This window comes from Rhodnius prolixus, unplaced genomic scaffold (genome assembly GCF_049639745.1).
Source record: "Rhodnius prolixus isolate KJV_2025 unplaced genomic scaffold, Rpr scaffold_2, whole genome shotgun sequence".
Taxonomy (NCBI): Eukaryota; Metazoa; Arthropoda; class Insecta; order Hemiptera; family Reduviidae; genus Rhodnius; species Rhodnius prolixus.
Window position 1 is genome coordinate 17,345,351 of NW_027411592.1, and position 68,889 is coordinate 17,414,239.

Sequence of the window (68,889 nt, forward strand, 5' to 3'; positions counted from 1 at the left end):
TGATGTTGCAGTAAAATTAGGCGAGATGCTAAAAACAAACAACTCCTTCACCTATGATTTATGGACATCCGTTTAAGTTACGAGACATTTCGCTATATCACAAAAGTGCTCGAGTCCTCTCAATATCCTCAACGCTGCTGAGTAACATTATAATACATATAAATTCAATTGTGATTTTAGTAAAAGTGTTTCAAAACTGTTTTAAGAATATGCAATATTTGTATAAATAAGAAAAAAGTTTGTTTTTATAGTAGCGTAAGTTATTAATTAATAAAACTAGTTAAAAATGATAGATTAATAAAATGAAAGGGTATGGAACCAAAATCAAAATGAATCCTCTTCAAGGTAGTCTCAGATTTTCATCAATAAAAGATATCTGGTTACTAAAAAAAAAATCACTAATTCACAAACAAATTTAAGAATTACACCTTCTACTTAAAGCAACCTCATACTTCACAAATAAATAACAAAAAAGGACCTGTAAACACCATGATTAAACAGGCTACCACCGTTATATCCTATTTCATTGTACTCTAATACAGCCTAGGTGCCTAGTAACTACACAATGATCTTGCCGCCGATTAATCGATTTAATAGGGCCATTCGATGTGTAGCTGTTCTAAATGTATGTTAAGAGAGCCACCATAGGTATTTTTTTCTCGACCAATATACAACTAAATATGCACGTGCAGAAACACTTTACGTAGGCTAAATTTTTGACATAATACTGCATTTGTGAATATGTCAGACCTAAATACTGGAAACAAAGAGCCTAAAACACTTTAGTTAGAAATCCACTTCATTAAATACCCAATTCTATGTCATATCGGAGTTTTATAGCAAAAAAGTATTTAAATATTATGAATTCCATCATTTTTTTTTTATAAAAATATCATTAATAAATCCTAGCTGCTATTAATTATACAATTCATTATTTCTCAGGTATAACAATAGTAAGTATCATGTCACCTGCACGCCATTGGACAAAAAGCAACGAGTTTTTGCTAACACAATTTGTGGTGTGAATGGCTTTAACAGCGTGCGTTATGAACGGCTTCAACAGACCATTTATCACTTTGTGTTGAAAATTATTGACAAAGAGAAAGAGAGAGGTGAATGGAAAAATGGCAAACTTTGTATTTTATTTTGCTTATTCATTATGTGAAAAAATCATTAAAACTTATCATTGAAATTTATGTGTTTATAATGAATTATATGAAGTTAAAAATATTTGTATTTATAGTCTTGCATCTTATGTGAGAATAGAAATGCATAAAGTCAAAATGGAAATGTAAATTAGTTCGCAAAAGATTTTTTAATATCAAGCTTCAATGGAAATAACAATTGTTCTAGAGTCTGACGAAAATGGCTAACGATTTTTTGAAACAACTCTTGTCAGTATTTTCTTTTATTAAACAATTCCTTTAAATGATTCGTTGAAAGCTTAGTGTCCTATACGAAGAAGATCTTGCCTTGTCTACTGGTATACCACTGTGGCAACACCTTAATACTGACACCCTAAGACTCACTGAGGACACTTGGGACATGTCCCAGCGGTGGTTAGGAAAGCAACTGCATCAGTTTAGTGAACCCACACCCTTGCACACCCGTCAACAAACCCACAGCTAAACTGCTGGGCAACACTTATGAGCCCACTGGGACATTGGATAAGCGTAGAGCATCGTCCCTCTCCAGTACGCATTAAAATTGAATAGGTCTTCAATGCTCTCACCTCGAGTAGTCCTGAATGAGCTAAGCTTCATCATCGTCAGACCAAGAGCAACCCTGTGCGATTTTTACAAAATTGGGAGAAAGAAGATCGAAGAACTGCACTACTAGCACCTTGCGCTCTTGGCTGAGATTGGTCCTAGCCAAGTTGAAGTTCAACCTTGTCTTCACCCAAGATTTTGGTATTTGTCGTACAGGACCATGGTTCAGCTGTTATCTTGAATGCACACCAAACTAAATGTGGTTCAAGAAAACAATAAAGCATTTTCGCACTTAGATAGTGTGTCATCCTTGGTCCTCAAACAGAGGCTTTAAAAGAGTTAATAACGGGTAAGGCAGCCCTTATAACAGAGAGACGAGGCAGGCCTTTCGGGTGGATCTCCGTGGTTCTGTTCCAAGCCTAAGAGAATAAGCTTCTTCTGTAGGAGGTATGCCAGTCCTACCTGGAGCTTGTCTTGTTGATATAACGTTACCTCTTTGCAGGAGATGCAGAATAACTTCCTCAGATTAGAAATCGTTATTCTAAGCATTCACATATCATTGTTCCATATGTTGTTGCGGTTCTAGAGTATAGGGGGTCTACAACTTGGATTATTTTGCCGACATAGAAGAATGAGGGATGTTCTGCTCTAGATACGTCTGAGCACATCTATTTACATTTATTTCCGTAGTAATAGATTTCTCTTACAAAGGACATTTAATATATAACTTGAAGAAGTTACTTTATTCTGATCCCCACTATATTATGAATGTACTAATTTATTATAAGAATATTATTTGCTAAATAAATGGTAATATAACTATTAGAAAATAATTTGTTTATATATGTATACATACATATATTGAAACCTAATATTTCTTTTATCCACCCTTCTGAATGGTTTTGAATGGAAAATGTAATTTTGCTAACCTACAGAACTTATTGCTTCCAAAATTGTAGCTCTATCCGGCAGTTTCTTCGGCACCATCACACAATCAGTCCAGAATGCACAAAGTGACGAAATAGTGTCTCGCTCTTCTTGTGCAACCATCACAAACAGAGAAAGATCTACATGTCTTCGAACCATCTTTAATTGTTAATTAAGTCGCTTACGAAAGAGCACGAACAAGAAGAAGTTAACAAGGATTGTTTAAAATAACGAATAAAAAAGAAAAAATTAACAATAATAACTTTCAACAAGAACGCCACAAACAATAACAATAGAAACAGCTGATTATCAATTTTTTTTTTAAAGCAGCCAAGATTCTTTTCAAATTATTATTGTAAATTTATTGTATTACAAGGCCATATGTATTTTCCTACCTGTAGACATGGTTCTCTCGCCGCAGTCAACATTGCCCGAACAATGTCTTCAGTAAGCAATACAGACTTCCAGGTAGAAGAAACCTGAGGTCACAACGCTCTTCTTATCAGGATTATTATAGTTTATCAACTACTTTACAACCACTTTCAACAACAAACTGTATAAGAAATAATAAAATAAATTATATTGAGACCTAAATACATAAAAGATAATGAATGATGCACACGTGCGGTTGGACGAAATTACCCTGTGATTATTATTAAGCCTAATTCATAAAAAGCGAATTACCAGTTTCATGCACAAAAGGCGCACTGATGATACTGATTATGCAACTATAATACTTGAATGAATATGCTAACGAACCGCTATTCAAATAAAAACCATAATTAACTGGACAAAAGTTAAATATAAGACACACATTAAAATTTCATTCCAGTCATGGATTATTCCACAGTGTACAGATGTTTTGGATTAGACGTTAAATGGACGATTTACCGGGTAGGTTTAACTATTGGATAGATCAAATTTTTCTGAATTGGATTTTTTGTGAAATTTGAGATGAAGAGTCCTTCTGAAAGTTTGAATTGGCAAGTGGTTACTGTAAGTAATATCTGCAGTCGGAGTGACTATTCAATAGCATAAGTATAAAATTTCTCCTCAGAATACAGGACTTATCTGTTTTATGGACGTAAAATGCAGGTCGAAAGCACATGTTGAGAGATGCCTCATTACAGAGGAACTACCTGTTAATTTTTATTTTTAGATAGCAATCTAAGTAATTTTCAATTCCCTGGGGAGAATTACGACACACGTAACTGTCAATGGAAATTTACAATTAGGTTAGAATATCTGATTATAATTAATAATTAAGAATAGATTCTAATCCGTAAAATTTAAGTTTTCAAGTTAAGCAGAAATCTCTGTAATCCAAGCAATACAAATTAGTATTCAGTAGATAATAATTTTCAATATCCACCAGAACTTATCTCACACGCGTCTCACTTGTTGTTCAATTGTGTTGCAAACGAGTGGTTGCGCTATGAAACCTTTGGCTCTTTGAGAACAAAGTAGCGCTAGAAGAACTAGTAGGGGTGGTTTCGCCTACTAGATCAAGGAGAGGACACAATAAGCCTCTTTTGGCTGCGGTGGGGCATAGCTCCCGTCTCGCTAGTCTAATCTAATCTATTTCACACGTAATAAAAACTAAAAATTCAACAAGAAAGTGAAATGCTTGTCTGCAATTGACAAACAAATTTTCCGTCTGAACTTTGGACATTAACAGAGTGTTTATATTTAAATACAGTTTTTTGATTCAAAATGAGGGTGTAATTTAAACGCAATTCGTCTCCGACCACTCCCAACGTTGTCTGAAAGCTAGCAAAGCTGCAGTTGTTAGTTAAAAAGAACTAATAAAAGCAAATTTTTCTTTCTTGAAAAATATTTACGGTAGGATCATACTAAGAACTAAGCACTGCTTGAAACTGAAAGTCTAACCACCATTATATTATTTTACACTTTATTAAATTTAACGTAGCAGGTCAAAATTTATTTTTAGCTGTAGTTGTAAATTGGGAAGTGGAAGAGTGACACAAGAGATTGGATTATTATAACCTTAGATTGCCTCAAAATGATAAAAAATTACGGATACGTATCTCTAAACTAAACGTTATTTCCAATATAGTCTCTACAAAAAAAAAAGAATTTTCAAAATGCCTATAACGTCATAAAACATTGAGAAAAAAAAGGAGACAATTTTAATTTTATTTTCTAAGCACATTTGCTGCTAAACTGAGTATTTTTATACCTAAAAGTACCTTTTATGATTACATTTGTATTCAAGTTGTTTTTATATTCAAGTATTAAGTGCACTCAGCACATTTTGTACACACCTTTTAAGTATATTTACACAACTTAAGTACAAATGTATTCCTCAGGAAGTCCGCCCTATTCTAGAGAATGCCAACTTTGTTATAGTCCTTGAGAACTTGTCACCTTTTGGCTTTCTTTCGAAAGGTATTTTTTTGTTCTTCTCAATTTATCATCATCTCATCTTTAATTTATCACATCTTTTTAAGCGTTATCAACTTTCTAGTACACACTTAAAAATGGACTCCAAATTTTATAAAAAACTAGTCCAAATTTTATTTTGTTTTATTTTTCAAAAGAATAAGAAGAATTACAAAATGTTTATTGATTCGTAAAATATTACAGCCGTATAAAACACTTTTCACCATTAAAATGTTTATATTTTAAATTTAAGAGCTTCAAATCTAGCCTTTAAAATGAGCTTTCCATCTCAGAATGAATTCGAGCTGATATACAGGGTGTATACGGAGGAGTGGTCGAAACTTCGGGAGGTGATTCAGCAGCTCAAATGCAAAAAAAAATATTCTATTCACTTTGGCCCGATTCTTAATAGTGTCCAAGATAATTGCATTTTTAACTTTTCCGTCGATATTCGCCTTTTTCACCATAAAAACGGCCGTAACTTTTCTATCCTTAATCCTACAACAAATCTGCTTATTCCAAAAGAAAGAGCATTAAATTTCCTATAAATTTGCTTGGTACAGAGCCTCAAAACGATTCTTATAACAAAGAAATGTTTTTTTTTTTTTTTTTTTTTTTTTTTTTTTGCGCATCAACAGCTGAGGTCATTAGCGCCCGGAGCTTTTTCCAGTGCACTGCCGGCCTCCGGACAGTGTTCTCTCGTTACAGACAACACTGTCCATCACCGGACAGTGAGCTGTAAGAAGCTCCTAGGAAGAGAAAATCTAAGGGTCAGCTGCTGGACTCGAACCCGGGACCTCCGCGTGGGAGTCCAGTATGCTAACCTCATAGCTAATCCCTTCCCTAAGAAATGTTTACTTGAATGTCTAAAAAATTTCGTTTCGATGATTTTCGTTAAAATTTTCAACTGCATTTTCTCAATGGGTAATGAATCAAAGAATCACATAATTTCAGAAAAAGTTGCGCATTTATTGAGCTTCAAGATCATATGGATTTTTTTTTGGGTTTTTAATAAAACCCTACCCCGAACAGAGGGGTGTAAATGCAGAAAACTGGGAATTTGCGTAACCGACTTTTCACTACTAATGTACTCAAATATCAATTTCTACCATTTTAGCAACCATTTTAGTTTAGAACAATTATTATTTTATAAAACGGAAGTAAAAAATAAAGTAGCAATAAAACACAGAAGTAAAAAAGTACAATAGGCAGGTGCCTAGTTAAAATTGCTACAAAAATCGTTCGAACTATTCAAACTTGACGACGTGGGAAAGAATTGTGGCAAATTTTTAGTTTCTTGACTACAATTGTTTGTGCAACATATTTTAACGACACAATGGAGGTTTTTTTCATCAAAGTTAATTAATAATAATTCAAAACCAATCAATTTTTGGAGAAGGAACAAAAAGAAAATAACCATTTTATTTTTGAATTATTATTAATTAACTTTGATGAAAAAACCTCTATTATATCATTCAAATAAGTTGCACCAACAATTGTTGTCAACTACTGCGTTTTATTGCTACTTTATTTTTTACTTCCATTTTATTAAATAATAATTGTGAAAAACTAAAATGGTTACTTTTCTTTTTGTTCCCTCTCCAAAACTTGCCATTTGAGTAAATTAGTAATGAAAAGTCAGTTCGCAAAATCCCAGTTTTCTGCATTTACACCCCTCTGTTCGGGGTAGGGTTTTATTAAAAACCAAAAAAAAATCCATATGGTCTTGAAGCTCAATAAATGCGCAACTTTTTCTGAAATTATGTGATTCTTTGATTCATTACCCATTGAGAAAATGCAGTTGAAAATTTTAACAAAAAATCATCGAGAACGAAATTTTTAGACATTCAAGTAAAAATTTCACTGTAATAAGAATCGTTTTGAGGCTCTATACCAAGCAGATTTATAGGAAATTTAATGCTCTTTCGTTTGGAATAAGAAGATTTGTTGTAGGATAAAGGATAGAAAAGTTACGGCCGTTTTTATGGTGGAAAACGCGAATATCGACGGAAAAGTTAAAAATGCAAATATCTTGGACACTATTGAGAATCAGGCCAAAGTGAAGAGAATATTTTTTTTTGCATTTGAACTGCTGAATCACCTTCCGAAGTTTCGACCACTCCTCCGTGTACACTCTGTATAATTCGTTCTATGATGATTCATAGCTCAACTTCGAATAAAACTTACGATATACTTACAACTGGTTCATCTTCTGCACTTGATTTGTCATTTAGTTCTAGTATAGAGATAAAATTATTTACCTTTGAAATAAATGTACCTAATGATTTAGAAGAGATGTATTTTGGTAAACCACAAACTGAAAATATGGAATCCCAGTCAACAAAGCAATAGTCGATAGTCTTAACAATAATTTCTTCGAATAATTTTAATTCGGCAATGTACAAAATTGCACAACTGAAATCTGATTTACCACTGAGTTAATAATAAATAATAAAAATATCGATTATACATACTGTAAAAAGAAATTGTAAAGAACCAGAGTTCTAACACTACTACTGGCTGGACAGAAGTACAAACAGCACTCCGCGATGATAGAGAAGAAACGCCATTCCAATAAAATATTCAACCTACAGATAAAGTAAAATTAAAAAAAAAATATCATTTGGAGTTCCTGAAAAAGGAAACGTAGAATCAATTTTCTGAAAAATAATTGGGCTTCCTGGGCAGAGCCAACCATGTATCGTAAACTACTGTTATCGTCGAGTTAATTTATCAAAAAAATATTTGTTTATTCTGTATTTAAAACTGGTAAAATGTTCCTAAAATAAGAAAATATTGTAATTATTAATTATTAGCGAATGAATGAAAAGATCTTAATCTATTCATCTACTTTTTTTTAATGTTTGTAAGGCGCGTCAATATCTGAGGTCATTGGCGCCCGAACCTTTTTTTCAGTTCTCTCGTTACAGACAACACTGTCCATCACCGGTCAGTGAGCTGTAAGAAGCTACTCTAGGGTGTTATAATTTCGGTTTTTCATACTAATTCTCACCCTTACTGCAATTGTTACCATTCAATAAATTACGGAAGTTCTTAAAATAAAGTAGACCAAATAATTCTAAGGGCGAGGATTTTACTATGATTTATGAACTACACGTTGGCAAAAAGCAAGGATATTGCTATCGAATTCCTCCTTAAACTTGTACGGCTATGATACTGAGATCTATCTTCACAAAAACTTATCAAACATCATTTTTTCCATATTTTTCAAATAAAACTAACATTCAGGTGCACATTTACATCCAAAGTGTTAGAAAATCATCCATTAATGTTTTCAATAATCATTGGTATTAAAGAGGTGGAAAATTATTTGGCGTAGAGGGAACGTAAACATAGCATATCCCCCAAAATCCTTCGACAAAGATTAATTTTCCTAAGAAGAGCTTCTAAAAGTGTTAGCTATAACCATAGAATGTGAAGATGAAGAAAATATTTAGAGCAATTACGTGGCGAAAAAACTTAAAAAATACTAATTCTTGTCTAAAACCATAATAGTATCAAAGAATAAGCCTCAATAGTATCAAAATTGAATACATACCAAGCTTCTTATCGTTTTTGAGTGATGCTGTTGCCAAAAACACAGACCATGCGCCCAAAAAACTTTAACCGTGTTTTAGGGAAGTTAACACGTTTTTTCTTAATGAGATTCAGAAGAGAGAATACAAAAGGAAGGAAATGATCACGTGTTAAAAAAACAAGTTACATCTTTTTATTCAGGTAATAGGGATGTTTTTCTAATTATTTTAATAATAAATTTCGTATTAAGGGACAGTGAGATATATTATAGCACCAGAACACTATTTTAATCAAAAGGCTCCATTGTCCGCATTTAAATCAGGAGGCTCCATTACCTGAATTTAAATCAAGAGGCTCCATTGTCTCTATTTCAATCAGGAGGCTCCATAGTCTGGATTTAAATTAAGAGGCTCCAATGTCTGCACTTTAATCAAGAGGCTCCCTGCATTGTCTGAATTTAAATCAAGAGCATTTTAATCAAGAAGCTCCATTGTCTGAATTTAAATCAAGACGCTCCATTGCCTGTGCTAGAATAAGATAAGTTACTAACGTCTCTAAACAAACATTATACAAATTGAATTTCATTCATCAACTCAAGATGGTGATGTTAATCTCAAAAGAATCATCCATAAATCATTACTTCTTCATCTTCCTTTCAACCTCTAAGAAGTGACAAAACATTACCTTACTTATTCCAAAGTGAACCAGCTTCAGCGATCTTAGTGCCCCTGCGGAAATGCCAACCTAATAACACAAACAACACTTTCAACGTACACAATTTTTCTAATAAGATTTGCAGAGAAATGTGCCGGGTGTACTTGAGTTTCCCAAACCATCACTTCAAAAACGCCAACATTCATTATTAAAGCCTTCTGCGAACAACCACTGATATAATTAGATCTTTTAGGTCATTGTAGTTCAGTTTTTAATCCTTCCCTAATCTTCCGCTAACAGAAGAAACTTATGCATTAGCAATGATGTATCAAATATAATTGCTAAGTGAATAATATATTGATTTTATGTAATAATTAGTGAGTAAAAAAACATTAATATCGGGAAGTATAAAATACAGGAAACCAATACAGATAGAATTGTAGAAAAGGAAGTAAACACCAATCAAGCGACATGCAGCCTTATTAGCGATGTGGGTTTGGCTCTCGTTTGAAACGAACCGATGATACCATAGAAAAGCTTCGACAAGCAGTCTGTTGTGAATACAAAGAAACATTTCCAATCGAAGATCGGTTCCACATAAAAACCACTGTGTACTTCTCTCGTCTGCTTTCTCAAATGAAAACTCAATTGAAACTCTATTTAATTTAGAAGAAAGGGAAAATGAAAAAAAAAAATAAATAAATAAATTAAAGAGGAGAAATGGAGAAAATCTTTGATTTCACCTCTTATTAGGGGTTGAAATATAATTCTATACAAAGTAAAAGCTACAAATAGCTGTATCGTTTACAATTAGAATATTATCCCTAATTATTTGTCATGAATCTGTTCCTCTCAAAGAATCTGAGGAGAAAAAATCTTAATGAGAATTGAAAAAAGAAAATATTATTACCTTCCATTAGTTGGAAGAGTGTAAAAAAACTCATTAAATTTATTTTCATTGCTAATAAGGTGAGATTATGCTTTTCCCACTAAATTGATCAATTAAAATGGGTTCGTTATAAAAAATACATAAATTATCCATTTGCGTACTACGAATTTTCTTTTTTTTGTTCCTGCACCTTAGAAGAAAGGCGAAATTTGTTCCTGCACTTAGTTATGTTTTAGGGTAGCAGTTGAATGAAATATTGAGAAAAGTAAATGAGTAGTTCAAATTTTGATAAATAAAGTTGAAGCTTAAATGAAAGAGAAATGTACCTAAAATTATAAGCAAAGCGTAAACCTGCGTAGATAAGTGCGTGGTTTAGTTAGCAAGTTGACCAATGGGGTTGACATTTCATCATTCCAATGCAAGAGCACAGTTCGGGAAGCGGTATTTTAACATGAACGAAGAGATAGTTTAGTGGTTTAAATTGTGGAAAGTTGGGTATTTCGAAATGGTTTTCTGGAAGGTGTCAAAAAAGGTTTAATGATGATGATGATTTTTTTTATTAATTTAAGAAATATCAACTGCTATTGAAATAAAATTTTAATCATCTAAATTAGACGTGATTTCAATGCTCTCATTAAAATCAGAAAAACTTGGGGAGGATTCCTGACGACAGTTCTGAAGCTCATTAAAAATAAACAAAACTGTCCATTGAACGATGATGATTCGACATTTTGTTGGGAGTTCAAAGGCAATAAAATAAATAGAAAGAAATTTGTAAAATTAAAGATAAAAACCAACATCTGAATGAAATGTGTTCATTTATTTTTAAGATTTTGGATTTTTTTTTTCTTTCTCAATTTATTTTATTTTTTTTGGAAAGGCCTTCAAGGGTCTCATTTTTATTCTTAGTTTCTCCCTTTTCTATCCTTTTTTATGAGATTAATATCAGATTTTATAAGATACTCATCTAACTGATCTAGCCTCTTAGGTGGGCGATCTTCTTATCTTCTGCCTCCAGGCATACCTCCTACGCTGTTCGACAACGGCTATAGTCCACTCGTATTAGATGATCTTCCCATTACAATCTAGTTTTTTTACTGATGTCGCAGATAAATGCTATCATATAAAGCTGTTGAGCTTCTCATTCTTAAGTAAATGCCTTAGAGTACTCTACTTTCTCCCATCTGTCTCGAGTTCAGGCAAAAGTCACCTTGCCTCTTTGGCGATCTTAACACCACATATTTACAGTTTTGAGCAGTAAAATGTTGTGCCCGCACTGAGAATGCTAAGGATTTCAAATCTTAGACGGAGAGCGTAGAAGCACCAATTTCTGACGCCACTTCAGATCTGATATTTTCATATCACCATTCAGAAAACTCCTGGACTTTGAAAGACCTCACAGACCTTGCTCTTGACCTTAACAATGTCCTAAGTTCCTAGCATGCTTATAATTTAGTTTTCTGCCCATTTCACTTGGAATCATTTTTTTTTTTTTTCCTGTAGTTTTAAAAAATGTATGCAGATTATTTCTGCCACAACAACACACGAGGTATAAGTATTATGTATGTTCTTTATGTCTTTATAAGTTCATCAGTTACTTGAATGTATCTCTAGACCTAGTTTTTGGATTTTTATAAAACTTTCTTGACAAATTATTTAAAATCAGGATATCTCAAACTATTCATTTAATATTTTCACTTCTTCGTATAATTGCAGTAAAATTATAAATTGAACACAACTAGAAAAAGTATTGTTTTCAAATAGTTTCATCCATCAGTAAGTGCAATGTGCGCTGTATTTGAACGCAAATATTACAAATGCAAAAAGATTATTAATACAAACAAGAAAAATGGCCGACATCCAATTTCCATTTTGTTATAATGAAAATTATTGGTCTTCATTATTAACTTCGCTAAACATTGGTTTTCAAGATAATTTTAATGAAATTTTCTCATGTTTTTTAAGTGTTAGGATTAAAATAATAGTTCTACGAACAGTTGATTTTCCAGTAATAGAAACTAGAGGAAGAAATAGCCTGGTATAACTTCTTGGTAATTTAATTTAGCCCACGTTCAAACGAGGTGGAGCACTTCAACAATATGTGGATTGGAAAATGTGAACCAGTTTCCAGCAGGTGGATCTACCAACACTCTCTGGAATCGAGAATTACGTAAACATAATCCCTCAGCACTAGTTTGCTTAGTAAACATTTACATTAATACAGTAAAGATTGTTTTCTTTAATTTCATGTTATTGAATGTTTGCGCAATGTAAGCAGCAAGTGAAATGAGATGATGTTTGCATATCAAAGAAATCAAGAAGACTTTAATTAGTACTATTGCAGTAATGAGCAAGCTGGTCGCAAGGCCGATGGGATGTCAGATGTCGTCTAGATGAAAGTTTACCCTTGAAAAGATTGCTGCAGAAGGATTCAAGGATGAAAGCAAGATTTTACAAAATTTGACAAAGCGAGATTTTTTTGAAACTTCTATTCACCCTTTGGCAACCTGTCGTTTAACAATAACAGAATAAACCCACAGAGACTGTGTGATATGAACAATCTTTTTGTGATTGGTCTAGAATTGGCCCTGTGGGTTCGTTAAGTTACACAAATCAATTATTTTCTAGAGGCTCTATGGTTTGGGAACTGCTTGAAACTTGGTGAATGAAATGGTGTTTGTGCAGTTAGGCTGGATACTTTTAGGGACACCAAGTGAACAATCGAATTCCCTTTTAAATTTAAAAATTTGAAGTTACTTGAATATTTATTTTTCAGAATCCATTTTTTTTTTTTTTTTGTCACTTTATTAGCCATATTTACAACTACAACAAATGTTGCATCAAGTAAATTTGATCGTACAGGTTAAGTTCACATGAAAGTCGTGATAAGAGTAATCACCCATTGGTTGAAATTCTTTCTCGGTGGATATTACACTCACATCAGTAGGTCCCTAGGCCACTTCCGCTTCAAGCGACGAGGAGGATTGTCGAGAAGGTGAGGAGAGGAGAGTTGTTGGACAAGAGGATTAAGATGGAAAGCTAGGAGGCTGTGAAAGTTGCGATAGCGAGACTTTATCAGATCAGAGACAAAAGAGATGTGAAGGTCAGTGTGAATGGTAAGGTTTGAAATGTAGTATGGAGCATTAAGGATTTTCCCTAGGATTTTAGACTGTAGTGTCTGCAGGCATTAGTAGGCGTTTTCAGAATCAAATCTGAAATTTCATATTAACCCATCAAAGCGAAATTTAATAAAGCGAGATTTTAATTTTTTATTTAATCTTTCAAATAGCCTACCAATATAGATCAAAATGAAACATATTACGTTCCATTCGCCACGATTGGATAACAATCTGAATCGCAATAGTTCATTAGGTGTACCAATGTACTACTATTTACCAAACTTTATGAACCGAGGAGTACCTTATTTATTTCATTTATGCATTTCCTTTGTACAATAGTAAAGAAAAGTAAAGTAATTGCCTATTTTTTCAGGCGGGCTGTACGTCCAACTACCAATTAGGTGTCGTGGACGTAGGCGACTAGTAAACATACTTTACTGTAAATTTCTTTGATTAACCTTTAAATAAAATCCAAGGCCTAAGACCGGGAATCGAATCCAGTATCACAATACATATTAGCTTCGCAGGTCTCGCATCTAACCGCTCGGCTACCGCCTTTGTACAATTAGTATAACAGCATTAAAAAAAAGTGTTTAATGTTTAAAAAACATGGAAATAAAAATTGAAATTATATAGAATAATATATTACTTAAGAATAATTGTAAACATAAGAAATCGCATTTCTTACTTTCGGGTTTTCAATTGGCCTTATTGTCCACAATTAATGACTCAATCTAAGATTATAAATCAGTTATATTGTCGCTGAAAGGCAATATTTAAAGTGCAGCTATTGAGACGAACTAATTGTTTATATCTTTTTGAGCATCTATAAAGTTAATTCACCAATCCTCGTCAATACATATCATTAAAAAAAATCTAGATTTCCAGGTTTCATTATCTGTAGCTATATTGCTGAAGTTAGAAATATCACTTGATGAAATTCATAATCTATTGTATCTTCTCTCTTTTATATAACACTTCATTTCCTTAAAATCCGATGTCAGTTTTATTCTTCAGCCACCTTCTTCTTAAGAGTTTTCTTTTCCGCTGCTAGTTGTCTACCTTTCACATTGTTGGTAAATCCTGCCCTAAACTTCATCCAGAAATGAACTGAAACATGTATTCAAGTGTTTTATTATCCAATTCAACAGGTAAAAGACGTTTTGATAATTGCAAGACATTCTTGATAGATATGCCGTTTTTCAAGTTTTAAATTCACCAGTATTTAAATTTATAGAGCAGGTACTATTGTATGAAATCACTTTTAATTAATGTAATAAAAATTAAACCAAGTTAATTAAATCTAACAAATCAATTTAATAACAATTTCCATTAGCTGATGCGATTGATCTTATTTGAATGGACGTTGCCAGGTGAGATATATTTACTTTAAAAAACAAATTAGCAAATGACAATTACTGGAGAATTACTTTAATTGTAAGGACAGACTTTTAATTGGAACAAATTGGACTGAGGATTATTCTTCATTTCCTGAAAGTTTAATGTAAAAGCAACAGTGTACAACAGAGAAAGCTTTCAACATGATTTGCAATTCAAATGTAGCAAAAACAAATCACTATATAAAAAAAAGTAAATCAAATAAATAAATCCTGCGTAAAGAATGATTAACTTGGAAAAAAATAAAACGACAATATTGCTGTACAAGATAAAAACTTATTTTTAGTGAAAACAAGTCTTTTTGAAAAAAAAAGTTTTAAAAAAATTAAAACTAACGCGTTGAAAGTTATCTAAAAGTTCAAATATGTTTTGCAGTTATATACATGGTAAAATATAAAAGCTTTATTTATAAAGCACAAAACTTTTTAATTATGTAAATTAAATGATTGTTGTATACTTTAATTTATGCAAAGAAGAGGGGAAAAAACCTGCCGGAATTTCACAGTTGTAGAATTCACCTTCTATTAACTAATTAATGAATTCTGTTATTGTTATTATTATTATTAAATTGAGTTAGACGAAGAATGGATGGTGGAGAAAGAAGTAGAAGAGAACTCAGATTCCGCCTCGCTAAATAGTTCAATTAGCTTGCATTCGATTAGATTCGAGCTCTTTCTATCAGGCACACTGCATTCCAATCGCTTAGTATTCAATTTAGATAAATGCAAAACACTGAATTATTGCCTCATTATAATGCGAATACGAAGAATATTCTAAACAAGGGAAATGCCATCTAATGCTACAACCTCTAATTCTCTGCCATCATTTCGATGCTCGTCGAAACCTTTGAACATTTCTCCCTAAATCGAAGACTAATCGTTTAGTTTGAGAAGTGTACTACTTTTATTAAACACCTTTAAAAATTTGACGCTCTAGTTGTTACCACTTAAACCAGAGCATCGACTTTTTCCGAGGTCAGACATCAGCTGATTCGCTTTTGTCTGATGAAACGAAAAAAGAATGTATTCTCTTTCTTGCCTCTTAAGAAGCGCACAGCTTGCTGGAGAGTAAATAGGTGTGAGGTGGCTTTCATAATTTCCGCTACTTGTGCAGGTGGTGAATGATGATTGAATGGGATTGAATATGATGATTGAATGGGAATTTATTCGACTAAAAGTTTTCAGAAGCTGCCACGAAAAAGCCTGCAACTTAAAGCCGACGTTAGGAGAAGTGCTCAAAAATAAAGATTGATGAGAGGTAGACGAACTTTTCCTTCTAAGGAACATAATTCTCTCTAACGTTTCATGTGTGACTGGATCTGAGTCTGTTAAAACTTGCCACCACCACTCGTAAGACTGGCTTCGATGTAGAATAATTGTTGAGTCTACGGTACGGAAACTTGGAGTATATCTTTACACTGCTCACTTGATGCCCCACAGAAATAAATATGGAAATAATATCAGGAATTTCTTCTATTTAAATTGTTAATGACATGTTGGATGATTTTGATAAATTATGGTAAAAAGGATTTGAGAGGAGAGAAATTATTTAATTTATATTTTAGCAAAAAATTAGTAGTAATTCGTTTACTACGGTCAAGACGAGTCTGAAATTTTTTAGGTTTTTTTTAATGACAAATATTAATTTAAAATAAAAATGGTTTATTTCGTTATTGCTAAAATTCAATGTTTCAACAATTCAACTCATTTTTTTCAATATTTTAATTGTTATTGAAATTTTCATTTTCTTATTCAAATCTTGATACTATTATTTCTTTTTTAAATTAATTTCAAACACAATGGCCCTTTCAATATTATTATCTTCTTTCTTTTTATTGAGAAATTTTAATCTTAAGTATTTTGATATTGTAAAAAAAAAATTGAAATGAAATAGTTGAAAGTGGCCAGTAAACTTCTTAACAAGTGTAAATAAAAATTTCCCAGTTTTTTATTTGTAGAAAGTGTTCAGATCAGAAACTTGTATTTTCTATGGATATTACGAGAATATAGATGCTGAAATCGGAATCATGTTACTTGTTATTGTAAGTACATTTTTAAATTAAACTTTATACTAAATTTACTTTTTCTAATCTAAATCCGATAGCTAAATTTCGTTAAAAATAGACGATTTTAAGCATATTAACTTCTGAGGAAGTTTCAAATAACTACAACCTTTATTAATGTATTATTTTATGAATAAGCATCAAATATTGTAGGGTATGTCCTCAACACAGTCAGAGTTGAGGAGTTCAGTTCCAATTGATAATGGTGGTCAGAGAAGAGACCCACTGTCTTTTGAACATCCAGGAGGTTACAGGAGGAAGAAAGACGTTGAAACGAGCATGATATTATAATGAATAGAATTTTCTGCAATGAGTTTGAACCACTTGTGAGGTAAAAGAAATTGTTTAGTTGGTTGGAGAATAGTTTGATAGAAGAAATATTAAGGAGTATTATCTATAGAACGACTTCAACGGTTAAATTCTTTGGAGTATCGAGTGCTTGATGGAAATGCACTGTATGATGTCCTAGACTATAAAAAATACTGCCGGGATTGGCCATGGCCATTCAGTATAATCTATAGCTTGCTATTTAGAAACAGCTTCTTTACCGTACGACTGTCGCAACCAAAACATTGATGTCCAAAACCATTCAGATCCTGAAACCTGACCACTCTAGTATAAGATGATTTTCTGAGCGAAGAGTTTCTGAGAATTAAGGATTTAAAGTGGTATCTACAGAGGCTATTCAAACTTTGTATCCCTCTGAAGGCTGATACAGTAGAGATGGATGGATATTTGCAAGAAGAAAATGAATATTTCCATTATAAAAGAAAAAGTGAAAATTGCATTTGTTACAGTACATTGGTGATAATAAAAGGAAAACTGAGTGCTTTATATCAGCTAAAAAGGTGCCGAGTTCCTTCTACTTCTTAATAGATGAAGTTGTGTGCATCCTTATTTCCTCGAGATAAAACTTTCTTTCTTTTTGAAATGTTTGGTAGAAAGCCAGCAAAGCTAACCCTTTTCTAAAGGATACTAATAAGGGACATGGAGAAAATGAAGTGTAAAAGGTAGGTACAGGCAGGAAGAGTCAGAGGGAGGTTGCACGTTATGTTTGTACAAAGCGGGAGCAAGCCTGTCTGTTAAGGGAAGAGGGCTTGAAAAATTAAAGGTGTTCTAGGGTTAATTAAAGTTGGTGTAGCCACAAGGGAGCCCATCTCTGCGCTACTCTGCCCTTGTCGGCTGCTTTTCATTCTATCAGGGGGTCGTCACTCTCCGCCCTAAAGAGCGGATCTAAGCAGTGTGCAACTGCTAATAGCTTTCTATTTTCAAATCACTTCCGTTTTCCATCGCCTATCCAGCGCTCACCGTAAATGTGAATGTGTACATTTTGTTTTTAAAAGAAACAGATTATACCGGAATAGCTAAAGATAAGCAAACAACCGCTCTGTATGTTTCTACACAACCTCATTAAAGATCGTTCTCACACAACAATTAGTCATATAGGTTACAGATTACAGACCTATAGGTACGAGATTAGTGTACGAATTTTGAAAATCAATAGCTCCATTTTCGATGTTTTTTTAAAAATAATTTAAGGCGCGTCAACTACTGTAGTTATTGGCGCTTGGAGCTTTCTTCAGTGCACTGCCGGCCTCCGGACAGTGTTCTCTCATTACAGACAATAAAGTCCATCACCAGGAAGAGAAAATTTAAGGGCCAGCAGCTAGATTCGAACCCGAAAATCTCCGCGTGAGAATCACCATATAGCTAAGCCCTTCTCTCCGTTTTTGGGATAATATCAGTACGATATGACGCAAAAAATTCAAGGCCTAGTGTTACCATCAAAATCCTTTCATTAACAAGCCTCATCAACGGTTCTATACCTTTTTGTGCCTTTACACCCAACATAGCCTTACGTAGCTTTGGTTCTCCAGTTCTCTGCGGCAATCGTTGATGATCTTCGATCTAGCGATTCTTCAGCCTATAGGGCATAATTATTATTCAATTCTTGGGCAAAACTTAAAATTCTGAAAGCTTCATCTTGAAAAACTGTTTAAAGTAAATGGAGAGTTCCAAGAAAATGGCGTTGCCAATCCCGGTACCCTTAATGATGACGCTCGCCCGGCACTGATCCTGGTGTCATCTATTTAGGCATCGAAACTGATTTCTGTTCGGGCTATCTTCTTAATTCTAAATTTAAAGTGATAGGTTGGGTTCATTATCTACTCCCATAAATGAAAGATTTTTAAAGTTCTCGTTTATCATTCTTTCTGGGTCACTCGAACTTTGAACGAGACAGATAATCAACGCTAAGTAGTCGATAGGCTGTCATAAAAAAGTCCACCTCAGCAATAATAGGCTGGAATAATAGAAAGTTCCAAAAGCGAGTTTGCCCTCAAGGTTTTAGCTCATGGCCCCTCGTGCTCAAACTTGCAAAGCCTCTGGTCTTCACTTAGCACCATTTTAACAAAATTCCTCTCGGGACATTGATACCGGGCAAAAGAGAAGTAAAGAACTGTGAGTCTCAGACCTGTGATGTATATCCATGTATGTAACATTTTAAGTTTGAGGCCCATGATTTATCAAAGCCGCTCAAACAGATCAAAAAAAAAAATCCCTTGCTTTGCTAAAACTGTTCCACATGGAGCTCACAATTGTCTTGAGTTTTGCATTAGTCCAGGAGACATCTGACCCTCTTAACCAAAAGAAAACGATAACCACTAAAAGAGGTCTTTTAGTTTTCTTCTTCTTGTGGATAGGAAGCTCCTAAACCAAATCTATTTAGAGCTACGATTTACCAAATACTTTCTGTACATTTCATAACCAAGAATTCAGAATATGCGAACGGTTTCTTGAAGATAACAGTTAATTTTGTTTTGGGCATTTTAAAAATGATCATCCAATAGACAAACCAATAGCAGTTCATTATTTGACTGTCGCGTTATTAATTAATTTACACTAACCTGAATTTAATGGAAATGGTATTGCAATGATGTAATATACATTGTGTCAACATTTATCTGATTAATTTAGAGGTAAATCGTTGCATATGAAATATCCAGGATTTGAACGGTTGTACAGCAATCATCAATGTTACATTTCCAATACTATAAAATGGTCATTAAATGTACAAAATGTAAACAAATGGGCAATAGACTGAGGCTGTTAAACAAACATTTCATTACCGATATTTGAATTACACAATGGTCGCCACAAAAGATATAATAATGTTAAACTAACACTGAACAGCAGTCCCTCATCCACTGGCATTTAAACAAACATTAAGTGTTTAGTAAAGTTAGCTAGCAAATCAAAGACTTTACAGAGAGCTAACCGATTTTACATTAATCTTTACCAAGTGTTTTATTATATTTGCAGAGGATATAATAACCAAATTTAGCCAATTTTCAAAATCAATAATCACCAGAAAAAAAGGTAGAGTTCAAGTCCAAAATTTCGATTTTTTTTTTTTTAGTTTGCGTGTTAGGTTCCTATAAACAGAATATTTTTAGCACGATAGATTGTTTCTTGCGTGAACATTATGATCTGCAGAATATAAGTCGTAGACATCCAAATCTTTGTATTCCTATCAGGAGAGAAAAGACTTCATTGGTTAAAAGAAAGAAACAATTATACAATCAGTGATGCTACTCGAATCTTTGGAGTTTCACTCAGTTATTTATGATTTGAAAAGAATAAATCTACGATTTCGTTGTTTATAGAAACATTCTTTCGGTAAATGGTTTTATATGTTTCTTGAGAATATTTGGTTGATGCACAAGGTTGATTGCGTTAAAAGTTCCGTTCAATTCTAAGCAAATACCTTTCATTTGTTACTTGTGATTGTAATGAGTCTTATAGTAACCTGATTTTTTATTTCTACTGTGTTCGTGCCGGTTTACAATTCTAATCTTGGCCAAGAAATTTAGCCTTAGAAATCACGCTCAAATTATTTTTTTTTTTCTTTTTTTAATATTTACAAGCATGATCACTTTTTTTGATTATTTCTAAGGAGGGTTTAACATCAGTCAAAGTCATTAGCACCTCTAAATGTGTTTCTACAGGAACTTACCGTTGATTGTTGTTCCTAGCAACACTGATCTCAGATGTTGACGCGATTTAAAAACACTACCAACACGACTAGAGTTAACCATAGAAGAGAAGATTAGACAGGTAAAGGAAATTATTAACAACGTGCTGTATGAATGAATAGAAAAGGGTAGACAGAGAGGTTTACCCGTTATCAATGCTGCAGTAACAAGTACTAATTATCTGACACGGTTAAATTGCAAACCCTGTGCGCTTAACTCTCATCACTAACAAATCTAGTTTACATATAAAGCTAACCCACAGCAGCGCCATGGTTGTATTCAGAATACTGGAGAGAGAAGTGAGAGAGACAGCTAGCTACATCCATAATGCAGGGAGCCAACTTTGGCAATAATTGTCCTACGGGATTAATAGTTAGAGATAAACTTGGCCGCTGTTAAATCATCAACATATACGTGATCTCCACGCGCTACTCTAGCTCTTCGCCCTAGTTCTCTTGTTAGCCCAATATAAGCAATAACCATCCCGACTTCTCATTATATTACGTCATAAATCTCTAGGCAAGCGCCAAGTTTGTAATATTATATCTGCCCTTACTTAAAATACAACTTCACAATTATTTTGTAACTAGTACGTCATTTTTTTTTCTTGAGTTTTTTTTTAAACTTGACCTAAAATTTTTGCAGAAATACTGACTTTTAAATCTGTATTTTCCAATCAAAACATGTCCAGTGAAAATTTTGATAAACATTTATAAAACTGTTACTTATCTTCTAAGCAAACAGTGATATTTTGTAACAGCTCCTCATCATTAAGAAATGACTTAAAAGATACATTCTATGAAGATGAAAACAATTAACAAGTAAAAAAGCATTTACTTGGAAATGTCGGGTCAGCAGCATTAGATATTGTTAATTTTACTGGTCGTAAAACACCTTTAAATTTGACTTCAGATTTTCAATTAATCTATGTAAACATTGACATTTGACCCACTTATGTTTCAGATATACACTTCACTTCTTATCTGAGTTTTGCGAAGACCGTGGCCTGTCTTTGAAACTTCAAAGTAACTAAACTTGTGATAAAATCAATGATATTCTGTTACTAATTTGACCTAAACTTGGGGCGATGAAGATTCTAACTTAAAATGCCTTTAAGAGAGGTTTGTCACAAAAAAAAACCAAGAGCAATGTGAAAATTTGGCTAAATTCGTCATCTTTTTCTTATTTTTATATTTTTAACTTATTTTTTTTAAAAGCTACCATTTACATTTCTTTGTAATACATGCAAAAAATTTAAAATTCTTTATAAATCACAAATCCTTAATTTATTATTTCTTTGTACAACTAATGTGGCATTTTGAACAGAATTAAATTTTTCGCGAAATTGCTTTCGGATGTTTACTTATAATCTGAAGTAACGTCACCACTCATTGCAAAAAATAAAAAAAGAAAGTAATAAATTAATAGAAACAGAGAGCAAAAAATATTGTAGAATTTGTAGAAGCAACACTTCAACTTCAAAATTCATAACGTCAAGAGTTCATCCCAATATTCATCAATAGCGATCAAATCAAACATAACATGGGCGTAACTTTTTAAATATTAGGATGGTTGACGATCATATTCAGAGACTTGGGAACCTTGCTAACAAAATATTTGCACATAACTTGCTCAACAAATATACCTAACGAAATAAACCATCGGAGGGTTAATTAAAATTTCTGTTTAAAATACAAATATTACGTTCTCAGAGGCTACCTTTGGCCAATATATTCCAACATAGTGATATGGGCAATGTATTTATAAAAAGACATAATTTTTTGTTTTGTCTTTTATTAGCAATCTATAGTGAGTGGATAATTGGCCTACGTGAACAAGCTGAATACGTGAATCGTTATTTTAACTAAAAGATATTGTCTTTCACGTTTTGGGCAGTTAGGAAAGTTCAAAAGGAGAAGTTAGATGTACACTACTACATAAAAACTGCCGTATTTCTGTACAGTTGAACTTGTCTGCCGGACAATATAAATTCTAGTCAAGTCTGAGGTGAGTAGCTATGGTGGAAATTCGTGATTTATGTCTTACGACGCAAGATCCCAAAGTAAAGAATATAGAGTAGTAAATTGAAGGTTAAACATTTTTAGAAAGAAGCTTACTCCCAAGCTTTGATAAAGCACAAAAAAAACACATTATCACTCGTTAACTCCGTTTAGTTTTCGGGGATACCACTTGTAGCTTTTTATTAGGATACTCGGACAATAGAAAGTGCAGCCCGGCTCGTAGTTCCTTAACTGTTCATTTCCTTGGAAGCGGTATCTCCCGATCAAAGTAAAGTAAAGGAACGCCTATTTTTTAAAGCGGAACTTAACGTCTGACTTTAAAGAAATTATGTATCGTGGACGTGAACGGAAGCACATACTTTACTAGTTTCATTTTTTCTAATAAATAATAAAAAGTAGTTACACGTGGGATTCGATCTCCCGCTTATAAATCAACATTCAAAACGACTGCACAACTTTTTTTTGACTCAGCGAACTTTTAAATGGGATATTTCCGATAATAACTTTAAAATCGAAACTTTGACAGATAGGTAAAAGAAAATGAAAAAAAAAATCTTTGTTATATTTACAGATCATTTCAACGTCTTTGAAGGCACAGGCCTTGCAAGTCTTGTGGGGCTCAGCAATAGGCTAAGTATTCGCTAAGTTCACTTAAGAGGAAGGAAGCCTTCACTCCTTCAAAGACCTTTCAGTTAGGCATTATCTTCGGTTATAACTTTTCTCAGGACCCTACTTCGTTCCTTGCATTCTAGGGGGCGTACTGGGTCTGACAAAGTCCGACGGTAGTGACTTGTATATTTCTTCATAAATACTAGTACTGTCAGCAACAAATTTGAGCGGTCAATGATTATTATAGAAAACTGCTGGTGGCTATGTAAAGGCAAGTAAAATGAACCAAATACAGTTATAAGAAATATGAAGATTATGTTTGGAAAATGTGTTAATTCTGTTTATAATAAAAGATAATTGTTGTACAACTAAATTGGGAAATCTGATTTCACTTAGTTGAAATTTGATGAATCGAATGAGTTCAATGCCGTTGAAAACAGAAGAGAATAAAGACATCTTTATCAAAAATGGAAATAATAACATCAGAAATTTATGAAAACTATTTTTATAGTCAAATATAATTAGAAAAGTTTTACTTTTTGAAAAAGTAGTTTCAAAAAGAGGTTTAATAGATTTCTCTCAACAACTATTTGATATTCATATTTGTCAAGTTCGCCACAATAAACTAACAGGGATGCTGTGAAAGAGAAGTAGATAATAAATTGATCATTATTGCTTCCCGCAAACAATGTTTGTAAAATACGAACAATTTAGTAATCAAAATAATAGTTTTTAAAGTTTCCAATAAAGAATATGAACACCAAGAGTAAATATTGGGCGCTGAAATTAGTACTAATTAGTAATTAGTAAGAATAGTACAACTAGCAAGAATTTACTTCTTCTAAATTAAACTAAAAAATGCAATAATTAATCTCAAATTTGCATGGCTATTGCCAAAAAGAAAACAGTTAAAATATATTAAACTGGAATTTCTGTCAACAATCACATGTCCACCGACTTCGTAAAGAAGTCGTAATGGATGTTCGCGAAAGAATTTAGTGCCATCCTATTCGCGGAGGAGACTACTATCGACATGGCGCTAATGACCAAAGCAGTCGATAAACCTATAAAATAATAATAATAAAAAAAATAATAATAATAATGAATGGCATTTATACAGCACACGGACATCACCAGCATACACCCATGGGATTCTGCTAAAACGTTTTAGAACTCACAAGAAGAGAGCAAAACGGAGACTCACTTATAATAAGTCAGTCCGTTTTTACCAAGTCCATTAAGTTCCGCAGTATATGAAGTGAAGTAGTAGTGATGAATAACTGACAGAGCGATCACTAGAGCCTTCAGCAGTCTTCTTAGAGCCGGAAAGAAATTCTCCTTCTAACATGCCTTTTTGTTCTTCATTAATACCATTCTTCCCTTTCCTTATTTTGTACCAAAGTTTTAATTCTCTTCTAGCCCCTCCAAAAGATAAAAACTGTATCATAAAGTTGATTTACTTACCTCCTGCCAAGAGTAATCTGTGTGCCAAAATAATCACACGACCCAAAAGGAGTAAAGTTTAGGTCTCCGATTAATTATGTTAAATTATTGTAATGGGAAAAAAATGACGAAGTTTTATAACGCATTCAAATAATTTAATAAAACACTTGGCATGCTTCAACGAGGTGATCACAATCTTGATGCAGCATCTCTTTCGTGGATGGTGAAGGCAAAGTAACAGCTCTAAGTATTTCGCTGTGTGTAGGAACGAACGCCTTAAGCGTTTAACGCAAAATATCCTCATTTTTGTTTTATCATGATGCGTCAACACCTGAGATCATTGAAGTCCAGAGCCATTTTAGTGCATTGCAGGCCTTCGTAAAGATTCAGACAACACCGGACAAGAAGCTGTAGATTACCAACTAAACTCATGTAACTTACGAGTATACTCATTTGGTCGACTAGTTTTGGATGTAGAGATTCCGAAAAAAGTGAAAAATACGAAATCTACATTAGTGTTACTGGAATTTCCTTATTTTCAGTTGCTAACATTGTCTTTTAATGCTGGGCTTATCTAACACACATTAAGTCGGCTAATTTAGGTTGTAGATATTCTGAAAAAAAGTGAAAAATGAGTCCTTAAAATTTAAGAAATTGCAGCCGGATTTGACCTCGGGATCTCTGCTTTGGAATACACGGCGATAACCATATGACTAAAGAACTGATCACTTCCCTGAGTTCACTTGAGTAAAAGGGGAATATATCGTCGTAAGCATTACATGAGGCGTGATTTCAAATCAGGTTCTTAGATTAGATTAGATTAAATTAAGGCGGCCTCAAGGCCTACGCCACTGCGACCCCTTTGGATCTATTGTGGCTCCCTAGCTTTAGAGCTCGCCCTCCAGACCCGTCCGTTTAATCAGACTCTTAATTTCGGACAGCGACTCCTGGGTAAAGCTCTCAGGCCTTGGTTTTTCCTCCCCGAGAAGTAACATCCTTAGCCATACAAGCCCCTCACACTGACACAACACGTGCAGTGCCGTTTCCTGCTCTTCCTGAACAGAACCTACAAAAGCTATCATCTGCCAGGCCCATGCGATGCATGTGTTTTCTGAGCCTGCAGTAGCTAGTTAATAAGCCTACAATTATCCTAATAGCCCCACGGCCTTGACTGATTAATTCTGCAGTCAGCCTCAATCAGATTCTTAACTTCCATAAGTTCTTTATTTCATTATTTTTTCCATTATTAATTTGTCTAAAGCTCTAGGGCAATGGGCAGGTGCTCCAACATGCCTCTCCCCGAAGACACCTGCGGCCAACTCCCAACTACTCTCATTAAAACGTAGATTAGATCATGTCCAGGTGGGATCAGATTTCTTTCTAACTTTCTACACCAGCTACTCAAGGAAACTTCGCGATAATATCCACGTCACCACAGATTATGGAGACAATAAAAAAACCTTCATACCACCTTCCGTTACTTTGGTATTGTGGGTCTGGATAAAAAAGGATATATTTATTAAATTATGAATGTTGGAAACCTCTTTCAACTCCAACCAAAATGGAGCTTCTCTAATTTAAAGTATTTTTTAAATGTAAAAAAAATTAATAATAATAGCCTATTTTTTTGTTATTTACTTGAAAAATGATCTAACGACTTATATCAAAATATTTTACTTATTGTACAAGTGCAGGTCTTTAACTTTTGTTTGAAACATTTACGCTGAAAAAAATGTATTAAGGGAACTTGGTTCATAATCTTGATCGCGGAAACTAATCATGTAGCAAGCTCGAAATGGGTAGCCATTTTATTTGGAGGGATAACAACAATGGAGCTCCAGATTCGTTAAAAATCCTTCTATCACAAAGATGGTAAAAAATCATTTTTCATTTTCAGTGGTTGTTATCAAAGACTTTCAGAAAATTTACGATATACATAAATGAATACTTTTAATAACAATATCACTGCAATGATTTTGTTCCGAGAGGAAGGTTGATAAGTAAAAAAAAAAAAGTTAGATTTTACAACTTGTCCATATCCCTTTCATGTTATATGTGGAAAAGATAAAAGTTTAGAGAGAACGCCAATACAGGAACGTGCGAATGGCGTCGGACGTGAAGTGAATCTCAGAACGGAGGGTATTTCTTCCATCGGTACGAAGAGCTCACTCGGTTCTAATATAAAGTGATCTACACAACTATAAGAGTATAGTTAGATAAATGCGTGCAACATCACCTCTTAGTTCTTTCTAACTTCTCAAATCTCTAAAACTTAATTTTAAAGTTATTTGGAAAAACACAAAAGAAATTAGGCAAGATAATTTCACAGATTTTACCTTCTGCAATTTATCTATTGCATCCCACTGTTAGTTAACTTCTTTAGGTAGTATAGCATATTTTCAACATTTCGCTTTTTCGTGCAGTTCTTGACGATTAACCCTTATACAACTATCCAACTGGACAGTTTTAATATGGAAAGGGCTAATAGTTGCAATCATTTTGCATCTAAATAAAAACTTCATACTGAATGTTACCAACAAAATGTTGCTAGATATTGTAGGACTTATGCAGCATCTCATGTTGCAGTAAAACAGGCGACACAAAATTGAAATCTTTGCAGCTTTTTAAATTCTTAAAAAAAAGTGAATAATCGATTAGGTAAACAGATCCTTTAGGTCAACTGATTTTGTGGTCGATACCTCACTGCGCGCCTGATAGTAACATCTAAGCGATTTTATCAAATTTAAAATTTTAGAGATTTTTCTTTTTAAATTACGGTTAAAGAACTACTACTACTTCTACCTTTCATTTTCCCTATCTTCATAAACCAGATTCTGAGAAGAGATCCAGATATGCATGACGCGACCAACATCAAAGAGAATTTATTCTTTTTTGGCTCTAGCAGTTTGTGTTTTAAAGCTCCTAAGAGTTTTGAAGTTAGTTATTGGTAAACGCAATAAAAAGAAAGAATGAAGAAGTTTAAAGCAAAATGTGAGGGTGGCCAATATAGAATCTTAGGGAATAACAAGCCGATTAGGGGTGGATAGACCAATGTAACCAGAATGTTGTTTCAGCTCGAGGGTCCTTGTTCCCACAGATGTGACCTTGTTTTAGTAACCCGGGACCCACAACTACAGCATCCCACGGCTATTCTATACCACACTTCCTCGCTCTTGCATCCTCAGAATTACAGCCATCCACAAATGTGCATGAAACAGCTGAACCTAGCAGCTGTGTTCTTGTATAAGAAAACCAAAATCATATATTTAGTTTGTTAGGTCTAGCTCATTAAGGACACGTTATAGTAATCTTGTAGTAATCTCTCACAACTCTTTCTAACTCGAATTAGATACTTTTTCTCTGAATAGCCACTTCCTCCCACCGTTAAAGAAGTTCCTGTTGAAGGGTACCAATAATAGTTGAAACCCAAAAATAAAATCCAAAAAAAAAATGTTCACCAATAAAATGAAATTCAGAAACAGTAGCCGAAAAATACATCTTCTAATTAAAATGTAAGAACTAACTGTTCACAATTGATTTTCTTTTCCTTTTCTTGTTTTTTTAGAAATCTATTTTGTTGCCATTTTTGACAAAATTAAATAAAAATTACTGAAATTCGCAATTTTGGTTGAACCAGTTTTCCTCACACGGAATACTAGCGATGATTTAAATATCCGTGGAATACTAATTTCGATTATAGCTTGACATGATGGTTCCTCAAGAAACTCTCGAAACGAATTATCACAAGGGAAAACTTCTAAAATAAAACGATGGACAATTAGTTTTTTACATAATCTTCGTTTAAAGAAAATAAAATCGCTTAAGAAAAACTGTCCAGAACGAAAAATTTAGAGCGAAGCTTGTTTACCATGGAAAAATTTACCTAAATCGCTTTTCCCCCGAAAAGCATTTAATAAATCGAAAAAAGTAAATAGTCTAATAAGTGCATAGTTTTGAAAGGAAATCGTAGCAGTTTTCGAAAAAAGCTCGGGGAAAAAATGGGAAAATCAATATTTTGTGAAATAGTATTTCCGGTTTAGAAATTTGGTGTTCAACTTTGCCCAAATTTATTTTGAGCAAAATGTTCACATACATAAATACCATTGTATGTATTTACATACGTACATACATACGCACTCGCAAACCAAAAACAACTTTTTCAAATACCAAGATTCTTTCAAAATATTATTTTTTTAAAGAAAATCCATTGAAAATTTGACACTTTCCCAATAATTCGTCCAACTAGATGGATTAATGAGGAAGTCAATAATATTACAAAAGAAAATTTAAAAATATTGTAGCATTTATAAAATAGTACTACAGACAAACAGAATTGATCTAAAGAAAACGGAAAATATGTGGTTGGTAGGATTAATAAAGTATTCAACAGTGCCATCATTTCTTTTACCACAAGAAAGACCCTCCTCAGAGAGGGAGCTCGCTGTATTGTAATAATTTCCTCTCAGTTCAAGACCTTATTTCCCAAAGGACTTCACACTATATTTCCGCGCCGGTGTTACTCTTGCACGTACGCGCAAATACAAATATATACGGATATAAATGTGAAGAGAAAGAGCTTGATGTATTTCAACTAATTTGTTAGATTTTAGAGGAGATCGGCTAATTTTCTCTAAGGAACAAATGTATATATTAAAGAAACTTTTTACTGTAATTGAAGAGCCTAACATGTGTATCTAAGGCCTTAAGTCACTATGAATGAGAACTATTTCTTTGTATCATCTTAAAATGTACAAATATAATAATATAAGGTTAGATCCGCAGTGCTGGATATTGTCTTTGATTTTATACTTCGTAAATAAAGACGCGTGCCTCGACGGATAAAATCTAAGATCCAACAAAGAAATTTTTTAAGTAAATAGATTTACTTTTTCATAAATCTTCAAATTAACTTAATTTTACCTTATACTGGTTGGAAAGAGAGAGGAGTCTTACATCTCTTTAGATTAAATCGCCACAGTGAAATATTTGGAAAATGTGATTATGTTCTCAGTCGTTGACTTTATCCGACGTTACACGCATGTTTATTATTGTGTTTGACTGGTTTCGGTCTTACATCCACCATTAGAGATAGACTAATCAGTTTGGTGTAGAGATTTCGGACTTCACTTCCGTTTTGCAATTCGTACAACACTTATTGACCGAAATATTTTACTCAAATTTACGATCTTACCAAAACTTTGTAAAGTGTTTTCCTCAAGTTTTAGACAAGATTTGGAAAGATATTTTACTAAATCGTTTTGAATTTAGACCACTTGATTAGCATATTTATATAATGGATATCGTAGAGGGAAATGCATTAAGTTGCAAAATGAGCTGGACAGATTTTCATGTTGTTTGCACACTTGTCGCAGAAGTTTCTCAGAATTTTAAATGACAAACCAATTTAACAAAACTTATCAAAATGCAACTCATGCAGTCAAGATCGATTAGGGTAACCCTGGATATTTGGTTCACTATTTGTGACCGACCACCCTTTATATAATTTAAATAAAACGAAATGTTTTTTCGGTGCATCAACATCTTCTATATTTAAATGTATAAAATTAAACGTATATCGCCTTCTAATCTTAAGGTCTTTTTTACAACTTTAAACATTAATAGAATTTTCCTCTTTTACATTTTGATTTATTCCTTCCTTACTTCAACACAAATCTACTACGCTCTAAAAGATCTATTGTGGCTCCCTAATGTTTTAGGTTTGCGCTTGAATCTAGGCGCAGGTAAAGGGATAAATTTTAACCCTTTATTCCATTTTGTTAGTGTATGAGCATGTAGTGTACTTGCGTGTGTAGATTATGACCAAGAATTCGGCTGTATTTTCACTAAATCCAATAGATGAATAGGTCATCACTATTGGTGTTGCTAAGTACATGCACAGTAACGTCAAGATTCCTGAAGAAGTGGCTTAGCCTCAAAAGAGAGAATCTGACTATTTTCTCGCAAGGAGTCTTCATTAAGTTCGCATGAGATCTGCAATGGTCCTGATATATTTAAATCTAAAGTAGAAATTAAATAAGTAATTTTTATATACAGAGACAGAAAATAGTTTACAGTCGGCATACTATTTAAATAATGGATTTCAATCACTTTACTTAATGATTTCTAGCCCAAAATCAAATTAGTATCAAATCTAAGTTATTTTGGAAAAAACTGCGAAAGAAAATTAATAAAAAGAGAAAGAAAGAAGACGATGCGGGCCAGCAGTGTCTTTATAAATGAAGATTCCTCTACCTTACGTTAAACAAAATTTTACACTCTTATCCAACGTAATAACCTAAGCGTAGAGATGCTTTTATTTCAGAGAAGATTTCAGCTAAATATTAGTGAAATGAACAAGCACTTGTATTCATTCAGGTTTACATGTTATATTCTGAAAATATCTTAAGATTCTACTCACCTGCAGCCAAGTTTCGTTGAGAATATTAAAGAATGCTGCTTCTTGTTTGAATTCTCTTTGATAATTAGCTGTGCATCTATAGCTGGATCGAAAATAATTTGGTTATGTTAAGTTTTGAATAATTTGTAATCATCCCGAGCACTCTCTTAGTGTTCCAAACTTTTGGCTGAATTGTTAGTAATCGGGTATTTTGATTAAATTCTGTAATTTGTATTTACTTTTAATAATTTATTTAAAAAAATCATTATAAATTGAACACTTATTATATTTTATTTAGCTTGAAATAGAGAAGAAGGTATATCTAAAAGGATTAAATAATATAAAACCATTTGGAAAAATTCTTCAGTTTAAAATATCAAGGATCGCCTTACCCTCAATTAACTTATTAAAAACATTCTAATCTTTGGAAAAATATACCTGCAGCATCAGCTTGATCTGTTTATTTTATTTTCAACTCTGCATTGATTTGTTTTAATGGCTTTCAAGGTACAATTTACCTTTAAAAGATTTTTTTTGGGGGGTTAATGTTTAAATAACAGAAATTGTCTGACCGCTTTTGACTTCTCATCAGTTTTATTTGAAACAAAGGGATCTCCCTGAGGGCATAGTACTTCGGCTAACTTTCTCTCTCTAATAATAACAATAATAATCGGCACACGATAGCCTATTACTGAGCCTTGGGGCATTAAAGCCCATTACTGAGCCTTGGGGCACTACAGACCATTACTGAGCCTTGGCCACCACAACCTACATCCGCCAGTCATCACTACTTGTTGCAGCAAACTTCCAGTTTCTTGTGTAGAGTAGTTTCTTGGAAACTTCACTTACCCGATCCGTCCATCTTAATTTGGGACTGCCTAGTCGCCTAATCCGTGTACTTGTTGCTCCGTGAGCCAGTCTTTTGGACTCTTTCTCATCCAATACTTGAACTTTCTTCCAATCCTTTACTAAAACTTAAGTTCCATAACCAAGTAGATGTCATAATAACATCGCATATTTATTTTGTTCTTTAATTCGGTATAGAATTACACAAAGTATGCCAGGGAAGTTTACGAGAAATTATTGTATTAAAACGTTTAGCCAGATTGATGGCAGTCAAAAGTCAAGATCTTAGAAGGAAGTACGATAATATGATTATCGAGGAATCAATGGAAATGAGGAGGTGGCAGTCCGTTATTTAGACAGAGTTGATCTGCATTAGTCGATGTGTGCTACTATCACTGAAGTTTAGCGATTCCTCAGCCCTTCATCACATATACTAACTTACATTCATACATTTTTACACTTCACAGACATTCTATCAAATAAACGTAGATTTTTAGATAATCTATTACGTATTCATAAAATACAGGGTGTACTCGGAGGGGAGGTCAAAACTTCGGAAGGTAATTCAGCAGCTCAAATGCAACAAAAAATATTCTATTCACTCTGGCCCGATTCTCAAAAGTGTCCTAGATATTTGCATTTTTAACTTTTCCGTCGATAGTCGCGTTTTTCACCATAAAAACGGCCGTAACTTTTCTATCCTTAATCCTACAACAAATCTGCTTATTCCAAACGAAAGAGCATTAAATATCCTAGAAATCTGTTCAAACCAGAGCCTCAAAACGTTTCTTAAAAACCATGAAATTTTTGGTGTTATTTACTACTAGTGCTATGATGGAGAACCGCAATGGATAACCTGCTCGCTTTGTGCTTCTTTTTAAATTTTGATTACTCTGATGCACAGTCTAGTGACAAGTGCTTTTGATGCAGAAATCCAGATCTATCAGAACAAACAGTATCCACCAACCGAAATTTAAAAAAAAAACACGGAACTCTACAGTCGGTAACGATCCCTAGCATGATTCATTTGTATATAAAATGTTCTATCTACAAATGCAAGCTGTTCAAATAAGATTTAAATGTTGAGGCTAATCCAAATAAAGTTAAGAATGTACTAGGGCCAGGGTCAACAAACTTTTTTGATCATAGACCCCCTATATAATTTTTCGAAATCTCCATCGACCCCCCATGAAAGTAATTTTCAGTTAATTAAAATAAAACTATCTATTAGGTACTGTCTTTGTACATTTATTTTATTATTTTTAACATTTATTAAAGTAAGTAATTTTACATTGTGAAACCCATACTGCGACCGATTTGGTCATACGGCATCGAAGCATGGGGATCGACTAAACGTTCCAACTCACTACGCCTCCCAGACATTACAGTCAAAAATACTTCGAAAACTTCTTAACGCTCCGTTCTAACATATGTATCTAACCTCACTATCCCATAATGACCTCCAAATTCCTTTCATTACAGATCTTGCTAACACTCGTTTCTTCAAATTTCATTCCTCTACAGCAGCTCATCCTAACCCTCTCATAGAACACCTATCTTCCTCCACATTACCAGGTAATCCTCTTAGGAGATTTTAGAGAAGATGGCCTCGTGATCTACTCTTATCGTGAGAGCAAAGCACGTTACTGGAGTGGCACCACTGGGTGCCTTCTCCACTCATGATTTTCTTTTATTTTTTTTTCTTTTACCATATTTGCTTGTTGCAACAACTGTTGCAGTGGTAAATTGCAATAAAAGATTAAAAAAAAAATTGTGTAACAATAGTTTTATGAAAAATATCTTGTTGAAATTTAAATACCTTAACATTTATTAAATAATAAGTTATTATAAATAAGTAAAGTAACTACAGTATTGCTTATTAATTAATGAGATAGGTGTGCCTGGTGTTTCTTTGCAAGGTTCGCTATATTGGGTTTGAAATTGTTTTTCCTTTGACCCCCTGGCTCAGATCGACCCCTACTTTTGTTAAATAGACCCCTAGGGGTCTATATAGACCACTTTGGCGACCTCTGGACTGGGGTAAATACCTCAAGAACGCATTTATAAAGTTTTTAAACAACTAAATATCAATTTTAGAGACCGGGTCTCTCTTATAGAAGGAGCAGAAGATAAAGTTAATGTTAATGTAAAGTTAATGTTAATGTAAAGTTAATGTTAATGTAAAGTTAATAATTTCAAAACGTTATTGGTGGAGGTGGCCAAAGTAGAGAGAAACGAAATTTCACTATTTTAAAGAATATATAATGGAAATAGATTTTTTTGAAGAAGGTAGTATAATTGTATAATTGAAAAAATATTTTCAAAAAAAGGCAACTGTTGAAAAAAATATGTTTTGCAAATAAACAATAGAATTTGAAGAAGACTTAATTAGCATAAATTTATGTAGACAAACAAACGGACGAAAAAACTCAATAGTTTGTTGAACTGCTGTATCTACTGGTATGTCTCTTTCAAAGAATGTGAATACAGGTTGTTTTTTTTTTTTTTTTAAATAAATAAAATTAAAAAAAACAGTGCTGCCAACGGTGAAGTGTCAACAAGATTAATGTGCCCTATTCGGTATATTTGCAACTTTAATTAAAGTGCCTCTCCCCAACCCCACCACCGGCAATGCCACGCCATATTGCTATTTCTTTCTCGTGCAGCAACATCGTTCGCTAAACATATTTCATTTCCTCTTTTACTCGCTAAACGTTAACATTTATTTTGAATAAAACAAGCAATATTTGCCCATGAATTTATTCCATGTACACTTTGCTAAAGTTACGTATTTATTTAAATTGATTATTTACTTTCAAAATATAACCAGACTATTAACTCCTTTTTTGTTTATCCCCAGCAGAAGATTCATCATAGAAAATTCAAAGCTAAAAGGAGTAGACTGCATTATTGCGGTGAGTATTACCCCCAAAAAATACTGTTTTTAGAAGCACTCTGCAGCATGATTATATTTACAAATAAAACACACTGTAATTTAAATTGAATGTAAAACGAGCTAAGTATAAAGTTAGTGGTGCAAATGAAACTATAAATCACAAATAAACATATTCTACTTTTCCAGTAGACCGTGCTGTCAAATAAGACAAAATGTCGGTACTTGAATGTGGTTTCTTTGCAGCTCATGGAAATCTAACGTCACAAAACCCTTAAAACCACAAAATCGATTTCTGTGGTGTTACCAAATGTAAACTCTCCATGTTTTGCGTAGATTACAACAACTATGAAGTAAATTGTTAGACCAGTTTCAGAAAAAAAAAGATTATACTGTTTTTTTTTTTTTATAATTGGAATCTAAGTTAGATACCAATATAACTCAAAAACTGGAGCAAGAGTTAACTGATTAGTTGATACCAGATTACATTTGTGAAAAAGTTAATATTTTTTAGGATAAAGCACTCCCTAAAACCTGAGCCATGTACTAATTAATAAAAGTAATTGGTTTGAGTATTAATTGAGATAGGCAGTTAATTACTGGAGTTGATTAAGCAAGCTGAATAGAACTTCAGGAAATGGCGCACTTGCGCTTTGGCTAACTGAATTCTAGTTCTTTTTAGGCTATATCGTCATTTTTCCAAGCCTTACAAAACACTGAAATTAAACATATGATACAAATTTTAAATTTTTAAATATAAGAGACTGTTAAGTTGTTCCAGTACATCCTGTTGCAGATGCGGGAAAAAAGTTCGTGAAATCGCGATACGAAAGATACTCGATTTTGCTAAAAAAAAAATAAAAAAACGGTGGCTGTGTCATGGACACGGCCGGATGTTGTACGTGAATACGTTTATGTAACGGGTTATATTTTTTATATAAAATATTTTTATCTATGTATTTAGGATGAAATCAAGGAAACAAATCGACGATCGAACATAATCTATGCCTATACAGTCCGTTGTCGATATAGAAGCGATTTCATCATCCACTTGCATAATTTCAACTGCCCCAGCTGCAGATGTACTGACACCGTCGTTGATCCGCTCGGCCGCATTCATTCTTTTACGTTCCCGGCACAGCTTCACTTGGTCATATGGTGTTTTATCATTAACATTCGATTGTTCTTGGAGAAGCCCTTTCCAACTGTATTCGATTTCTGTATTTGGTATTGGCTTTTCGACGCGTATAGGCCGATATTATATATTTTTGATAATATTTTTTTTATTCTAACACCTTATTATATTCACTGTCACTATTTTACACTAATGTTTTATACACAATCGATAGATTGAGCTAACGATTAAAACTTAAACGAACATCGTAGCTTCTCCGAGTCCAAAGTTATACAAATTGCAAATTTCGATACGTAGCAAAATAATCTCAAAATGGCGGCGCGATGTGTCACAGTCCTTGCTTATCGTAATGAATTCTTTGATCCTTTAGCTATCCAGTGGTCTAATTTAATTTTGGATGTAGACGATAGATTCGAAACTATAACGCCAAACTGTATCCCCAGATTTTGTTATCATTAGGTTTTTTGGATTGCCTCCATATGATAGCAAATTTAAAGACGTAGTCACGTCAAAATCAAAAATTGCATATTTTCTTAATTTTTTTTACATATTAAGTTCCGGTACAATCACAATCGTCACTGTTTTTAACAAGTATTTTTTTTTAGATAAAAAGGGGTAGCGGAATAAGAGGAGTCTGGCGGCCCCCACCGGTTTTGATACAATCGACCCAAAAACCTTGGAGGAGACCGAAAAAAAAATTTTTGAAATTTTTTCCGACCCTCTCCAACCCCATGAAAACCCGTAAACGAGAAAAATGTGTTTTTTTTATATTTTAATTTTTTTCGAGCGTTCTAATCATTTTAAAGCGGTTCCAACGCAACTAAAAATTTATTTTGGATGTGTAGATGTTCCCTGAATTTTTTCGGTTTTTACTGTACAGTTAAATGAAGTGAAACATAGCTTTGAATCCAAAAAAATCGTTAAAAATCGGGATTTTTTAAAAACAAGTCTTCGGCATTTTGGGCTGACTCGATGGAAAATGACGGCCTAACTATGGTTGAAAGATACACTCTTACTCTACAAAATGGCGCAATTGAAACTCAATTTGGTTGCTTGTTGTCTGCGATAACTCAATTTGAGTAAAACGCGAATTTAAAAGGTATGCGATTTTGGCCTATAAAATAAGTCACAATTCAATTAAACAAAAAAAGCACCAAAAGTAATGTTCGTATAAAGGTATTCTAAATCGCTGATCAAGAATTTGATGTCAAAACCACGTTTTGACAATTGACAGCTGTTAAAAATGCTGTCAACAAAAAACGAAGAATTCATTTTTTTTTAAATGCACGGATAATTGTTTTTATTTTCAATTCATTGAGGTACATAATTATAATCTTGAATTTGATGATAAAAGTATATGTTGATAAAACGTCATATCACATTTTTTTAGTTTGATTTTCTCGAAGATGTTAATTTTTTGAAATTTTTTTTAGCTAAAACAGAGATGCCACCAAAAAAACGAAAACTTCCAAATGATGAACCTGTAAAAACAATCTTCAAATCTTTTTCTGTCATTTCGGGAAAGTCTGATACATCGTCTGATGTCAATGGTTTGAAGATCCTGATGCTGACAAGTTTGAGAGTACTGATAATTGTCGTTCCACACGATCACGATCTTGCGGAAAAGTTTCGTGATGACTGTGGCTTGTTGATGGTAGATTCGGATCCGCACTGACTAGACGAGTTGAACGACGACATTTTCCGCACAGAACGTTTCCTACATCCACTTCTTTGTCCAGTTCAACCGAAAACAAGTTGACTTCTTCTTCTGAAGTAATGACTTTTTTTTGCCCGGTGCCGTATCGCAACAGTAGGTCGCATTTTATGCACCTTTCATCATTTGGAAGTTTTCAAATCCAATTCCTCGGATCCGAATCTACCATCACGAGCCTGACACCTCGAGCTGACTCCGCAGAATCACATTAATATAGTATACACTTATTTTTCCCACATTACTCTCTTATGCTCTTACGCTCTTATGCCGCTTATGCTCATGTTCTGATGTACTCTTAATCATTTTACACGCTCTCCTGCGAATCTACCATCAACAAGCCACAAGTAGATTTAACAACAATTATTGATTTCTCAATTGTAATTTAATTTAGTCCCCCTAATTTTACTTATAGTAAAATACTGGAATAATTAGCTGTCCTAAAAATATGCATATCTTATTTACTTTATATTACATATATACAACATTGTGGGAAGAACACCTAGATTGAGAATGTAATTGAAGAAAACTATATGATTTGCGATAAAGCCAGATAATTATTACCTTATTATAAACGTTTGACTACTTCATAAAATAACAATTGCTTTAATCGAAGAAAGAACTTAAACCGACGATTTTTATTTAAAAATAAAAATAAATAAATAAAATCATTGATGAATGTTGGTGTAAGCATTTTTTTTTTTTAATGTTTTGAATTTTTTAGCCTCATAATTTTTTTTTATAACGTTTTTCTTTTTCACCTGTAATTAATAGTTTGATTATTATAGATAAATAGATATTACAGTCAATCTACAGTGCTACTTGAACATATATTTTGTAGACGAAAATGGCCAGCATAAGGGTCTGTAGTTATGATATTTGAAAGAGAGAAGAGATTTTTAAAAAATTTTATTTAACAGCAAAATTAGATGTTAACAGCTCGGAGGGTTTGACATGAATACAATCGCAGGAGAGCGTGTAAAATGATTAAGAGTACATCAGAACATGAGCATAAGCGGCATAAGAGCGTAAGAGCATAAGAGAGTAATGTGGGAAAAATAAGTGTATACTATATTAATGTGATTCTGCGGAGTCAGCTCGAGGTGTCAGGCTCGTGATGGTAGATTCGGATCCGAGGAATTGGATTTGAAAACTTCCAAATGATGAAAGGTGCATAAAATGCGACCTACTGTTGCGATACGGCACCGGGCAAAAAAAAGTCATTACTTCAGAAGAAGAAGTCAACTTGTTTTCGGTTGAACTGGACAAAGAAGTGGATGTAGGAAACGTTCTGTGCGGAAAATGTCGTCGTTCAACTCGTCTAGTCAGTGCGGATCCGAATCTACCATCAACAAGCCACAGTCATCACGAAACTTTTCCGCAAGATCGTGATCGTGTGGAACGACAATTATCAGTACTCTCAAACTTGTCAGCATCAGGATCTTCAAACCATTGACATCAGACGATGTATCAGACTTTCCCGAAATGACAGAAAAAGATTTGAAGATTGTTTTTACAGGTTCATCATTTGGAAGTTTTCGTTTTTTTGGTGGCATCTCTGTTTTAGCTAAAAAAAATTTCAAAAAATTAACATCTTCGAGAAAATCAAACTAAAAAAATGTGATATGACGTTTTATCAACATATACTTTTATCATCAAATTCAAGATTATAATTATGTACCTCAATGAATTGAAAATAAAAACAATTATCCGTGCATTTAAAAAAAAATGAATTCTTCGTTTTTTGTTGACAGCATTTTTAACAGCTGTCAATTGTCAAAACGTGGTTTTGACATCAAATTCTTGATCAGCGATTTAGAATACCTTTATACGAACATTACTTTTGGTGCTTTTTTTGTTTAATTGAATTGTGACTTATTTTATAGGCCAAAATCGCATACCTTTTAAATTCGCGTTTTACTCAAATTGAGTTATCGCAGACAACAAGCAACCAAATTGAGTTTCAATTGCGCCATTTTGTAGAGTAAGAGTGTATCTTTCAACCATAGTTAGGCCGTCATTTTCCATCGAGTCAGCCCAAAATGCCGAAGACTTGTTTTTAAAAAATCCCGATTTTTAACGATTTTTTTGGATTCAAAGCTATGTTTCACTTCATTTAACTGTACAGTAAAAACCGAAAAAATTCAGGGAACATCTACACATCCAAAATAAATTTTTAGTTGCGTTGGAACCGCTTTAAAATGATTAGAACGCTCGAAAAAAATTAAAATATAAAAAAAACACATTTTTCTCGTTTACGGGTTTTCATGGGGTTGGAGAGGGTCGGAAAAAATTTCAAAAATTTTTTTTTCGGTCTCCTCCAAGGTTTTTGGGTCGATTGTATCAAAACCGGTGGGGGCCGCCAGACCCCTCTTATTCCGCTACCCCTTTTATGTAACATATTTAGTTTGATTGGACAGGTATAATCAGGTACACAGACCAGTTTCCAAAAATCTCATTTCCTCACGCAAGGCACTTCGAAAAGTGAATTTCAGGGCAAAAATAGACGTACCAACTCTGGTTCCATGACAATATTTCTTCTTATCAGAAGCGAAGGAAAGTAAAAGTGTAACCCTTATAAATCCGGTTAGCCACCAACACTACGGTGAAGCGGAAGGAACCTTCCAGGCAGATGAAACGCTGCTATCTCATTGAACTAAGTCAAATCACTCTTACACACTACAACAAGTCTGGCAATAAATCTACAAAACTTTAAGAAAGATAATATACATCATTCTCTAATGCTATAATTTTTTTTTTTTTTACTTTCAAAAAAGTTTTGAGTAATTATTATTTTTAAAAAAAGTTCTAGTTTTTACCACTAATTTTTCAGAAAACTGTTTAAACAGAAATAAAAAATAAAAGAAGACTATTAATTGCAACGCGTTTTTGAGTTTGAAAAGTTTATTTACAATTTAAACTAGATATATAAATAGATACACAAAAGGAGTTACAAAAGGTGATGGAAAAGGACTTTTTTGTGGGCCAATCGTGGGCGTTTTTCTTGCAGCTCGGTTTTCAAACGGTCCAATAACGATGAATAATATGCACCTGTAATAGTTTTACCCTTTTCCAGATAGTCGATGAGGATTATTCCTTGCGAATCCCAAAAGACAGTCGCCATAATCTTTCCGGCCTTCGCCTTTTTTGGCGCAGATTCCCCCTTGGTAACCCATTGTTTAGATTGTTCTTTGGACTCAGGAGTGTAGTGATGTATTCATGTTTCATCCACAGTGACGAAACGACGCTTAAAGTCCTGCGGATTCTTCTGAAACAGCTGCAAACCGTCCTTGCAACACTTCACACGATTTCGTTTTTGGTCAAGCGTGAGCAATCGCGGCACCCATCTTGCGGATAGCTTTGTCATTCCAAATATTGATGCAAAATATTATGTACCTGTTCATTCGAGATGCCCACAGCACTAGCAATCTCAAGCACCTTTACTCTTCTGTCATTCATCACCATATCATGGATTTTATCAATGGTTTCTGGAGTAGTAACCTCAACAGGGCGTCCAGAACGTTCAGCGTCACTTGTGCCCATATGGCCACTCCGAAAATTTTGAAACCACTTATAAACTGTTCTAATCGAAGGTGCAGAGTCACCTTAATGTTTATCAAGCTTCTCTTTAGTCTCCTCAGGCGTTTTGCCTTTCATAAAGTAGTGTTTAATCAACACACGAAATTCTTTTTCGTCCATTTTTTGAAAATCACTCGACTTCCTCGATTCAAACGAATGCCAAACACAAAGAAATAGACCGATCTGGCTGAAACTTGGTGTGTGTTCTTCCAAGAGATGCTACTAACTAAACATAACCTCGATACGCGCCAGTAGTGCTATTTCTCTGACTTTGCACGGACTTTTCAAACGACCCTCGTACATGTATGTTGTCTATGGGTGTCCATCGAGGATGTGACCCAACTAACCTTAAGCATTTATTTTGAACTCTTTGTAACTTCCCGTAGTTGGTGCGACAAGTATTGGACCACACAGGGGCCAGACAAGTACTGGACGGATGTAAGGTAATAAATGAGTTTTTTTATTAAAAAAAGTCTATGTTAGAGTTGCGGTTTAAGAGTGGAAATAGACTACACATAAAGTAAAGTAATCGCCTATTTTTTCAGGCGGGGCTTAACGTCCAGCTACCAATTAGGTTATTACCATCTTTATGATATATAAAGGTTATTTCGTTAGACTACACATAAAGTAAAGTAATCGCCTATTTTTTCAGGCGGGGCTTAACGTCCAGCTACCAATTAGGTTATTACCATCTTTATGATATATAAAGGTTATTTCGTTAGACTACACATAAAGTAAAGTAATCGCCTATTTTTTCAGGCGGGGCTTAACGTCCAGCTACCAATTAGGTTATTACCATCTTTATGATATATAAAGGTTATTTCGTTAGACTACACATAAAGTAAAGTAATCGCCTATTTTTTCAGGCGGGGTTTAACGTCCAGCTACCAATTAGGTTATTACCATCTTTATGATATATAAAGGTTATTTCGTTAGACTACACATAAAGTAAAGTAATCGCCTATTTTTTCAGGCGGGGCTTAACGTCCAGCTACCAATTAGGTTATTACCATCTTTATGATATATAAAGGTTATTTCGTTAGACTACACATAATACCTATTACTTTATTACCAACTCAATTTACATGTTTAAAAATTATGCCTTGTAACCTGTCCGATTTATATAAAAAAACTTACCTAAATATTATTCCTCATCCTTTTTCCTGTAATGATTCCAAAAAAAAATTTAAAAAAGAAGTTATTTAAGATGAAAACCCAATACACTTTTAATAACTAGATAGTTTCACTTAGTGACGTACTACTGTTGAACTCCCAACTCAAATTGATGCGCCCTGCTAAACCTTCTTTGAATATTTTCTTAAATGAAACATAGTTTGACCCAAGAGGGAGCCCACTTCAGTAAACTTTGCCCAAAAGTATACTTCGATTTCACCAATTTGTCTTAAGAACAATTGGTATAATTACCCAGTGCACCCCAAAAAATGGGTATTTTCAGAGAAAAATTAAAATCTTGCCAATTATAATACACCCTTTTAAGAAAGGACAAGATAAATTAATAGGACGTTTTCTAACCTTGTTAATAAACAAACATTATCTTAATAAATATTTTTCACTTACTACAGCAAAAGCAAGTAAAGGAGAAAAATAAAAACAATAGAAAGAATGCGGTAAGGAAACCGTTGTAAGCTATAGAAATGTAGCAAGTAGGAAATAGGAAATGGCATTGTGAGACGGGAAGTGGGCCGGTTGGAGATAGCTGTAGCGTTGTAATTTCAGTTTCCGGTCAGCCAGTAGACTACTAAACTGGAACTACCATTAGTGACAGGGGTCGGCTAGGAAGGTCGCAGCGACCATCCTCTCTGTCTTCGACCTCTAGCTCTGCAACACTGTCACTTGCAGCTTCTGTCAATACTCCTCTAGCCTACCCTTCTAAATGCACACACATATACTTCTTCAGAGACATCCATGTCACATCCTCAAATTACATCTGTCCCTTTCTCAGAAGATTGTTTCTCATGTTTTACCTGTCAGAATATTTTCTAACCTAAGCAATATATTTATTAAATGATAAATTTTTTAATGAAATTAAAATACACACATACCGGACACACTAACACTAAAAGACAAAAAATTTGGAGTACCAAAAATGGTACTTTGCAGGAGAGGATAAGGGTAAAAGAGAATTTTATGAAAATAGAGTAGCCTTAAAAAATGTTTCTGCCTCAAGGTGTCTGCGGTTTGTTCAAAAAGCTGGAAATCATTTGAACCATTTTCGAAAAAAGTGATCAAAACGTTTATTTATTTGCAACTGTACAAAGTATACATTTAGCAAAAGAGTAGTACAAAGAAACATTTGATTGTGCCACAGAGCTGGCTCAGTGCCACAACCAGGATGACGGGATGAGAGAAACCAGCCAGCGCTGGAACTCTCTAGGAACTTATTGGGGATTTAGGAGGCAATGAGGTCACGTGGCCAACGCCGTTTTAAGCGACGTGGAGGATTGTCAGGATGGGACGATGTGGATAGTGATTGAGCCAGAGGATTTGGGTGATCAAGAAAGTTTGCTGTAGAAATTTAGGAATCGGGAGTGGATTAATTCATTTCCCTACGGAATATTGAGATCATGATGGAGGGTGCGGTTGGAGACAGAATGGTGCGTTAATGATTCGGCGGAGGACTTTAGACTGGAAAGATCGGATAGGTTGGATGTTGGATGGTTTGGCGGTGCCCCACAATTCTGCTCCATATGTCCATATTGGTCGTAATAGTGTTTGTTTTGTACGTTTGAGGTATGGAGGATTTCATTCCAAGGAGTCTCCTTAGTAGTCCGTAATGTCTGTTCAGTTCTTGTCTTTTAAGTCTTGTGTGAGGGTTCCAGGTTAGACGGCTGTCTAGGTAAAGCCCTAGATAACGAACCTGTGTGGAAGTCGGTAGGTCAGTATTGTTAATAGTTAGTGGGACCAAAAAAGAACTGTAAAACTCTTCAGCACAAAGAAATTTATTAAAAATTGGAAACATCAAAGATATGTTTGATGTTCGTCATTGGGAAGCAAAACCTACGCTAGCCAATAGTCAGAAGAAAAAAGCTATTGACTGAGTCTAGGATGAAAATCTTGAGTCACTTAAGATTCACAGCTAACTGAACTAATTGAGCCATGACTTTAAGGGAAAACAGCTTAAGTTTCTAAACATGACTTCCTAACACCTAAAACTATCCACCACAAGATGGCAGTTTCTTCCCCCCAATCTCGCAAACAGTAACAGAAGGATCGGGAATTTATGCAGATTGTTCTCCTTAAATCACAATGTCCAATCAACGGAAAATCAATCTAGCGTCTGAGAAAGCACACTACATCTTGCTAAAGATTTAGGTCCGGTACACAAAGCTCATAGGGATGAATGGCTGCCTCTATCCGGACACTTAACATCCTTATTTCAAGCGACACGCCTTCAGCTAGTTCTGTTACAGGAGTATGGCTTTCAATTCTGCTGTCAGACTATCGGTCGATTTGTTTCCAAAAAAAACACACATGACCTAACTGTTAGACTAGAAAAATGCTAATAGAACCTTAATCTTCCAGTCTCCTAGAACATTCAAACACCAGTCAGGAAATGAGACACCAAGTATTAAGCGCCTTCAACGTAGTCTGGCTACCCGAACAGATGATTTTTACTGAAGAATCCGTTTCATCCGAAACAAAAATAATAAAAATCGACCTGGAAAACAGTGGTACACTCTCCAAGCGGCATCACTTAGTGATTACCATAATCACATATCTGTACGAATAGTGACGCTGAACAATTGCTCTAAATTAGTACTTCCCAAGCTATTTCTGGTCGTGGTACAATAGTCAAGATACCAAACAGTAAACGGCACACTGGAACTGAAATGCTCCTTTTTCATTTTAAAATGACTTATTATGCTCAACTAGTGCTGTAATGACAAAACTATTACAATCCTACAAAAATACAAGTTTTCGTGGCAGGCAGTTTCGTGGCAACATTAATAACAAACCCAATCATTCACCCGTCTATACCGTTCTCTGTCAATACAATTAACTGCATGTATACAGTAGCAATGAATCTTATGACAAAGAAATTCTTTATTTTAATGCCATTATTGATGTCAAGAAGTGCCTGTAATTCATGTAAAATTGCAAATCCGGAACTAAAAGAAAGTGATTAAAAGCACCTCTAAATGAGATTAAAGTTACAAAAACTAAACAGTCAATAAAGAAGAACGAAACCTATGACATATTTTACTAATTTAGTTAACAGTTACTAGTCAAGAGACCAATAGTGTGTTTAATGCGACCGGCTGCCTTTGCAAGCACCGTGAAAGTGTTTCAATTTGAGCGTTAGGTTTGTTTTGTTGAGAAACTAACGGTATTTCTGCATCATTTTATGTTTTATTTCATTACAGGAATATGAGGTTATACTATTTTAACTTATAATTAATTTTAATGCAACGCCATTATAATTTTATTATTTTTTGCCATGGCACACTTCTACTAGAGCCACAACTGTTAGGAAGCACTGCTCTAGTGTTCTAAAAGACATAAGAGAAGGAAGTCTGCCCAGCATGCACCCGCATTTGCCCTTATGTATGAATTTTACAAGGGAAATATTTGAAATAAATGTTATAGCTTTAAAATTATGCAATTAGTTAACATTTTTTTAAAAGAAAATCACAGGAGTCATTAAGCCTAGAGAAAATACAAAATCGATTGACATTTCTGGTAGGCTTCTATCATCCAGAAGATGATTGTCGGATCCAGTAGTGGCGAAAGTCCAGTTTTCTGCAATTTTATTGTCATAAAATTTCGCTAAACACCCTTACAACTGTCAGTTAGATCCACAATCTATAAAACCCATTACACTTCTTTTTTTTTTTGTACTTGATGACATGAAAAACGGATATTCGCGCGGAAAACTAAATTTTGAAGATTTGAACTTTCGCAATAATTCGTCCCCTAAACACGGAGAGAAAAAACAAACAGAAGATAAATAGTTCATTAAATTTAAAATATTAAATTACCATAAAATATTAATTAATGAAAGGTCAGTAAATAAATTGAAGATAGTGGGTAGACACCACGAAATGAAGGGGATAACTAAAGAGAGATCACGTAGAGGGGATGTTGAATGTTGAAGTCACGTAGGAGCCTAGTCGACCTCAAATTCACTTAATTAGAAATAGCAATTAGCAACTGTTATGAGCGCCTAGTGTTTTTGTATTTCCCAAGGGCTATACTCTGGCCAAATCGCCATCACTCCAGCCAACAATTCATTCCTCAGGTATTACCTTGGCATCACCTAAACCAAGTACCATCACTTTGTATTAATAAATTTTGTTACCATTGATGTTAAGAATAAGTTTATACAAATAAAACGGGTAAAGATAGGTTCACCATTCTTGAGAGTGTCAGTTTAAAATGGTGTACCCCTCATTTGCGATTAACAAAGTCTACATAATCTGTATTAAACGAATTATTTAAGCATTGTAAACAGTGGACCTACATCTTAATTTAGACAAATCTAATGTTGTTTCCAGAATAGATGGTAGTCTATCTAAAAAGGAACGATGATATTTAGGAGTAGAACAGATGGAGGTAATTGGTATAGATCGCTGGGAATTTATTTAACACCTCTGTTTGTGTATTAACTCTCACATTAAATAGATGCTTAACTATTGACAGCTTAATCCGGCTTTGTCTCATTAAATTCAATTCCTCTCTTTTACAAACTTCAGATTTTCAATTACGTAAGTCCGCTAACAAGAGAAAGACGATCAGAAGCTCCAAATGCTAAACAGAAATCACTATTTTCAGCAACTAAATACACATTTTACGCTTCATAAACTTACTTTGGTACACAATTTATATCAAAAGATAGTTAGATTTCTTCTGTAAATCATTGTTAGTATTATTAATTCTGTTAAAAAAATTGAAGCATAAAAAGCAACAGATTAAAAAATCCGGATGTGAGCAGAAAGGAAACTCAACTTCAAAGGGAATGACGTTCGTGATTAAACACTCAAAAAAATTCAATTAAAATCAAATATTCTAAAATTATATTGTATTTCCAGATATTAATTGTAATGATGAATAATTATCTTAAAACAAATATCAATTATATATATTTCAATAAATTGAAAGTTGCTGGCTACTTATTATTTAGTTGAGCAAGTTTATAATGACGCAAGTCAAGCTACACCCTAGGGACTGCATACATCTTAACCAGTAGAACTACTTGGTTTCATACTCAAAGCTTCGGTTAAATTTAATTATCTCCACTCAATACTGGGTAAAGCTGTAAAGTTTATACCTCAGTTTCGCTGGTTAACTCCACTGGAATCACCCATGTGATGAAGCCATACAAATTGCTAGTTTCGTGTTCAACGCTGGAAGGATGAGTTTGGTTGTTACGTACGTTTCATGTAAAATAATATTACTCTTACAACTTTTTAACACTTAACATAAAGATCTTGAAATTATGTTTTAATTTAATAAATCATACTTTTGTTAAGTTAACTTATGCTATAAAAACGAACAAAACTCAACCCAAAGAACAGCCAAGACTTTTATACCTACTGTTTGGGCGACTTATTTGGTCATGCGGCATCCAAGTATGCGACTAAACGTTCCAACTCTCTGTGCATTCAGTCAAAAATTCTTTGAACAATTTTTAAAACTCCATTTTATGAATCTAACCTCACCATAGGTACATAATGTTGAACTCAAAATTCCTTTAGTCAAAGATCTTGCGAAAACTAGTTTTCACAAATTTCAGTCCTCTACAGCAGCTAATCCTAATCTTTTAATCGAACACCTATCTTCTTCTGCAATACCAGGTGATCCTCCAAGGGTATTTCAAGGCCTCACGATCTACTCTTATCGTGAGAGCAGTGTAATAATTGTTCACTATAATAAAGTGACACCACTGGATGCATTCTCCACTCAATATTCCTGATATTGCGTTATCATCAACCACATTTACTTGTTGTAACAATTGTTAATTGTCAATTTAAAAAAGCATAATAAACACATATATTATTGAATAACAATATACATATTAGCTACTTCCGCTTGCAAGAGAAAATTAGCTCTATGGACGGATTATTGGTGAGAAAGAGAAGAAAATTAAAAGCACCATGAAAAATAACTGTGCCACGTGCTTAGCAGCGCCGGAAACAAAATCATTGATTAAACAAGTCGCTGGAGCCCAGTCTTGTTCTATTCACTTCATTTCTCATAACTGCTTTGCTCGCTTCCTCCTGCAATTTGTAAGTAGAAGTGTTGCAATCTTGTCAAATTACTGAGAGAACTGAGTGTTCACCTAGAGTTTATATTTTGAGTTTTTTTTTGAGGAAGAAGAGATGAAACGCTTATAGAAAATGTCTTGTCATTAAGATATCTAAAAAATTTAAAAATCCAGAACAAGAAACTAGAAATTTCGTGTTGACACATGGCGCAGCTTACCTATTGACAAACAAGACTAAGCCTGGCTAGAAAATATTTTGAAAAAGAAAAATTTGCTATTATTAGTCTTTTATAGCAATCTAGGTACTTCAGTATTCAAATGGCGCTTTCATATTAAAATTCCCTCAATGATTAAAAAAAAAAAAAAAACTTAACATTTAAGAATTATACCAAAAACTAGGCTTTAGTTCACTACAGAAGTACTTGATAGCCTAAAAGGCTATTTATTTTTTAAATCGTTCGAGAGCTATCGGAGAGTTGAGGCGTGTCTTAATCATACTGTCATTTAAACTTAATTTTAAATGCCCTTTTACTGACCAGTATCCAGTCATAAAATTCAATCACACACACATAACTCTCTGAATTCAGGTTTGCAGATTTTCGAGTACAATAGAGACCATTTGTGTCTTAGGTCCTACACCTTAGTGCATCCGCCTAATTTGGGTTATCCAAATTTGGATTATTTCAGTCCTGAGTCCTCGAATGGGCCTACAAAGGGCCCATTATTCTTTACAAACCGCCGCAACATTCTGCCTGTAGCCTCGAATTCAATAGATCGAAGCTTATTTCTCTACTGAGCAGTTTGCTCGGCACTAAATGAGTTAACGAAAAAGTTTTCTTAATAATGAATACCTAACGAGAAACAATTGTTTGGCTAATATATAATAAGTGGGAAAAAAATTAGCCGTTTTATCAAATTACTGAAGATCTGCTAATACATTCCGAACCTAGTTAGTTTGAAATGTTATTAGAATATACTATGATTTAAATTCGCTTTTTTAATGTCTTATTACAAACCTTTTTCTCTGACTTTTTCTACGACCAACATGGTTGTCTTAAGCTCCTTAATTTATTTTAAAAACGTTTGCTGTCATTTTTTGTAAGACAAATTATTTCAAATGATGATAGTACGTTTCTACGTAGAAAAAGAATTTAATAGACTTTTATTATTACTATGGTGTGTTAAGATTCTTTTTTATAATTGTTTATTTCACAAAAAAAAATGATAGTTTTTGAAAACTATTTTGTGAAAGTTGATTAAGTCGTAGATAAAAAGAAGAAATCAAGATCTTACTGGTTTCTGTAGAAGTTCCAGTTAACAAAGTTGATAAAATAGTAACCAGAAACGATGTACAGTGGGGGTTGCATTTTGTATTCTTATAATCACGAGCTGGGAATAGTAAGAAATCATTGCCTGAATTATGTTTGTAACGAAAATTTAAAAGAATTCTGTGCCGCACAGATATTTCACATTGAATATACTCCTAATAATTTTGTATTATTATTTTAATAATAATTTTTAGTCTTTAAAAACTTAAATTACATTGTCTAAAACTAAAATAGCTGACATCTTTCCGCTAAGCGTCAGTTTGTAAACTTATTATTAACAGGGTTAAAGCAATGTATTAAAAATTAAACTAAGGAAGTGACGTACTGATTACAAAAAACCAAAAAAAGTCTTCATAAAATATTCTAATTCAAGTGAAAAAGAATAAAAAATAATAATGCGTAACAAAGTGGCGAAATTGTGAATTAATATTCGCCTTAAGTTCTAGTAGTGTATTTTACATGTAACATAAAGTAGTTTTTATAAAAAGGTTTTATATTCCAGACAGTATCTTGTAGCGCGGAAAGGACCAAGTACCCTTAATCTATTATTTTTTTACAACCTTATAACAATTTGAAGGAAAGAATAAGTAAGATAGAACAGGTATAAAGTATGGTAGAGGGAAATAGATATTAGCCCAAGGTTGGTGGGTGTCCGATATTGGCTGCGGATATATTAGGGTTTAAAGAGCCCCAGGGGTAGGGGAAAGAAGGAGCCTGGAACCCAAGATCAACACTGTTCGAACAAGAAGAGTCCTGGATAGTGGGATAAGGAGGAGTAGATAGGGGATCATCATGATGACGGCTTTCAAAACTTTCTCCTGCTGGAGGGAGTAGGATGACTTCCAGGATACATCATATTAGATAAAGATTCCTTGGTAGGCGGGGCAGGACTTCTTCCATGTAGTTTCTTTTTTACGTATTATTAAGCTTTAGATCTATCTGGCAAGAATTTATTTCTTTTTGCAATCTATAAATTAATGCGATGTGTAAATTAATTTTCCCAAAACTTTAAAATCAAGTGCATTGTTTGTAGTGCATACATATATTGGAATTAACAATGAAGTAGGCGCTGCTGGGAGTTACATGCTGACAGTTAGGATTTCCTTAAACCTTATGGAAATCATCTTTTTATGAATCTTACGTAATATCATAAATACCTTACTTTACTTTATATAAATCCGGGTCATTCCATGTCAAATCAACACGGGGCCTGAACCTCACTATCTCGGATTTTCTTGAAATTTGGCACTTGGAAATTTGGTATAGACTTGGAAAAATATGAAATTTTACTGTGATATGCCAACTGGTTTATGAGTTACAGGGCTGTAAAGTTGCCAAAAATGGGCTGAAAAACAGGGAAGCCTGTGTTTTTGAATTACTGTAGAAGCTTTCCTAATTGAGCTACAGACTAGGGATTGGTGTCATTTTATAGCATATATAATGCCCTTTCCTGTGATATGCGACACCATATGGGTTAGGATAAATAAAGTTTGTTAAATTTAAATTTAAAATTTAAATTTTTTAAAAAGTACATATTTTAAAATTTTAAAATTAATTCCATGAATAGCTAGTAGTGTTATGAATCACTGGGCAAAATATTAATTTGGGACGACAATGGCTTCATTGTTAAAAAAAATTTAAGACTAAAGCTCCAATCCGATTAATTCAACTCTGAATTCATGTTAATACAATAATGCTAATAATAATTCCACTAATAAGTCCAAAGTAAAACGTACTGTTAAGTAATAGGATCTCTTTATTATTTTAAGCTTGAAAAGACTTCATTTGTTTGACATGCATCACTTTCTAGAAGGACATATGTAAGTTCTTCCAGTCAGAGTCACAGGATCAATTTTTATCAAAACATCCACTACTGAGACCCAAAGAATATCGGCATTTCTTGGATACGAGATGATTTAGAGGGTCCAGCTGGATGAAGAAAAGTTACTTTTACTTCATCAAGTTCTTCATTTTTCTCTAAAACATATCTAAGCCACCAGTTTCTTTATAGACTACACTGATATAACCTGATATGTCGGCTAATTTTAGTTTATCAGGGAATTTTGAAACTTCCATTTCGCAAGCTTCTGAGTTCATAGAGAAGTTTTTAACCAATATTTTGGATTCACTTCTGGGAATGAAAGCATGGTATTGCTGTGTTCCTTTAATAGCCAATGCTTGAGCAAACCGATTTTTTAAAAAACACTCAGATTCAACATAGTCTTCCTGGGTTGAATATGCAAAGTCTATGTTGGTGATGTTTTCTACTGCCCACTCAAGAAGTTGTAGTGAAGTTTGGATTTGATTTCCATAGGGTCGTTGCAAACTGGCACGAGCTGCCAGTCTCTTTACCGAACCCCTTACGCCATCACAAGCCCTTTGCCGACTTAAACCAACTTAAAGAGACTGTTATCTCAGCTAAAGAAGACTGTTCTTGAACAAAGATATTGAATTGAATTATTTTTGTATAATTTGATTAACTGCATAATTTCATTAAAATAATTTATTATAATTAATATGAATAATTACTGTAATCATAATTATTAATTATAAAAATGATTTCAAAATCAATATTTTAAATCTTAATTATGATTCATTGATTCATTATTACTATTTTCAATTTATTTATTACTTTAATTTTATTAAAATATATTTTCCATGAAAAGGAGCTTTAGTCTTAAATTTTTTTAACAATGAAGCCATTGTCGTCCCAAATTAATATTTTGCCCAGTGATTCATAACACTACTAGCTATTCATGGAATTAATTTTAAAATTTTAAAATATGAACTTTTCCTCTACTTTTTGTAAAAGGAAGTAAGGTGGACTATAAATTGGGAGGGGCACAGCGCGCTGCGTTGGACAAGGTACTGGGAAGAGGCCGACTTCGTCCCATGTATTCCGAAGGGTACTCATACAGTAAAGGAAACAGTTGTTTGGAACTGAAGAAAAAATCACTATCCACTAACTTTTTCAAGCTAATCTCCCATCACAAATATGGTAAAGTTTCTTAGTAACGATAACAGAAATCTGTTAACGACCAGTCAGTACTGTTGATCAAATTTTATCAACAATAAACTTCCTTAATTACTGCTTTAGTTGTAAACTATATAAATAATAAAACAAAATTATAAATAATGTTAAATGAAACTTGTACGTTTAGTTAGACAAAATGTGAAGAGTAAAATTAAAAGTTTATGTGGAAGTAATTGAAATGAGTTTGAGCAAGGTGTTGTCAGCCTGTCTGACTGACCGATAGTCAATTGATTGAGTTTAATTAGAAATTATTGGATGGCAGGCAGGCAGCAATTCGACTTGGCTTTTATATCAGCCTAGACTGTTGTTGGTAGGCTGTGAAGAGGAGCTATGAGAGACCATTTGTGGGAACTGTACTCTAGTTTAGACAATTACTTCTATAACTTCCATTTGCGGCCAGCTCAGCGCCGTGCAACTGTTCTGTCCGCACCACTTTAACATAACTAACAAATATTCATCAGTCAGTTTAAATTAATTTTCACCATTTTCTGTTAGTATCGAATTTATTGAAAGAACTTGTATAGTGTTGAACGCTTTCGTTAATTTCTCATACTTTCAAGTATTTAAAATTCAAATTAGTAAATTTCATTTAGACAGCGGTTAGTTACCTCAAATAAATTAGACAAGAAGGTAATATAGTCAAGTAAGTAAACAATTCGTCTTCACAATGTATTGCAGGATTAGGGACCCAGCCCTTTAAAAGGCTAATCCTCGTAAAAAAAAATATATTAAAACTGTCTGGTAGGACAGTTGTATAAGGGTTGATCATCAAAAACTGCACGAAAAAGCGTAACGTGGAAAAACACCCAACTTTGACAATTTTTTTCTCTTTTTCTATAAAAGTATGTATATAAGAACAAAATACAAAAACATAGATATGCTGTTATAATTCCTAGTTTATAAATTCCTTCTATATTCTTTACCGCGAATATCTAAAAACTTATTAAAACTGTCCGGTAAGACAGTTGTATATGGGTAATTGTCAAAAAGTGCACGAAAAAGCGTAACGTTGAAAAACACCCAACCTTGACAATTTTTTTCTCTTTTTCTATAAAAGATAAAATTCCAAAACATTCTTAATAATGTAAAGCAAATCCCCCTTTATGACTGCAATTTTTTGCAACAACACATATATAATAGTTTTCGAGAAAAAAGTTGCTGAAAATGAGCAAAAACGACATTTTCAGAAATTGTTCTTGTTGTTGTTGTTACCTTTTTTGTAAACTGCGTAGCGCCTAAACGCGCGAACCGATTTTCATGAATGAGGTGTCATTCGATTCGGAATGCCATGTAGACGTGCCTTTGGGGGGTCTCGACGCTGTACATCGAATGGGAGAGGAGTTAGCTCCCTTTATATAAGGCCCCCTCCTAAATTATTATTACTAATTACTCTGTAAATCTTGGCCCGATTTTGATAAAATTTGGTAGGATGATAGGGTTAGGGCTCCCCTACGTAACATTAAAGCGACGATCTGCTCTCGGGGAAGTACTGCAATCTTTAAAATTATCAATGAGTGAACCAATTTACATCAATGAATTGTCGTTCGATTCAAAATCTTTGCCTCTTTGCCTTTAGGGATTTTTATAAAAAACGCATTTTTAGTTAAACTATTTCGTAATTCCATCAATATTTTTCAAAAATCTTTTACATAATGCCCATAAATTATTGAAAGGTGCACTTCAGATGTCAATTTAATAATACAGCTCCCCCAAGTGTGGCATCCCAGAAAGTAACTAACTTGGGATAAAAGCTATAGACAATTAATTAGATATGTGGGACCAGACAGTGAGCTAAGAGATTTTAGGAAAATAAAATCAAAGAACAGACTACAGTAATCGAACCAAAATGTCATCTACTCAAAGTGTATTATTATCATTATTTTGACCTTAACAACACGTAGCAATATGGAATCCCCATACTAGACTGAAAAGACAAGAAACTAACCAACGCTACAAACTTCTCGCCAGACTACTTGACAAACGTTCGAAACTTAATCTACAAAACAAAAGACTCTTATACCTGTTGTTACTGCGACCTATTTGGTCATACGGCATCGAAGTATGGGGGATCGACTAAGCGTTCCAGTTCCAGCCCACTACGCCTCCAGACATTAAAGTCAAAAAATACTTCGAAAACTTCTTAACGCTTCGTTCTATGTATCTAACCTCACTATCCAAAATGACCTCAAAAATCCCTTTCATTACAGATCTTGCTAACACTCGTTTTCTCAAATTTTATTTTTTTAGCATCCTAACCCTCTCATAGAACACCTATCTTCCTTCACATTACCTGGTAATCCTCTAAGGAGATTGAAGAGAAGATGGCCTCGTGATCTACTCTTATCGTGAGAGCAGTATAGCAAATCACCCTTACTGGAGACACTCACTGGGTGCCTTCTCCACTCGTGATTTTCTTTTATTTTATTTTTTATCAGGTACCATATTTGCTTGTCGCAACAACCGTTGCAGTTGTAAATTCCAATAAAATATTTATAAAAAAATACTTTACATTTTTTTGAGCATTTTGATCAGTTAATACAATTGTAATTAAGATGTGAGTAATTATTTTCTTTCCAAGCTATTAGTTCGTATATAAGCTCTAACCACGAATAATAAATATAAACGCCCTGGGGTTATAAATATACGTTAAAAGTCAATTAATAAAAGGTGTCGTTAACAAAATACATTGTTTATTTTTCAGGAAATAGAGGAAAGGAAAATATTTAACTTGCACTCATGTGTTATGAATGCAACACATTTACAGGCGTTTAAATAAAGGAACAATAAAGTGAATTACCACAATATAATTGCAGTAATCTGTTGCACTTTTTCTTTTTTGTATGTGTTTGTGACTGCAATGTATATTTACGCAAACGATGGGATTGCCGTATTGTTTACAGTATGGCTGTTTCCCAATCGTAAAACATTCAGTACTGTTCCCTACTTTTGTATTTCTGTTCTAATTTAATTAAAGTGATTCAATTTAAAATAAACTTTTCTGCGGAAATCTAATGAAATCTTGTTTCACAATCGTTTCTACCTTTCATAGAAAAGTCACAATTCAGTTTTACAGTTTTTAATATTCATAAATGGGTGGAACAGGTAACAAATTTTTCAAATTCTTTCTAAGCTAATTAATGTAGATATAACAATGGAGGGTTATTACCTAATTAAAAGTAATCACCTATTTTTTCAGGCGGGGCTCAACGTCCAGCTACCAATTAGGTATCGGCGGACGGGGACAGGAGCTGATACTTTAGTATAAACAGTTCTTTCTGACAAATAAAAGGTAGTCATACGCAGGATTCGAACTGGGCATTTATTACCTATTTACACATGCAGTTAACAATATCCTCTTTAAAAAAAAAGAAGAAAAAAAATTGACCAGAAATTAAGAGAAGAGAATTCGATGTATGGACGAAACAAAAGTGGCTTGGGCCATTTAGTTAGAAGACCTTAAATTAAATTTATACATATTTAGTTATTATCACCTTTAATATACACCCCTACCCTATCCCTACAACGCTCCATGCGAATTTATCATATTTCGTAACAGTGCTGGAAGTCGTTTTCTGTGAGCTCCTGCATGACGTGTACTTGGCTAGAAACGTCTTGACAGACAATGCAGTGTGAGCCGGCGCGTTCTCTTGAGGGAGAACCTATGACTTGTTCTTCCACAAATCGGGTCGTTTTTTGCTTACTCTTTCACGGAGTTAAGCAAATATCTCACGGTAGTAATGTTGATTAATTATAATCGATATTTTCATCCGTTTTGGACGTGGAAGGGCGACCCGGGCGGTCATCATCTCCGACGTCTTCTCGGCCATCCTGGAAACGCTTGAACACTCAAAAACTCGCGCACGTGATTAACATTCATCACCATAAACCTCTCTTATTAAAAGATAAATTTCAGTAGAGGTTTTACCAAGTTTCATGTGAAATTTCTCGACAATTTGTTGCTCTACTACATGTGTAGTATCATGTTTTCGGCAAAACGATACTAACACTTCTTACACAAACGACGGTTCCGGTCAGACAGATTTCCCTACAAGCACGTGAGACGCTGCAATCGAAAGAGAAGGCTTTACGCTGCAAAGCTGTCGGTCGTTAGGATTTGGCGCATGCATAGTTCTGTTGCAGCATCAGTCTCTTTATTTAATAGCCACACCTCGTATGCTACAATCAACTGCTTCAGGCTCTGCGAGAGTCTAGTGCTGCAAATAAATATTAACTAAACACTAGTAAACGTTGTCCCCGAATAAGCCAATAGTTTTGGTGGAGATAGTTCTGCAAGGTGTGTGGCCATAGTTGAGCTTAAAAAAGAAAATAGGCAAGCTTATATCGTCGAATTGCAAAGTACAGTTTGAAAGTAAGTTTGTAATGTTTACATAAATTCTTCGTTTTTACATAGGTTTACAATGTAATTGTATTATGACGAGTTCGCTTTGTGTCAGTAAATAGAGCATCTCCTCTGACGTATCTCTTTTAAGAAATACAAATTTTCTCTCTTTCGCATAGAAGGAAAATACAAACGCATATTGGCTAACAGCACTTAAAATTCTATTTTGAAGACCCCGATGCGTTTTCATCTAACATGTGCCAAGGTAGTCGAGCGGTTGGTTATTTGCGAGATCCGCAAAGCTAATGTGTATTGCATAAGAAGGGGTTGATTCTCAGTCATGATGGCTTTGATTTTTATTTAATGGTTAATATGAAAAATTAAAATAGTAAAGTATCTTCGCTAGTCGCCTTAGACTCCTCTCAATTTTCCAAGGTTAGGTTTTGAAATGTATTAAGGTTTTACAGGATAGGGTTGTAGGCGCTATGCCCAACCCCTGTCACAAAGGAGGACATTCAGGTTTACTCCCTTTGCCAAAGCTATCTCCAAGGGAAGGTAAGCCCTTGGGTGTGTAGTGTATGTGAGTAGTGTAAGTGTAATGTGTCTCTATTTTATAGTGAAAGTGCACGGAGTACTGTGCTAGGAAGCCGAGGGATTGCAACACCCAGGAAGCTGCAAGCAATGGCGACCCCTTTCGGGAAGGCATTACTTTATTTCACCAAAGAAGGGAGGACCTTAATCAGAGGCGCCAGCATTAACCTAAAGGCTGTTACAACCAGCGCAGTTCAATTATAATGGTAACAAAGAAATTTCAATTCCAATGATCCTTAAATTCGTAGAGTTAAGCGGGTTTCGAAACATTAAACTAAAATTTCTCTTGCGGCCACTTGATCATTACAACATTAATTACCACTTGTTATAATAACTAATAATAAATATTTTAATTAGTTCTAATACAGCTGAAGTATCCAGCGTACAGTATGACGGTACTTTAAAAGAAAGAAAGTAACTAATAATTTTTCTATAGATGAGAAGGTGGTAATATGGGACGGGGTTGGAATTTGTGACACCCCTATTTTTGTAAAACCAGTAGTTCTATCTGTTAGTTTTTGGTGCCTTCTTTGGGGGTAGGCTTTGTCTGCTGCAGAAGGCAGCGCGACAATCGAGTGGCAGCTTTGTCCAAGAGAGGACTGTGTTGATTTTGACAATGCTAAAAAGTTTTCTTAAGGTTGATTTTCCTCTGCTTTTGGTTAATACCGAGGAAAGTTAGAATAACCCCCCTTAGACATTAAAAATGTAGAAAGTAGAGAGTTTTAATTGCCAGTATTATGGATTTCAAATATGAATGTGCATTGGAATAAAAATGAGGTTATATTGTACGCGGTGTATAGTAGTATTATGGGACAGCGTTGTCTCATATAACAATCTCGTTAATCGTCTGCCGAACAAGTGTGAAAAGTGGCACTGAGGACGAAACTAATGTCTTATAATTTTTATTTTTTTTCTGCAGGGTACTATAAAGGGCCTAAAAGGATCATTTTAAAGATTTCTTGACAGTTCTCTAAGAAAATTGATACACCCTCATTTTTATCCTAGATGTACAATAATTGTGTAAAATATAGTTTTGTGGCTTATTCAAGGCTTATATTTTACAATTCATGGAGAAACGAGAACATTAACTATAATTATTATGTGTGTCCCATATTACCACCAAACTTTCTGAAAACCAGATTTGGTACCAAGACAGACTTTTTCAGTGTAATTCCAGACTCCTTGCTGTGATCCACTCAGGACTCCAAATTTACAAAAACAAATAATGTACATCTATGATTTTACTTCAGAGTATATTTTAAATTCAGTAGTGTTCAAAATATGCAAGGTAAAAAAAGACTGTCCCACATTACCACCTTCTCATCTACCTGTAAGTTTTTATTCAACATAAAAAGAAAACTAAATACAATATTGCTGATATTCTGTTAGTTTCTTCAGTTTGTACATGAAGGGAGAATTCTAAGCTGTATATTTGGCTTATTGATCAAAGCGAATAAACCAAAGTAAACGATGTCTGGATTTATTTACTCTTTTTTCGGTCGATTTATTTATTTAATTTCTTTTTCCGTAATTATTTCTGTACCTTTGGCTTTTTTCTTCAACGACATATTTTTTACACATTTATTCTGTTGCTCTGTGTTAAGTTATACCATTCCTGGCCAAGATCCACCCCCAGCGTCCACAAGAGAACATGAGGGAGTAAAGGACTTTCTGCATCGATGAACTTTCAAAGTTAATTAATCTTTACCCACTCTAAACTTTTTACAATCTAAATTTCTAGTGCTTGCATGATTAACATAAAAATCTTAAACACAATATAGATTAAACAATTTCAAGAAAAATTTGATGGCCGCTTGAACTCACTAAACATGAATGATTGTAAGATAAACGCCAATAAGAAGTAAATAATTGAATTAAAATACAACTTATCATCAATTTAAGATTGTTCCTTAATTTCAACAATTTTTCTAATTTAAAGAGCCAAATGGAGTAGTGATAGATGAAATAGTCGCATTATTTATATACGAGGGGGTACCCAAAAATAACCGGAATTGCGTTGCCGCGCATGGAGCTTATGTAGTACGCATTTCTGCCGCTAGACGTGTATAGCGCAATTCCTTGCCAGTTCAGTCCTGCCTGTGTTGTCTGCCTGGCTTGTTCTGTTCATCTGCAGTGATTGTTTTTACCAGCGCTGTTTTGTTCTTTTTTCGTTTTTTATGATGGCAAGTTTAAGTGAACAACGTGCAGCTCTGAAATTTTGTTTTCTACTCGGCAAAAAATGCTGCTGAAAGTGTTTTAATGTTGAAAACAGCTTACAAAGATGACGCTATGGGAAAAACTCAAGTATACGAGTGGTTTACTCGGTTTAAAAATGGCGACATGTCGATTGATGACAAACCTCGTTCTGGACGTCCATCAACTGCCCGAATCGGTGAAAATGTTGAAAAAATTCGAGAGCTGGTGTTCACAGACCGTCGACAGACAATTGATCAACTGTCAGAGAGTAGTGGGTTATCTTGGAGCTCGGTTCAGCGAATTTTAACGGAAGATTTGGGGATGAAAAGGGTTGCTGCCAAGTTTGTTCCTCGAGTTCTGACTGACAATCAAAAAGAACATCGAGTTGAAACATGTGCTTTGAAACAACAGCTTGAAACTGATCCAGACTTTCTGTCAAAGGTCATTGCTGGTGAAGAGTCATGGTGCTATGGTTATGACCCAGAAACAAAGCAACAGTCGAGCCAATGGAAGACGTCATCTTCACTCCGACCAAAAAAATGTCGTCAAGTCAAGTCAAACATCAAAACAATGCTGATTTGCTTTTTTGATGCCAAAGGCGTAGTCCATTCAGAGTTTGTCCCCCCAGGTCAGACCGTCAATCAAACCTTGTATTTGGAAGTTTTGAAAAGATTGCGCAATAGTGTTCGCCAAAAAAGACCCGATTTGTGGCAAACAGGAGACTGGTTCTTCCACCACGACAATGCACCTGCACACACAGCCATCTCTGTTACACAGTTTTGGGCTAAAAATGGCATGGTTCCGCTGCCCCACGCACCTTACTCGCCTGACCTGGCTCCGTGCGACTTTTTCTTATTTCCACGCATGAAAAAGGGCATGAAAGGTCACCGATTTGACAACATTGAAGAGGTCAAGAAAAAAACGAAGGAGCTGTCAGCCATTTCTAAAGATGACTACAAAAAATGTTTCGAACAGTGGAAGCACCGGTGGGACAAATGTATTAGTTGTAATGGATAGTATTTTGAAGGGGATAAGGTTGTTCTGTAAAAAATTTGTAAATAAATAGCTTTTAAAAAATAAATCCGGTTTTTTTTGGGTACCCCCTCGTAAGCAACATTGTTACTTGACAGGTTTATAGTTTATAGTTTTCTCAAAGTGAACTATAGAATATTTTCTTGGTCAGACCAAAAAGAATACGTAGAACAAATAGAATAAAGAATACATCATTAAAATAATCATGACACCTGTAACATTAAAAAAGAAAGCTGTAATATTATGCGGATTAATTAACAGAAAAATATTTTTAATCCCATTTAAAATTAAAGAAAATTTAATTTTTATATTTGAAATTGTCTATAATCTAATTTTTATTATATTAAACAATTTACTAATGTTTAACAAGCTAAACTTTAATTTATTTAGTTGAACGTTGTTTTTTTCTTTTAAATTAAAAATATAATAATAATTATAATCCAACATTTTTAAATCTAAAACAATAAATTGAAAAGGGATTTTGTTAGTAAATATTTAAATTCAAATTCATATCTGACATTTAATTAAAGTAATTAAAGTTATTAATAATATGATAAAGCCTAAAATATATGACTGCCAGTCTAAAAATCAACACCACAAACTATAATAAAATTAGCAAAAAAACACTGACTGACTCGCTGAAAAAAAGGTAAATATTTAATTAATAATAATAAACAAAATGAGGGAAGGGATTAGCTATGCGGTTAGCGTACTGGATTCCCACGCGGAGGTCCCGGGTTCGAATCCAGCTGCTGACCCTTAGATTTTCTCTTCCTAGGAGCTTCTTACAGCTCACTGTCCGGAGACCGGCAGTACACTGAAAAAAGCTACAGGCGCCAATAACCTCAGATGTTAACGCGCCTTAAATAATTAAAATAAATAAATAAATAAAATAAACAAAATATTTAAAAAGGAAGGAATGAATTCACATATTCCTCTCTGCATTATAAAGCTTATTTAATTCTCTACAAACATAAGTTACAAGTTAGAGTCGCCTGATGTAATCAACCACAATTTAAGGTTATAGCTTCCGGAAGGTTTTTCTTTATTTGATATCTTGTTTTTAAATCTGACGTCAAAACGGTCATTTCCGGTAAAAAGTCGGAATGAAACATTTGACAGGATTACAAAAATTGCCTAGCCTAGTTAGAGAAAGTAGAAAATTCTATAAAAAATATTACTATATATAAATAGTAAACAATATGTACATAAAATAAACTCGACTAATAATTAATAAAGCAGATAGAAAGGAAATATTGAAAGAGAATTGAAATGATGAGGGGGTAGGAGAGCAACCAGGAACGGAAGTTATCAGATGCGGAAAGGAACTCCAGAACAACATGGCAATTACAGGAGAACCTGGTATTAATAGGAATCTGGGCGAGGGAATTCAACAATGACGTCTCACACTTTCTCAACTACAATTACCTGATTTAAATTAGTTTTCGTTATGGCGGCTAATTAATTAAGTGCCTTACAGGCATGCCAACAAAAAGAAAATCAATGAAACCTTAATTATTTATTTATATATGTTTTTAAAATTTCCATAATAGATTTAATTAAAAGAAAATAAGTAATTAAAAATATATGTATGTAATATTTGTAGCTAAAATTTAGTCTTTGCGTAGTATTTCTTAAATAATCTAGTGATTAAAATTTATCAAAATACTAACAGTGAGATTAAGAAGATGAAAATTTAAATGGTTTGGAAAGTCTATCTAAGTTTGATGCTGGCGTTTCCGATGAAGGTTTCGTAATCTTTAGAACGTTCCCTGTATGCGTTAATGATTCGTTTTCATTAGAGGGAACGTTCAGCAGTTAAGTTGGTTAATAGTTAATGAAGCCTTACGATGAAGGTTTCGTAAACTTGAGAACGTTCTCTCAACGTTTGAGCATCAGAATATTCAGCTAAAATTCAAAATCTATTCGTAGATCTGCTACGTCCAGCTGGTTTTTCGTAGCAATGTGACAATAGGTGGAAATTTGATTGAAAACAACAAAGTGTAAATTAGTAGCTCGAGTTAATTCACTGTCTAGTTGTGGAGAAAACTAGCCAATTAAAGTGACTCAAAGAGGGGATATAATTATAATAATTTTCTGTTCAAAGCTGTTAGAGTTTCTCAGTTGCAGAGAGAGAAAAAAAGGTCAATATTTACAACTTTATCATGAAAAATTCAAAATGAACTTTGTTTAGTTAGGTTACAACGTAAAACTGAGTACTTCCTTAATTTATGATGTTTAAAGTTTTAGTTCTAAAATAAAAAGGACGTGAAATATCGGCGATAAGTAATAAAAATTATTGTTTTATTTTTTCACAGCTTACCAATTATTGATAACAATTTTGATAATTTGTATTCTGAGACACAAGCATTAGGCGGGCAAATAGATAGTTTACCAGTCTTAAGAAAGTAATTGATGTGAGGGAAATTGATATCATTTATCCCAAGACACAGCCTAAACTATAGAAATATTCATTAGTTTTACAAATGTGATGTTTGAGTTCCATTATTTGCTGAGATTTTTATTATTTTCTTAAATTAAATAAAGAGAAGTACTCATCGTTTGATTTGTTATTATTTTTAAGTTCATCCAAGTTCATTGGTGCCTGGAGCTTTTTTCCAGTGTGCTGCCAACCTCCGGACAGCGTCCTCTCGTTACACTGTCCATCACACGGAATCCAGTATGCACTAAACTACTTACTTAGTCTTTTCCCTTTCGTTTGTTTTTAATTTGATTAGGGTGTTCTAGCTCATTTATTTTCGATGAAATGTCTGTCTATACCGATGAAATTTGACAGAATGAGAAAGTTGTATTTATATTAAACGTTGATGGTCAAAAACTGCCTAAAAAAGCGTAACGTTGAAAAACGCCCAACTTTGAATTTTTTTTTTTGTATAAAAGATAAATTCCAAAATTCTTTTTTATCTTTTTTTATTTTTTTTCATAAATGTATAAGAAATATATACATTTATTAAATGAAATCTGTCTCTCAGTTTTTTTAATACCATTATTAAATTTTTTTTTGAGATTTTAATCATTTTTATTATTTAGTTTTATTGAGCTCCAAAATTAACTTGACTCATTTACAATTCGTTATCATCAGAGTTTAATTTGATAAATCAGAATTTATGTTAATATTAATATATATACATAATGGGCTGCTTATTATTGTCATTCATTTAGATTTTATTCAGTTAAATTAAGTTTTATAGTATTTAGGCAGTCATTTATATATTTATTTTGTTTTTTTAATAATTTTTTGTTTTAGTTTTTCATATTTTATTTTGTATTCTTAAATTTGTTTTGCCCAAGAACAACGCCTACTGCTCACTTTATGGTCAAGTTGTTCTGAAATAAGTATAATTTAGATAATACCTGATGTCATGTAGAGATAATAGTATTCACTGAATTTATAAGGGCATGCATGGCTTCTTTTGAAGAAATTTCTTCAAAGAAATGACTTCTTTTGGAAAAATCTTTGTTAAAAGTTATGGGCCTATCTTGTATTTAGAGTGAGTACGAATTTAAATGAACCATTTAGCCGTTTTCGTTGAAATCATTAAAAAACAAACTGAATAATCGTTAATAATATGGAATTTCCTGAAAAACGATTTTCTAGTACATAGAAATTCAAGGCCACGAATTTAGTTTGTGACGAGATTGTATCGTATTTGAATCACGTGAGTGGCTACGTCAAGCGGTCAAACATAAGTCACAGCTTCCCTAATAAGGAATATGATCACACTTTTTTCTAGAGATGTGTTTCAAAGCAATGTCTTAGAAGTAAGGATGTTGAAAGCAATAGCCTTTGACTGAATGCCGCGTCACTAAGATACACTTTAAGAAACGAATTGGCTAACAGGTCGTTTAAGTTCAAGGAACCTCGTTGATAATCTCAAAGTGTCAGAGGAGCCTTGGACAAATGCCTTTCATGGAACTGGAACTGGTTTTTGGCAGGATGAAGCATTACAATAACTTTCTGGACAACCATGAAAAGACACATATAACCTATCTCCTTGGAAGAACTAACATTGAGACAAGAAAGGATACGCCCGTAGCGAGAATGCAATCATTCGTCTAAGGAATCATCTAGCCACCTGGGAAACCACAACTGGCAAATGTGTTCAGAAGGACGAAACACCGTTTTAACCATTTACAGAATGTGTATAATTTTCCCTATCCACAAAATTGGTTCTAAAGTCCTGAAGCCTAACGTTCGGGAGTCTTAGCTCACCTCTGCACTGGCATGAGTTTTTTTGAGGAGACCGAGGGCCGATTAGGGCAGCAGACACCCTCAAGATTCCCAGGCCATAAATTAGATTAGATTGCGGTCATACGTTATGAGATTCTCTCAAAGTAATTTCACGATGTACGTTCTCCCTTAACAAATTCCATTGGCGTCACAATTTACTGTTAGTACACACACTATCTGGAATTTTAAACTGGGCTTGCACGAAGATAAAGCAGTGAGGCTACTTATTCACTTATCAATACGAAGTTTTATTTAAATAGTGGGGCACTTTCCTAAACTAACACTCCCAAAATATTAGCACATCAAACGTTAACAAACAGCGAAACTGTGAAGAAAAAAGATATCTCTTCAATGATAGATTTGAAATCCATCTATTGAATTCGGAAGATGTAGCAAAGGACCAAACATAAATCATCATTTATTTTATTATAATTAAATTAAATCGAACCAGAAATATTACACTGACAAAGTCAACCAACATTCAAGCGTAAGATACATTTTATTGATTATACGTTTTAATTTAGAATATAATAAATATTATTCTATCAAAATTCCCTATTTACTTGCATAGAAAACAAAAGTAGAGAGCACTTATAAGAATATATGAACCTATTCTTGTACAACATAATGTAAAAATATTAAAGCAATGTTTTAGATTATTAAAAATAAAATCAAGCGGCATTTAAAATAGATCAGCGTCAAACTACAACACTGAGAAAAGTTTGGATGAGAAAGATTTATTCAAATTGTTCATTCTAATTTGTTAATCCTCAAAGAATGTAGATTAAAGTAGGAAAAACTGTTAAATAAACAACGATGAATTACAAGGCTGAATAACAGAGCATCCTTTATATTAGATTACCTAATAAATTATTTGATTATGAAAAGAAATATTTGTTTGTAAAAATAAAATGAAAATTAGTTTAAAAACTTTGATGGAAGCAACTTTATACAAAATTAAATAGTTAATAAGTTTAAGGAACATGGTGGAAGCGTAAACTTCTTCCAAACTGCCAGCGCACTCTGGGACAAATTGGCCTCAAAACTGACAAGTTACCCTACAGTCATCACTCATCTTTCAACAGTAACTCTCTGCTAGCCGTAATTCGTTAACACTTCACGCTCTTACATCGCAGCAGCAATGGATCCATGGTACTTTCCAACTTGTTCACATCATAATAGTTTTTGTCCAGGGTAACTAAACTAAGTGCCTCTCACTGGTAACCGCTAATTTCAACTTGAAGTCATCCCCTTACACCAAGGAGTGTGTGATTAGTGGACTAGAACGTGTCCTTCCCGATAGGCCGGGATGGATTAGTTTATACAGGAACTCTAAAGTTTAATTTTCGCTAAGGCAATGTGGTGGCTAGAGACAGTCGCTTGCGTCGTGCGGTTAATATTCTAGGCCAGCGTTTCCCAACATTTCTTGGCTCGCGTACCACTTGCTAAATTATACCACTTCGTAAAAATTTCGTGAAATTTGTTATTCCAAGAATATTTTATTATTATTATCTTTATTTGTATCTGTTGCAAAGGAGTTAAAGTTCATGTTCACTTTATAATCTTAGTAAAGTGTAAGATCTTAGTTTTAAAACTTTTCTAAACAATTAATTTCTCTTCAAAATGAATTGATAATTTACAAAATTCTTCTTTAGGATTGTTATATTTGTGCCCAAATCTTCTATATTAATTTCTTTTAAACATTCAACTACCTGTAAGTATCAATTAAATTTAATGTTGCTTGGATAGAGCTTACTTATTACAATCAGTCTCTTTAAACAGATCTTTACATTGTTATCATTTAAGTTCTGTCACATGATAATTCTATTAAATTTTCTTTATCTTTTATTGATAATGATGTAGCTTTTCCTAAATTTTCTTTATAGAAAGGGTTTAAAATCCAATTATCATTTGTGTTTTCGGGTTTTGGAAAATACTCCATGAAAGACAATTTTAATCCTGTTAAATGTATTATATTTTCTTGTATATCTTGAGACAGACCAACCTTATTACTCTACAAATTAACAATTTCACTGTATAATATTATTAATTAAAATAATTTTTAAATATTTTTTTCCCTATAGGAAAAAACATTTCTTTGATATTTTTAATGTCCGCTATCAATGATTATTTTTCGCGTACCACCAACCAGCAACTCGCGTTGGGAAACACTGTACTAGGCGAATATTAACAATGTGTGCTCCAGAGAGGGTGCCTTCTTAGCCTTTCTAGCCGAGTTGCGGGGAAGTAATGGTATCTATTAAAAAATAAATTTGTGGAAAACCTAAAAATAAAAACTACTATTATATTTGTAGTAAATTCTGAAAGTATTATATTAAATAAGTATTTTGAAACCAAACTATGAAATTTTTCTACAGTAATAAATGTTTTATTAGCATAAAAGTTCAGTTATAACCCTAAGTAAGAAGAAATTTTATTCCTTATCATTAAATGAACTTAAAAAGAAAGTATAACTTTGTAAGGTAAGCGAAATATCTTGAGCACTTGATTGTGTTCGCTACGTCTTCTAAAATAGAATATTGATTGCTTACAAAAATACAGAAATGAAACAAAAAAGTTTAAGCTTAAACGGAACGAAACTCTGCCAGGAATTGCAATAAATGTATATTTTTTGTAAACTACTGGAGGTAAAAAAATAAATAATAAATAAACAGCTTCCATTGATTTACCTTTAAAGCTCGAATTGGAAAGATTGTTTTAGATACTTTATAGTTACTAATTTAACTGGTTAAATTATATTAAACATAATTAATACATTAAGATAACCTATATTTAGAAGCAGCTAAATAATAATTATTGAAGTAGCAAGTCAAGTTTCAAATCTTAAGCAATCCACAAAAAAATTGCGGCTTAATACGCATCGTCCTGGAGGCCAGATAGAATTGTAAACAAATCTCCGTAGAGAATTCCAAAATACTTCCAATAAATACAAGAAAAACTACGTTTGTCTTGATTTCTATTCCCTCTTTAAAAAAGGAAAGCCAACTGTGGATTTGAAAGTTAAAATAATGATCATGCGATTAGAAAGGTGGCAATCAGTTAAATATTTTGACTCCAAACTAATGTACACGCAGCTTGTCAACCATAAATTCAGGCAAAAAAAGCATTAATATTGACGATTTTTCCTTTATAAAGTACAGTCTTTACTTAGCGTCATAGTATGATCTAAAAATTGGTCTGTAAAATAAACGAATTAATGCTACAGAGCGGACAAAACCTTTTTTTTAAATTTGCGCTGCACCCAGTATTCCTCAAATAGATCTTTCAGAGCAGACGAGATAGCTAATCTACGCATCCACAAAATGTTAAATTCTTTTTTTTTTTCACTTTTATTGCACAATATAACTTTAAATATTAATTTATAGACAAAAATAATATTGTAAATATTTCTCTAATTTTCTAAAATTTGTGGCATTACCTGTAGCATTACTTAAAAAACTGAAAAAAACACTTTGAACACGTTTATTTTCAAGAGCGAACGCTTGAAACAAAAACGAATCCAAAT

At 33.6% G+C, this 68,889-nt stretch overlaps 1 protein-coding gene and 1 long non-coding RNA gene across 2 annotated transcripts in view; one reads left to right on the plus strand and one right to left on the minus strand.

The window, feature by feature from the left end:
- LOC141449163 (uncharacterized) overlaps window positions 1–2,959 on the minus strand; it is a 24,201-nt gene extending 21,242 nt beyond the window's left edge. The window contains exon 1 of the mRNA XM_074118311.1: window positions 2,639–2,959. Coding sequence (XP_073974412.1) covers window positions 2,639–2,795 — 157 coding nt within the window. The 5' untranslated portion in view covers window positions 2,796–2,959. The remainder of the gene's footprint in view (window positions 1–2,638) is intronic.
- A 31,868-nt stretch (window positions 2,960–34,827) lies between these two features.
- On the plus strand, window positions 34,828–60,615 carry LOC141449149 (uncharacterized). The gene is made up of 3 exons (XR_012455362.1): window positions 34,828–34,963; window positions 57,910–58,089; window positions 60,521–60,615. It is a non-coding gene; the product is annotated as an uncharacterized lncRNA (long non-coding RNA).
- The last annotated feature ends 8,274 nt before the right edge of the window (window positions 60,616–68,889 follow it).